At 49.1% G+C, this 70,870-nt stretch overlaps 2 protein-coding genes across 4 annotated transcripts; both read right to left on the reverse strand.

Moving 5' to 3' along the window:
• Positions 1-11,766: 11,766 nt before the first annotated feature.
• Positions 11,767-17,184, reverse strand: CFL2 (cofilin 2). Of its 2 annotated transcripts, none has more exons than XM_082761586.1 (4): positions 17,028-17,184; positions 15,651-15,958; positions 15,462-15,538; positions 11,767-15,370 (listed from the first exon to the last, which is right to left on the reverse strand). In XM_082761586.1, exons 1-4 carry the CDS (start codon positions 17,028-17,030, stop codon positions 15,258-15,260), a joined length of 501 nt encoding a protein of 166 aa, XP_082617712.1. In that variant the 5' UTR covers positions 17,031-17,184; the 3' UTR covers positions 11,767-15,257. The 2 variants fall into 2 exon arrangements, with proteins under 2 accessions (XP_082617712.1, XP_082617713.1); XM_082761587.1 differs by lacking the exon at positions 17,028-17,184 and adding an exon at positions 16,085-16,502.
• Positions 17,185-21,670: 4,486 nt separating this feature from the next.
• Positions 21,671-57,350, reverse strand: HRAS (HRas proto-oncogene, GTPase). Of its 2 annotated transcripts, XM_082762597.1 has the most exons (7): positions 56,965-57,350; positions 42,912-43,007; positions 32,005-32,158; positions 28,049-28,227; positions 25,677-25,836; positions 24,141-24,265; positions 21,671-21,974 (listed from the first exon to the last, which is right to left on the reverse strand). In XM_082762597.1, exons 3-6 carry the CDS (start codon positions 32,113-32,115, stop codon positions 24,146-24,148), a joined length of 570 nt encoding a protein of 189 aa, XP_082618723.1. In that variant the 5' UTR covers positions 32,116-32,158; positions 42,912-43,007; positions 56,965-57,350; the 3' UTR covers positions 21,671-21,974; positions 24,141-24,145. The 2 variants fall into 2 exon arrangements, with proteins under 2 accessions (XP_082618723.1, XP_082618722.1); XM_082762596.1 differs by lacking the exon at positions 42,912-43,007 and having other exon boundaries at positions 56,965-57,349.
• Between the last annotated feature and the right edge of the window lie 13,520 nt (positions 57,351-70,870).

A 70,870-nucleotide genomic window follows, 5' to 3' on the forward strand; every position in this document is an offset into this window, starting at 1 on the left:
ATGAGTAAGATAGCCAGGAATTTACTTCCTTCCTCTCAGCTCTTCTGCTAATGCAAATCAACGTTTTTCCATTAAAGTCAATGGAGCTTTGCTGATTACATGAAGTCAGGATCACTATGTCCAATTTATTGGCTCTAGTCATTAGATAATACTCTACAATGGGACATCTTTTACTGCAGCTTCTTTATATAGAGCACAAAGGACCCATACAATTTCACTTCATTATATTTTGCTTTAGTCCCACCTTCTCCAAAAAATCCTTTTGTTATTTTTCACTTGAGGGGGCAGCTATGACTAAGTGGCGGAACAAAACCTTCAGATTTACCAGACCTGCAGTGCAGCTCATTTCCCACCATTTAAGGCAATGCTATTCTTGGAATTTGCACTTTGAAATGTCCCCACCCAGAGGATAGGTAGGACAAAGGTAGGCACCAGAGTAAGTCCCAGTTACTGACCAAAGACTGAAAGCTTTAGGTTAATTTTTTCCTTTCACAGCTCATAGAAAAAGATTCTCTATGCTGTATGTCTTACTTCACATCTCCACATAAGCTCCCAAGCATAGCACTGAAGATGGAGTAGCTCCAGAAATACGTGCTGACAATGGATCCACCCTCCAGCCTGGGCTGACCTTTCTTAGCTCTGGACTTTAAGTAATCCTGTCTCCTAGTCATATTGTCACAAAATCAGCTCTGAGACACATACAACAAAGATTTCTGCTTAATCATGACTACTTTACATTATTAGGATGTACATGAATTTCAGCTCCACAAAACACCCCAGTGTGCTGGAGTGGTACAATACTATATCAAATCTTACAACCACAACAAAATTGAGTTAAACCAAGTCGGTTGTGGAACAAGCCTACAGGAAAGTACAGCAAAAGTTGTCATACTGGTGATTCATTTGGTGGTACTCTTCCCTCTGTGAGACTTCTGAACCAATGCCCTAGGTACAGGGGGCTCTGACTTCCAGATGAATCATAAAATGTCTTGGCTGCCTGAGCTGTGGTTGTGTGTGACATGCATAGTCTCTGTGATGAGCTAAGGCAAATAGAGCAAGTAAGGTTCAAATAGGTTCAGTAAGGCTCCTTGTTAAATTTACACATCATCATCAGCTCCAGTCCTCTCCCTGGGATCCGGCAGCTTTTCTAAACCCCCTCCTCCTGGGTCACCTACAGTTCACATCTGGTTCTGAATCTAAAACACATTAACAATGAACATCACAGCTTTGTCTGAAGTGCTGCCAGCAATCGATTCATGTTGGGCTACAAGGCTACCACATAGGGCTCCTCAGGAAGATAACTGCATGCCCCACAGCTGAAAGGTGGGTAAATGATGCTTATAGAATTGGTGAATGCCCACAGTAAAGTTTATTTCTCCTTCACTGTTTCCTTATTTCCCTTCTTTTATATATTTGAGATACCCTGTCTTAAATTTATCAATAAAATATTAGAAAAATGCTTAATTTGTTCTAAGTTTTCTACATTTTTATTTTGAATTAAGTACTAAATATCTGGGGCTTCGTTTATGAAAAGCAAGATACTGATTGCGCAATGTAAAATTTTAGATATATTCAAGAGAGGAAATAAGAGAACTAAGCAAATGCCAAAGTACGTAGGTCTGATGTGAATAATGACCAGGATTTGGACACATTTGGAAGGAATAAAAGATAAAGAGGGGTATAGAAATGGGAGAAAAAATATTCACTTATTGATAAATTATAGATGTAGATTATATATTAATTTGATAGATTTATTTGACAATATAATTGCCTGTTCTTTACAAAGATAGACACTAGACCTCATCTTGCTGGACTTCCTGAATGCGTTTTGTCTAACACGGCATGGGAGAGCAGTAATTAACGTGAAAATCAAGACTAACATATGAACTGTAAAGCGTACAAGAGACTAACTGGAGAGACATATTCTGTCAGGAGAAAGGGGAATTATTAGCGGAGTTTCCTAGATTCACTCTGGGAACAATCTTATTTAATCTTCTCATTAATGACCTTGGCACAAAAAATAGAAAGTAAATGAGCTAATGAAATCTGCTGACAACACATAGCTGAAAGATACTACTGATACAGAGGAGAACTGAAATAGCATGCAGGAAGACCTGCATAACCTTGAAGGACTGCAGTAACAGAAATAAGATGAAATTTTATAGTAAATAGTGCCAAGTGATGATCTTTAGGTTGGACTTAAAATAAGGCTTCAGAGTATCAAAGTATGGTTCTGGCACACCCTCTCTATCGCAGTAGTAGAAAGAAAAACCTAACTAATTTTAAGGTCAACTTGCTATATTTGGGGACCAAAAAAAAAAAAAAAAAAAAAAAAGGCAGGGGCAGGGAGCGAGGGAGCAATATGGCTTGAGAGTGGGTAATAGCAGGTGGTTGGAAAGAAAACCACGCTGGGTGGCATCAGGTTCTCCATTCCCTGTCAGCCCAACGTACCACAGAAAAACAACATGCAAAGTTTCATATGCACTGTATGGAGGCCATACCTTTACCATCTCTGCTTACTGCAGGTTTGGAGAGATGTGGTCAGAGTCCTGCAGACATTTCAGATGCTGTGGTACATCATATGGCCAGAACACAACCAGGGAAGTCTGTCTTCCTTTGGCCATGTCACTTTAATGCTTCAGCAAGGCACAAGACCAAAGAATCCTCATGTGGAAAGAAGTGACCAAAATAGCTTTGGCCTGTTCAATAAGTCCATTCTGCAAGCTCTGGCAACGTAGGTAGTGCTGTCTTTGCAGCAGGAATTGATTCTTATAGGGTTAGCTTACAGGGACTCCTCTCCCACTTCCTGGCCTATGAGTTTGTGAAAGTGTTTCCTGGGCACCTCATCACTGGAGCTTAGGCTGAGAAAAACACGTTCACGTCTGATCAAAGGCAGTGATCAAAAGATGATTTCTGGAGGAAGTAAATTAAACACACCATGATGTTGCACCATAAAAATAAATAATTCTTCTGACAACTGAACCTGATTTTTCAAAAACCTCACCAGGCTTATTAACAAGAAGTACTATAGAGACAATTAACACGAGTAAGGCATGTATGAGTCGTGGAGGTGTTTGTCATATTTAGTGACAGCTGAATCTACAAAGTGCAAAGTGAGATGGATGCAGTGACACAACGCCACCATGATGATACAGACATCACCGTGCCTGAGTTCTAGATATCTGCTCCCTAGTCACTATGTCAACAAAAAAACATTTGTACAATTCTGGTTCAGAAGCCAGGCAAACCAGAACCTAGCCACCAAATGGTGCCCTTCAAGATGTGAAGTTCTGCTGCATTCAATATGAGGGTGACTGCGCTGAAGTAAGTTGAGAGGGTGAGGTTTTTAATTCAGCGGTGTCAGAGGATGAGTCTTGGCCATCAGGCCAGGCTGACACACAGCAGTATGGGTGAACCCCCTAACTTGCAATGCAAAGAGAAACTGGAGTATGGAGGCCTGCTTAGGGCATGAACTTGTGAATTAGAATGACATCTGTTGACACAGAGGTGAATTCAGGCTGCTTCCGTAACGGGTGGATTTCTACCTTTCTTGTCCTATGTTTTTTGTATAAAAACTAGAGGGCATTCGGCCATTTTGTAATTAATATGGCAACAAGACTGGGCTGTGCAATGCTTGTGCTGCACCCTATGCTGTCATTGTGTGCTGGTCATGTGCAAAGTACCCTTACAGCATGGGGCCACCTGGGAGACTCAGACAGGGGGTGCCCCGCTCCGGGCTCTCAGACGGGCTGTGGTGTCAGAATTGTTTCTGAACTTAACTTCACAAAAATGAGGTGGGCTTTTGTGCACGTACAGAACACAAGCAGACAGAACATGGATGCTGATCCAAAAAAGTCATAATAGGTGTAAGTGGCCACATGACTACAACATTTAGCATTTCATGTCATGCATTTGAAAAGTGGGCACTGCTAGATTAAATTAATAACACATACTCAGAACAACATTTTGATTAAAGTAATTATGGCTGCATTTTTTCTTTATATTGAGACCATTACATTTCAGTCTGGAATACACTATCTTTGTTGTCTAAAACTACAAATCTGTGATATATGCTCTGAAATATATGTAATGCTGGTACATTATTAGCCTTCACCTGCTGTACACCCAGAGCATTTCCCTGCTGCCTTCATCATACTATATTGTCCTAATGATCCCAGACATTAACAAACTTGCAATAAGCATTTCTAACTTCCACTGATTTTAATGGGAATTACCCCTGGTTATGCCTGAATTACATCAAACGTGACAAAAACAAACAAACAAACTTCATATACACTTAGCATGTGGGCACTGGCTAAATTTCACATATCCGGTCACCTATTTTAGCTATTACTCAATTTTTCTAGCTAGTCTGTAGCGAACACATAATTTACTTTGCTCAATACACTACTAGATACAGTTCAGCTGGAAAGCCATCAGAAAGCTGAAGCTGAACAAAATTTGTCCCACAAGGAAACTGCATGAACAAAGCAAAAAAAAAAAAAAAAAAATCTATCAAGAAACACTGGCCCTTGGATATTGAAAGCTGTGTGACGTGCTACCCATGGAGCATGCCTAGGAAGACTGTGGCATGGCAAGGCTCCCAGCCTCTGCAATACTCCTAGTCAGCACTTCAGAATCTGAGGAATTTGGTTAATTCATATCGCTGAACTTCATGGGGGAAGGGTGGCCAAAGCGCTGTTAGAAATGGTGAAAAGAGGAAGCTAGATCTGGCATCAGGCATGCACATCTGATGTAGTGCACCTCCAAGTTTCACCTTTAAGTTAAATGGAAATAGACTTTGTGTGTCTTCTGCAGTGTTATCAGCAGCTGAGGTTTGATGGGCTGGACTTTGCCACTGCTTTATCAGCTCAACAGGAGCCAGACTGCTACAGAACATGCAGGTTAAAGCATGTGCTTGTTGAGAAGCTGAGATGCAAGCTTCTCAATCACCCGTCTGTCCGGACTCTTACCTGAGATTTGCCAGGCAGCGACATGCATGACTTTGTCAGAACTATTCATGACCTACAGACCCAAACACCCGCTACTTTTGGTCTGACTTAAAATATATTGTGGATATATATGAAAGCTGTGTAATACACAGTGTCCAATTCTTGCTGGAAGAGCTGGACTTACTGTACAAGATATATGTCATACACCAGTATTCAGCACAGCGCACAGGAGCACAGTGCCTGCCTGGAGCACAAAGCGTCGCTCTTCCAGAGTCGGCCTGCATAGCATATCCTGAGCTATCTGGATCGAGGCAACTCCCAGAAACATCAGAGGCATTTCAGGCTTTGTCCCTGCCCAAAAACAAGCACATCCCTAACCTTTCCAAAATAAGTGAGCAGCGTAAATTCCTCAGCTCACTGCATGGTGCGGCAGCAGGAATGAGGGGGAGGACACAGCCTGGCTTCTGCAGAAAGCCTCTTCTCATCGGACACGTGTCATTAACTTGCCTTTGCTATGCTGTCGAACAGCACCCTCAGATGGCCCTACTTCATATAATCTCTTCATACAGACTTTTTCCCTCTTTAAGATCAGGAAAAGGAAATAAATCCTCACTGTACTGCTGCCTGCCTCTAGTGCTTGTGACTGCACAGAAAAATGTGAGGTGATGAATTAAGCATAATGCAAGGTTTCAGAAAAGAAAGCGGATGAAAGCTATTAAATATATTATGTTAATATAGCCTCTGATTATACAAAAAGCTACTTCATGATTTTTTTAACCTCATTTTTTTTTCCTGAATATGTAAGTTTGGTAATATGGCCTGTTATCCTTGTGACAGCTTTCTATATATTTTATAAAACAGATTTCCTTGGTTTGACTATGAAGAATTTACCAATGAGCCATGCAATTGACTCTCAGGTTTCTATGTTGATATGCAGTTTATTTCACACTGCTTCTACACTTCAGTATTCAATATACTGTAAATTCATGCATCCATAGCATCTCTGCACACTTAGCACTTTTGTGAAAGCTAACAGCTGAAACCAAAAGTTTTAATGGCTGCAAGATAGGACAGGTTAGGCTTCTGGCACCGAGAAAAGTATCAAATAACCCGATACAATGGTTCACTATCTAAATGATCAAGTCTGGATTTGAAAATTAAACCTTGTGAGCAGAGTGGAGCTGTTCAATTGTCTTGAGAGGTTATTGCAAATTATTTGCCAGTTTGGTAAACTGCAGCTGAGTTACTCTGAACAATTTCTTCAGAGGTATCAGACTACATGTTTTTAACAGGAGAAAACAGCAAACAGATCAAAAGTGGGATTTTTTCCTGTTTGTTATATGCTTCTGATAAAGACTAGAGCACAGCAAGAAACTGAGGGAGTGGGACCAGAGGAGAGCCACAGCTAGCAGGGAACAAAATGGGTGGTGACAAGAACAGGTAAAGCTGAGGTAACTGAGACAAATGGAGGGTTGGAGTGAGGAAGCAGGTGAGCAATCTCCGCATGTAGGTCAGAGGGGGGGAAATGCCTAGGAGGAGAAGGGACAGTGAAGCCAGTCAAAGGGAGGGACTCAATTTTGTCATTTTCCTCTTTAAGGAAATGAAAGACGCAGTGAAACACTCATACCTGTTCAAAGGGGGGACAAAATGCTACTGTCTAGCGAAATGACAGATTCTGATCTGAGAGTATTTCCTATTCCTTTTGCATACAGCATGACTTGTAACTTCACTACCATGAAATTCACTTAACCACCATGGTCACAGATACTATAGCACCATAACACCCTTTCTATGCACGCTTTCGCTGTGCCTGAGAGATGGAAAAGCAAACTTGATATCATTATAGCAATTCCCTAAAATAGAGTAAGTGAAATTGTTGTTTCTAAAACCAACTTTCACTTTAATTTTCAGCCCCTTAAAAGATGCTGAAAAGCTGTACCTCCAGTAGTTATATATTTTTCTGTTTTTAATGTGATAACTTCAAAACATTCATCACAGGCATAAATATTCTATTCTATATCTATCTGGAGAGTTCCAAGTTATAACAACGGGAAAGGATCTCAGACCAATATCATAAGGCAGTTAGAATATTCATCTCTTACAAATGCTGGCACAGGGTTGATGAGATGGTCTACGATGATTTCAGGATTAAGTACTGCAATAATAATCTCATTCCCCCGAACACTCTCAAACACTCTCAGCAAACCCATTCGTCCCTTTTCCTTAATTGCAATCCTATCCCTATAGAAAGAAAAAGCTCCATAAAAATGGGTCAAGTAAACGGTTTCCTACACTAAACTGCACAAATTACAATCTCATGTTGTTCTACTCCCAATTTGTTGAATAGGAAGAACAGATTTTGGTTTATAAAAGTCTGCAGGAGCTGCTCCAGTTGAAACACATGAACCAGAGACTCATCATTCTCTGTTGCTTTGTAAGCGTATTTACTTCCAAATTGTCCATACAAGGATGCTAAGAAATACAATACTTGGCCTATATAATTTTCTTTATCCCACAGACCAATCATTTTAATTGCCTTTAACATTAAAGAACTGCAATTCATACCCTAAAAATCCTTATTTTCAGCATCTTATATTTAAAGCATTAAAACCTCACAAACACTTCAGCTGCTAGGTCTGTTCATAGTAGAAAGGACTCATTGCAAGCCAGCACAGTCTCTCTTTTTGGTGCAACTGGGGAGATGACATCCACATACAGAGAAAATTAAAAAGCAAACAAACAAAAATCATAATAATGAAAAGGAACAAGCAAATAAAAAGATAACTTAAAATATCTGGCCAAATCATTTTTAATGCACAAACCTAAAAGAATATTATTCCATTTCCTGGATATCAATTAGTGAACATTTGAAAAATAAAGTAACTTAAAGTGAGATTCTGAATTGCTATTAGTGTTAAATATATTTTTATATTTAACATTAAAAATCATTATTTGTGTCATTATTTGTACAGGGGATGGCTGCAGATAAACACAGAACTGTGTGCTTTTTGACTCTGGTGTGTGCAAAACTTACTGGCAATATCTCAGCCTTGCAGTTCACTATGAGCAGGAACAGCAAGAGAAGCCCAAGTGTTCTTGAACATGTGCTGAGCTATCGGTCAGCCTGACTTCTCGAGCAGGGTAGTTCAGCACTTTAAGATGCCTGAAAGAAAAGTCTACAGTGGACATAGCCCCGTGGTGTTACAAAGGTGCTGCAGTGAGAGAGCACAGTGCCAGCTGCTCATACTGTCACCGCAGCTCTTTTCTGGAGTCTACCAAGACAGGTGCAGGGTTCAGGTTTGATGAGATAACATTTTGTATCTGCTAAAACAGCCACAGTAGCTGAAAACAATTATGGCGACTGCATTCCAGTGCTGTATTTTGGCCTTATGCTGCTTAAAGGCATGATAATACATTCTTTTCTCCCTTCTGGTAATCATGAAAAAATAAAATCCATAGCCAAAATGGATGACTGTAACGCCAGAAGAAAAACCTGTAGCTGCAGTCTGTCCATTCTATTCAGAATGAAAAGGGAGGTGAAATGGTTTAGACATTGATACCATTGGAACCTCGGTATGTCCCAGGACAGACAACGTATCCGGCTATGCGAGGAAGCAAAATAAACTGCTCTGACCTGAATGCTCCAACACCTCTCCAACAACACCCTGAAGATCGGTAGCAGATGGTCAGGGGGAGCCCACTGGATGATGGCTTGACTTTTGAGTCCTCCTCCTTGCAAAACTGAGACCAGGCTACAGAATTAAGATTGTGTTAAATTTATTACTTATTTTGACAACGATGACTTCTAAATGTTGTTTGTGCTGCGCTGTGAACATTATGTTGGCAACACTGAACTGCAGGCAGTTAAGATTGTAATGGAGTTGAAGTGACTGAATTAAAATAATAATGATACCAAAGCAATGACTAGAATTATTGAAAGGTCATATATCTAAATATAGCTTGTTCTGAAGATACTTCCAACTATTGCACCTGTCAAAGTAAATCTATAAAACTGGCTACAATCAAAGCCAGGTGTTTTTGTCAGAACAGGTAAAAAAAGAGAAAGTGTATATCCCTGTGATTGTGGTAGCTGTTCCACTCAGCCTTACCGGTGAGCAAGGCATAGGCATTCAGCCAGCTGGTAAAGCCTTTACCCTAGAAAAATTAAGACATTCTGCTCAGCTTCCACACATTTTGTGGGCTGGGCTGCTGCACACAAACCTGAAGTGGCTGACATTGCCACCAGAGCAACCCACCAGTCAGAGGCAGCATGCAGGAAGAGATGCATTCAGTGGCCATGTAGACTAATGCCATGCATTTGTTTCCGATGGGTGTTCTACAAGATGCCTTTCTACTTTAGTCACACAGAATAAATATTGGTCAGGAATTCTGGCTACTTGGAAAGAGAGTTCTGGGAAATGATTTTCGAGTATGGATGCAGAGAAATAATGCAGCATAACAAAGCTGGCATCACAAACACAAAAGAACAAAACCCTTCAGGTGACAGATTCTGCATCGATTGTTAGTGACGAGCTAAAATCCTGCAACTGCTTCATAAAAGGATTTATGCAGGCAGTGAACTCTGGGGACTGGGAAGTGCTTCATGGCTAAGTCATGCTTAAATAACAGGGCTAAAGACTCAAAAATATGAGCATAAATTACATTTGTCATTTGCAACCACCTAATTAAGAACTATACCAGTTCATCTTAATGCCCAGAGTCATAGCTTAATCATGGTCTTTGGTATAATCAACAAAACACACGTTTTTAAAGGACCGCTCAAATGCACTGTACTGTACTGTGCACTGCCTATACAGTACCACAAACCAAAAGGTTTGCTACAGCTTGGCTTCGTATTTGTAGGACCAAAACAAATTTTGATACAGAGCTGTACGTTCACATTTCATGGTTTAAAAGCATTGAGGCAGTGCAGACTGTGGCATCAGTATACTCCAGCAAAGCAAACAATAACATAAGCTCAGTCTTTACAGTTGAAAGCCCATGCTGAAATTAAAAGGAAAAAAAAAAATCCTCTGCTGTAACCTTTTTTTTTTATTCCTTAGATATACAGGTCTCCATGAAAAACTGCTTGTTCTAAGCCTTCCTCTGCTTCTCTGCACCTTGTTTGCTACATGCACATTCAATTTTCTGTTGAAACAGCTAAAATGGAAGAAAAGCTTAGCTCTCGCATTAGCCTTAATAGAAGGTCATACATGAAAGCAGTGCTGCCACTAAGAGGAAGCAGACACAAATAAGGCTCTCTAAACCGGTTTTCAAAATCACATCTCTTTTGCAAGCCAATGTATACCCTGCAGCTGCGCTCACCAGAGAGTAACTGATGCTTTTAACTTTCTGCATAATAGAAAAGCTTTTGAGTAGCATAATATTACAGCATTTAGTTTTTCTAAATCAAATCTACAATCACAAACAAGAGAGGGAAAAATAGATACTAAAAGGTACAAGTGGAGATTGTCCGTAAAGCTTTACAGAAGATGGTGGGCAGATGGTAGGGATTTGCAGTGACACAGCTGTTTTTAAAAATAAAGAGGTGGAAGAGGAGGCATGATTACAGCTACATACACATTCCTAAGCCTGTTCACACAGGAATAAAAATTAAGCTAGCAGTGGGAAACAGTTTGCACATTTCTTTCCTTATTGTTTGAATGGACATTAAGAAACTTTTAAAAATAATCAGCACCTTCAAGTTCCTTCTCCAAAAAAATAGTTTTCTAAGTAACCATAAAACAAAGCTGACAGCAGAAATACTAACCCACGAGATACTAAAAGGGCAGCGTCAAAATTACTGCCTCCAAATAGTACATTTTTGCCATAAACCTTACAGTCCAAAAAGACAGGTGTAACATCAAATAAACACTGTAAATCATGCTAACCATTTGAATTTTCTTACTATCAAAAGCTCTAATTTTTCACTTATTTTTTTCAGATGTTATCAGTAGATTGCATAGATGGGCAATGCAATGAACAGTGGTATGTATGGGGGTTACTGTAAATTCAAGGGCACAGGGGTGGGGTAGGAAAGCGTCCAAATTCAGTAGGGTATCAAACGCTGGATATGAACATCGCAAAAATGAAAAGATTTTTGACCTAAGCAGTAATTTTTATAAAAAGACTTAGTTTCATAAAAGACCATTTATTTTAATATGTATTTTCATACATACCCCCTTACACAATCACACAGTTTGTGTTAGGTAAATGGTAAAAAGATTGCTAATCTAGTGTGAAAGCATGCCTTTACCAGAGAACCTGGTGAAGCTACTTCTTGACTAGTTAGTGATCTCTGTGCACAGGATTAACGCTCTCAGTTCTATGTAAGCTGCTCCTAGATCTAGGAAACATTAACACTAGACATACCACTGGAACCAAACGGGCAATCTTTTGATCACTTCCCGCTTACTCCAGTCACCTTTCCCACATTTCAGCAGCTCACTTTCCTCAAAGTATTAAAAAAAAGTCTTGTCAGCATAGACAGACTTCTCGCTACCTTCAAAACGAACAAACAAAAAACCAAAAAGCTAATTTTCTGAAGGTATTAACTGGGATCCAACACAGGGAGATTATCCAGCATCTACCCACTAAATACTTTACACCTACCTCCAGAGCTACTGATGCTGGCTTTTACTGGGTATTGTACTGAATGAGCTGCAGCAGAAATCCATCACAAAAATGCTTCACTCCACACATTTACTCCACAACACGTCCTTTTGTGTTGTTTGAACTGCTCCCGATCCAAAGACAAGAGCAAACTGATTAGCATAGGTGCTGCCTAGCACACAAAACTCACTCGACATCTGAAGACATTTAAATTAATTTTATTTATACCAGGTTTTCAAATTCAGAAATATTTGAAAGAAATTCAATACTTAAAGACAGGTGCTACATTGATGATCTTTCATCCATCATTAGTGCCATGTTTTCACTCTACAGTCATTAATTCTCCACCACAAACTAAGGGGAAATTACAAAGTTTATGAAAATAGGCAGACATGAAAATTTGGTTTATACTGGAATTGGTGTAAGAGAGTAAAGCTTATCATCAAATTGTGGCAATCTGATTGCTGCTGTATTCCATTACTGGTTCTGAGCAGGAAAAGACTCTTCCATTTGGAGGAATTGACACTCTGGGTTTTAACCGAACATAGCCCAGGTCTGTTCAGTGATCCGACTAAGAATGATTCATTCACTGAAGTCCTTGTTAGTTTAAACTTTGCATCTCCAAAATTGCCACAACCACAAACCTCACCTCGTCACCCTCGTTTTGGACTTAATTGCCCTTTTCAGAGAAATCAAGCCTGTATGCCTATACCTCTTCCAGGATTTACCAAATCAAACAAAACAACTGCTGGTTTTGAAGTATTTCTTAGAAGAAAAATGTCATTTCTGCACATGCTACTCTCATGAAAATTGCATTTAACATTTCTTTATCAATAAAGTAACTGAAGCCAAGATACCCAAAAGTCATGTCGACATGGAGATACACAGAAGATATTCAACTTGAGAGGATTTTCCTCCACTTCTAGATCACAATGAGGCCCTCACCATTTTGCATAATGACAGAAAACAACAGCTGACAACCCATTTTGGAACAGATGCCAGCTGTCTCTCATTTGTTTTATAATTTGAACAGTAACAGTTCTGTAGCACTTTATTGTTGCTTTAAAAAAAAATAATAATAATAAAGCCATGTGAATTGGACCTCACATCAGTCAATCATTTCAAGAACAAACTGAAAGCAAGCTGATTCTTTTTGATCCAAAACCTGTTTTGGTAGGAGTTCTGAATCGTACATAAATACAGTTTGTGCTTCAATTTTATATCTACTTGGACTGAGTGCATATACAACAAAGCTAGTTTAAAAAAAAAAAAAAAAAAAAAGGTAACTCTTAATATTCAACTTAGAAGCCACAGACATCTTTCCAGACTGTTTGCAGCAGAGACAAACATTAAATTTAAACAGTACTGCTTAAAAAAAAAGAAAAAAAAAAAAAAAAGTTTAGTGTCTAAAATGAGATTCAAATGCTTTATTAAAATTTAACATTTTCAGTTTTGGCTTTTTTTTTTTTCTAAAGAAACCATTTATACCTTGTGAAAATCACTTAAAAGATGATTTTTCATTATACTGAACTCAAGTCAAACATAAAGCACAAAGTAGATCTTTACATTAAACTGGGCTTTGCACACAACATGAATGATCAGAAATAGACTATTTTGAGGAATAAAAAGCTGTTTTTTTCTTTTTCTTATATATAGACAACATGCATACCATCAGTTACTTCTCAACCTTAAAAGATACCTGAAAGGAGAGTTTTGTAGAACAAAACCAAGACTCATCGATACACTTAGTAAGTCAGTGGTCATCATGCCTTTTTAGTTAAATTCTAGTAAAGTTTAGTCTACATAGAACAGCCAACACAATGAGGTGTGCAAGTCATGGGGATAGCTAGAAGCCTGAAATAAAGTCTTAAAGTTCTACAGGACAAGAAAGCCTAAACGCAGTACCATTACGTTATTTACAATTAAAAAAATAAAAATAAAAATTGATGACTCTCTGCCTCGTTGTTGAAAAAAGGGCTATGAACTGAAAATAAAAGGCCAATAATTAAAAGCTCGACAGTTCTACTCCACCAACTTTTTAAAATAAGGTAATGATAAAGAGCATTCCTTCTAGCAGCATGTACATTTCAGCTGTGACTGGCTGCCTAACAGAGTGCCTTTATGCATACCAGTAGAATCATGTCCAGTTTTGCCATTTGTGGATAACGATGACAAGATACAAAAGCATGTGTTTGCCATAAATAGCTCTGGCTAAGGGAGGATTGCTCACACAGAGCAGATCAAATTCTCTATAAGGAGAGCATTATTTGGCCCTCAGCCAAAACATGTCCCCAGTGCAAGCCTCGGTAGTGGCAAACACTTTCCAGTTCTATTTACATAGAAGTTAACAGTTCATCTAGGATATTTCTTGTACCGAGTCAGTGTTAACACTGAAGAAAGAAAAAAAAAAAATACCGATTCGTACGCTGCATATCGTATGGCTGTCACGACACATCACCCTATCGACAGACAGAGAGCGGTTAAGATTTCACGTACGGTTTTGCTCTGACATGTAGAACTTTAAGAACATTCAGGTACAGAACACACTGCGGGGTTTATTACTTGGTATTTCTGAGTTCCTGACACAAGTGGTTCGTGGAGCTAATGGTCTCTAGTAGCGGTAGCTTCTATAACGGTAAACTAGGAACGGGTCCTTCATCGAGTGATCGGAATAGAGCCACAAAGGATAGTAAAGCAGTGCCTAAATCATGATTAGGAATGAAAAAATTGCATTATTTATGATGAGATTAATGATTGTTTAACTTTACAATACTTTCCACAGAAGTTAAGTTATTTGAAATATGCTTAAATTAAACATACTTAAAAACTGTATTTTCCAATGAAAACAAGGCAACATTCTGTAATAAGCCACAAGTTTTATTGCAACGTGGCCAGTTTTTGATCTCAAAAACAATGTTCCATTTAAGGCTCTTTTTAATACAGAAATTGCCATCATGACTGATGTTTTACAAAACTTTAGTGTTTCAAGACTCACATGGTAAACAGATAACTTCTACTCCTGATCAGTAGTGTACATTCAATGGAAAACAAAAGGCATCGTAACAGCTACTTCATTTATAAAGATATGCATGTAACAGGAATGAAACTGAGGTACTACAATAATTTGATGACACAGTTACAGCAACTTAATTGGCATTCCTTTGGGGGGGAGGGGCGGGTCAAACATATTACAAAAAAGTGCTTTAAATGCATAGTGTTGTGTGCTGCCATGTCACAAAAATAGGCTTGTCAAGGCAGGTGAGGTGTATGAATGCACAAGAGCCTCATGGAACTGCAATCAAGTGCAACTGTAAGTAATACTGTATAGAGTCTACCATCCGACCAGTGGACAATACTTTCAAGGCATTCAATTAGCTTACCCTTTGCTGTCTGCTAGACTATTCACATTAACTATCACATTCATTGTACATGTTGCAAGGAATGCATGCAACGTCAGTTTTGGCTAAGAGTGTGACGTGAAAGCATTCCTTGGATCCTACATAAAACTACCAGGATTAAACAGTCTAATGGCAATCACTGGTAGACTGCTTAACAATGACATCTCCTTCAGGGGCATTAGGGAAGGGACTTATTTTTTGAGGAGGGAAGGGGAAAGGGAGTCTAATACTATTCCAATTGAACGAGCTGCAGAAATGGAAGCTCCTTAGATCCAGATGGCACTTGTCTGTCTTTTTATAAGGGTTTTCCTTCAAGTGAAACTACCACGTTGCCTCCCAATTTCTCTCCAAGTGTTGAACGGTCCTTAATATCATCCAAACCATTTACTTGCCACTCATGTTTAATACCTGAAAGACAGACGGACAACAGGACGTTTGTGAGAACCTCAGCCTCTGAACGGCATTGCAGCTAATGACCGAAATGATTTTAGGCCCATACCTGTAAATTTCTTTTTAATGGCATCTTTAGAGCTTGCGTAGATCATCTTGCTTTTTAAAGGCGCACTTTCAGGAGCCCTTTAAAGAGAAGAGAAAAGAAAAAAACCCACCACCAACAAAACAGTTATTCAGTCACCCAGTGTTAAGTCACGAAAATTCAATTTTAACTATGAGCTTTGCTTTTACACACCAGAATATAAATACCAGGTCTTCTTTCTTAGATTCCTTTGTCTCATACGTGGCATCATACAAAGCGTATCGGCAATCATTCAGTGGTAGCAACTTCACAAAGGCTGTGTAGGGGTCCTCCACGGTATCTCCAATGTCACCGACCAGTATCTGCTTTGACTCCTCTACAATTATTTGTTTTTTGTCATCACTTAGGCAGAAGAGAACGGCTTTCTTTCTTTTTTTAATCTCTTCTGGGGTTGAAGATTTCCTTACTTTCATGTCATTAAAAACCTTTATGACTTCATCATTCACTGTTACTCCAGAAGCCTGTAAAACGAGATCAAAGGAATAACTTAAACACCAAAAATTAACACTCTCTAAGCAAGACGACAGCCCACAGCGCTAGATAAAGAAGCCCACCTGCCCTGCAAGGATAAAAACACTATACTCAACCTGGGCACACCACGAGTTTAGTCATCTCAGTGGGACCGGTGCAGAAGATACAAGGCAAGGCAAATTCTGCACACTCGGCATCTTCAACTTTAATCCTGCACGGCGCTTTTTACAGAGCTGGGCTTTTATAGAGCTGGGCGTAGAGCCGTGCTGCCGCAGCAGCCTCCTCTCCCTGGCCGTGCGGGGGGCTGCTGGGGGGGCAGGGAGCTGCACAAGGGGGCTTGCAGCTTGGGGCCGGGGTGTTTTTTTTTTGTTGTTTTGTTGTTTTTTTTCCACCCCGATGGCACAACCGCTACGGCAGCAGCGCATACCCCGCGCCGTCATGCCCCTGGCTTTGCGGCGTGCTGTCAGGCTCCGCCAGCAGCAGCAGCAGCAGAAATGCTTCCTGCATTGTGTCAGCCCTGACACCGCGTTTAAAACCTCCCCAGCCCCATCCCGCCCGGCCGGGCGCCCTCCTTCCTTCCTGCCGCCCCCACTCAGCCCTTGGCAGAGCCCCGGAGCCCAAACGCTGCCCGCACCGAGCCCCCAGCCCCAGCCCCAGCCCCCAGCTGCGGGCGGCGCCGGCTTTGTCCCGGGGGGGGCCGGGGCCGCTCCCCCCGCTTTGTTCGCGGCGCGGAGGAAGGAGGGGAGGAGGGAGGGAGGGAGGGAGGGAGGCAGGGCCGGCAGCGCGGCCGGCACCGGAGCCCCCCGGGCCGAGCGGGCGCCCCCCTCCCGGAGCCCCCTCGCCGCCGTCCCCCCGCAGCGGGCTAAAATTAGCCTAAAATGGCCGCCGGAGCCCGCGGGGCCCGAGCCGAGCCGCGCCGGGCCTGCTCAGCCCCTCGCCCCGCCGCGCCGCGCCGCCCCCGGGGCCGCCCTCCCGACCTCCTTCCTCCCGTCCCTTCCCTTCCCTTCCCGTCCCGTCCCGTCCCGTCCCGTCCCGGCTTCCCTCCCCGCCCGCCCTCACCATGGCGCCGGGGCGGCGGCGGCTGCTGCCTGCGCTGCGGGGCTGCTGCGCGCCGGGGAGCGGAGCCGCTGAGGGGAGCGGAGCGGAGCGGAGCGGAGCAGAGCGCGGCGCTGCGCCGGGGGCCGGGCGGGCGGGCGGGGACTGGGCCGGGCGGGGATGAGCCGCGGCGGCCGGGGAGGGCCCCTCACATGCGCAGCGCCGCCACCACGTGCCCGGGGCCCGGCACCACAGCGCCCACAGCGCCCCGCCCGCACCGCCCCATGGCGGCCGGCGGCGGCCCCACAGCGCTGGGCACTGGGGGCGGCCTCGCCTCGCCCCTTATCGCGCCCGCCGCCGCCTCCAGCCGCAGCCGCGCCGCCTGGCTGATAGCGCTGGGCGTGAGGGCAGCGCCGCCTGATAGCGGCGCGGCTTCCAGGAAAGAGGGGTCCCCTCCTGTGGCACCCAGCGCTGCCCGTGCTGGCTGGGACGGACTGGGACTGACTGGGACTGACTGGGAGTGACTGGGAGTGACTGGCTGACTACAGGCAGCCCCGGCCCAGCGGAGGGCCGCAGGGCTCCTCACGCTGCCCGCACACACGCCAGCAGCATCGTGTCCAGGGATAAGGACCCGGACTGCATGTTTGAGCTGGGAAAGTTGTCCATGACACGCAGCTCAGTCTGCAAGTGTGATCCGTGCTGTTTTGTGTTTAAACAATTGGGATAGGTGAAAAATTATTACATAAATTAACAGCACAAACCCTTAGCTGGGTAACTCTCCAGACACAGTTTTATCACAGAATGGTCAAGGATGGAAGGGGGGCTCCAGGACCTCTGGAGGTCATCCAGTCCAACCCCCAGCTCAAGCAGGGCCACCTCATCGCTGGCGTATACTGGAGGATATTCTCATTACACGCACAACCCACGTAGTGAGTTTGAAGTGATCTCTACACACAGGCGAGACAAGCCCTGAAAACATTGTGAAGATACTAGTTAAAGGCTTTTGCCTTTGTTTCCGTTTTTGTTTAGCTTAGCTTCTGCTTCCTGGGAAAGATTTGGTAAAGGAAAAGAGATGCTACTGATAGTATCTATGATAGATACTATCTATCAGCCAGTACTGTCACTAACAAGCTCTCCTCAGACTAGGTCTTAGGCCTGGTTAAGATAATATTTAATGCTTTTGTTTGTTTGTTTGTTTGTTTTTCCAATGGAAGGTGTCCCAGTCCCCACTGCTGAAGGTAGGCTGGAGGAGCTGGGCAGTTTGGCTGCCTTGTCCAGCAGCACCCAGCCCTCCCTGGCTCTGCTGCTGTGCCTCCATCGTAGCTAAAGTCCATGTTTCCTCCCCCTGCATGCAGCCTGAACTGACTTCAGACAGAAATCAGAAACTGCTGTGTCACTAAAAGCCAAAATAAATAAATACAAAGTGTTTATGGTTGACTTCAACCAACATAAGTCCATTGAGGATGTCTCTTCAGCCCCATTTCTGGGCACCTGCTTCTCACAGGCTCAGGTGAACGTCCCCTGCTCGGTATGGCAAATGATTCCCAGAACAGCAGTCATGACCCTGCAGTGTGTGACATGTGCCCTCCTGTGTCCCAAGCGCAGGTCTGTGTGCCTTACACTATTACTAGTGTAAAATACAGAGCTGCTCTACTCCTGCCCTTGCAGCACACCCTCACCACCCACACAGAGGCCCTACCCTGCGCTGCCAAGGCAGCAAGGCCAAAGGTGGAAAAGGAGTTGCCATCCCTGGAGCTGCACAGCCAGGGAGATGCTCCAGGGATGACAAGTCAAAACTGAGCATGACTCACCCTCCTTCTTTACTGCCATGGAAACTGAATAATGAATCATAAGTGCTTGTTATGCTGTTCAGCTCTTCAGAGGGCCTGGGTGTGTTCAGCTTGCCTAAGCTCGTGTCACAGAAGCAGAACTGAAATGGCCAAAAAACTCCTTGCCATAAGGGAAACTATAAAATATTGGAGTGTCTGGTAACCACATCCCAGGTACTTCTGGAGCAAATGCACCTTAAGTGCACACGGAGAATATTCCTAAATAGCTCCAAACCTAACAGTTCCTTCTCCAGACTTACGTTCACTGTAATGACACTGCGACCCTGATGACACTTCCAGACCCAAGAAATTTGGCTACCAAGTGAAGAATGCATCACAAACTCATGAACGCTGACACCCCGCCTGCCGTGACCAGTGAGATGTTATCCCCTACCAACCTACCAGCACCAAGTCAGCAAGTGAAAATGCAAAGTCCAAAGGAACAGCTCAAGCTGAGAGCAGTAGGATCTGGTTTTGTCTACCTTAACTATCAGATCACGGCTGACATGCCTTGCTGACATGCTGAAGATCTGCCACGATTCCCCTGAAGCTGGCCTTGCTGGAAGCTAAGCTCTTGGAAACAAAGATGTGCTGCTACGTGAAGGTGCGATCTCGCAGTCCGTGATTTCAGGAGGAGAGCTGCTGCGTCAAGCTTTTACACCTCCTTTTGCTCCTAGCCTGCCTCCACCTTCGGCACGGACTTCCACATTGACCTACCTGAGTGTGGGGCTCCTGGTGATCTCCTGTCCCAGCAGAAAGCCGACAGGCAGCGCTTCCAGCTCTGCAGGAGGCGATGTGACAGACCAGCACTGACCCGGGGTCCCAGCTGCCTCACTCCTGATGGTGTGATCCACCACAGAGAGGAGAAGCGGTCTGCCATCTGCCCAGCTCCAAGCACCACCTCTCAGGCAGGCCCTCCTTAGAGGTTTGCATTCTCCAGCTCCGACCTGCAGGATTTCTGAGTGTTGCCCTCTTGTGGCACCGTCCCACCATCTGTGCCAAGGCAGAGGTGTATCCCGGCTCCTGGGGAACTTCCAGCTCCACTGCAGAACCCCAAAGATGCCTGATCCAGTTCTGTCTGCTTTACCCACACACAAAATGGGGCCATACCCAGCCACCCAACAACCACTGTCACCATGTGGAACCACCTGAAGCGTGCCATAAAATGAAAGGAGTACAGCTTCAGCTAGACCCTGCCTTGGGAAGAAAGGCTGTTATATGCCCGGAGTGCTGCTAACACAGACGCTGGATGCTGCATCACTGAAGAGCTCATCCTTAGCACCTCTCAGTGCCACACCAAGCAAGCAACAGTATTTTATAATCAGAAGACACCTGAAAAAAACTTGGATAACATGTGCAACTTGACCAGATCCAGAGCTTTTCTGAGCAAGCTGGAAAACCTGACCCTGAGGGGTGCAGAAACCTCTCCAAAAGGGAGATCTCATACCGTGCCTTTGTGCCCTGCTCTCAGCTGCACGCAAGCTCTCTCAGTTGTGCCACCTTCTGGACCAAAACCTGCAGCTGCAGCCCCGCAGCTGACACGGCGCTTTGCAGCAGGCTGTTAGCACAAGTCTTCTCTTGTCCGGGCCAAAAGCAGAGGCAGCAGGGCCAAGCAGCCCCTGCCTCCATTCTGCCTCTGCATGGCGTGCCGGGGGGCAGGCAGAGGGGCAGGAGGCTGCTCGCAGGGATGCTGGGCACGGGGAACCCGCGGTGGGCTGGGGCTGAGCAGGGCTTCTGTGCCCGTTTTGCTACGTGACTCACGCACTGCATTGCCGCTCCCAGCCCTCACCTGCCTTGGCTACTTACCCTTGGCTACTGAAACCTCTTCAGGCCCGGGCTGGTCCGTGCAGGACGGCTCCCTGCCTCCCGCATCACCTTCCCCCTTTGATGCTCTCCTTCTGGGCAGATGCAGGCTCCATTAGCCTGTGGCAGCAAGGGGCTGCCGGGCTGTAAGGACAGCCTGCTGCGGAGAGAGGCTGCTGGAAGCAGCGGGGTCAGTCATTGCCCCGTGCTGCTGTACAAAGCAGGAGCTCTGCTGTACAAAGGAGCTCCTCTGCCCGCCTGCCCAGCTAGACAAGCCGCTCGGGGAAGGTAAGTCAAGGAAGCACCGAACTGGAACCGGCTCAGGTGAAGGCAGCTCTCAGATCTCCTCCCTGATGCTCCTTCCCTTCCAGGCATCACGTCTGAGCTCCTAAAAGTCTCACGCGGGCTAGGCCAAAGGCGAACCACCAGGGGGAGAGCTGAGGACAGGCTGGGGCTGGTTGCACGCTTCCACTTGGACAAAATTCGGGGCCAGCAGCAGGTTCTGCTTGGGCTTCTCATAAGAAAACACGTGCATATAGGGAAGGGGGTGACAACGACAACTTGCAACCAGGACAGCTCTTCCTCTGAAGGACAAATCCTTCGCAGCAAGTGTTTGCAAGGCCCAGCGCCCTCAAAGCACAAGGTTTTGTGCCCTGTAACCACTGATCTGGGTATCCCGCCACCCCCCCGGCCAGCTGCAGTGCCCTCCCTGACTGGCAGCACAGCCTGGGGCTGCTGGGCATCTTCCCAGCTTTCTGCCCGCAGAGGCCAATCCTGACCCACCTCACCGCCTCTTCTAACAACACGGGTCTCCAGGAGACAACGTGTGGGCTCCAGAGCTACCCAGCTGGGTTTTTCCTCCAAGCCCCCTTTAAATAGCACGTCCCTGCCTCCTCCACAGCCTGCAACCTTCTGCTGAGAGAGGAAACCCGAGCATCTCCCATCCGGCACGTGCCCTCCCGTCCCCCAGACAGACCTCACAGGGACACGCTAGCGGCAGCAAGCTCCGGAAGCAGGACACAGCCACCCAGAGGGTTTGTCGAGACCATCAAATAATAATTTACTGTGATTCAATCTGTGGCTTTGTACAGTTGCCGGGGGTGGGAGGAGGCCAAAGGGAGGAGGGGATGGGGAAAGAAAACAAAAAAAGTCGTTTGCTGCAGGCCCGGGTGAAGTGCGAGATAGTCCTTGGAGGGGCTGATGCACCCCCCGTCCTCTTCCTCCTCCTCCTCTTCCTCTCCCCCTGTACTCCTCCCCCGGATCCGTTTGTTTCTTCCTTCGCTTCACCTTTCCTCGTGCTCTGCACAGGGGAAACCTCTCCAAGTCACGGTCCAGTCAGCTGAAATGAGAAGAGGGAGGACGTTAATTAGTCCCTCTCAGAACCCACAGCAACCCTTCCCACTGCCACCCCTCTCCTTCTGGGACAGCCCTGCTAGTGCCCACAGAGGGAAAGCTGAGGGCTATGCACGTCGTAGAAGCCTGGACCTGGCCAGGAAAGGCTTCTGCCTGTGTGCCGAAGGGAACAAATGCTCCGAGGAGCAGTGGGTGAGGCTCTGGGGGCCCACCAGACCCTCTGCCCCGCGGTGACCTCCTCCTCCAGGGAAGAGGGGAACCATAAGGCGAGTCCACAGCAGGGCAAGGAGCCAAACCTCTGAGCTCCCCCGGCCACACACGCAGCCTCTCCTCTTGTGTCCTGATGTTCTTCCTCCTCCTCTGCTCTTGTCCTCAGCTGGCTAACGCGAGCTGGAATGCCCAGTGTCCAGTTTGTGACGCTGGAGCCACCTCCTGGGGCTGCACTGCCCCGAGGAAAGGGCTGTACCTAGCCCTGTAGGGCAGGAGCCACGCAGCAAAACGTTCTCCTTTCACTCTTCTAGTCTCAAGCCTCCTCTCCTGCCTGCCGTGGGGGATCTGCCACGGGTTGTGCAATTCACGGAGGCATCTCAGGATGCCTGTGCATCTCCGCAGGGGCTGTTTGTGCATCCCAGTGCTGCCCAGACAGGCCCTGCTCCTCCACCCCCATGCAAGCAACCCACACAGGGTGGCAGCAGAAGACGTGGGTGACACAGGGCACTCTTTTTGCAGAGAGAACCGGAGGGGAAAACCCTCCTGGCTGCAGCCAGCCCCTCTGTTTGAAGCCAATGCCGGTCACCAGCAGTCCCCGCAGGAGGGGGCGGCAGCCTCAGCGCGTCCCCACGTGCTGTGAGCCACGAGCCAGGGCAGGAAGCGAGCCCCGTGCTCACATCCCCATCCGGAGGAAGCGCCGCTGAACATCTGGAGGGGCCCAACATCTGGAGAGCTCTCGGCAGCCGGGAGGGCGCTAGGCACGGTGCACGGCTCAGCCCCCGGGGCCCACATGCTGCTCGGCGGGGAGCGGAGGGGTGGGGTGCTCGGCCGGGATCTTGCTCATAGGAAGCAAACGCTGCCAGCGATGGGGTTTTTTGGGGGAAGAGCTCTGCTGAGCTGGCGGCCTTTGCCTCAAAAAGCAAAGGAGGGAAACCAGCTGCCCACCTCCACCTTCAGCTGGAGCCTCTGAGCACAGTCGCTGCTGTACTGCTGCCTTTCTCTTTACAGCTGTGCGAAGGGATGAAGGGGCAGGTGGGGCGTCTGGGAGACCCCCCAGTATATATCACACCAAGAGTGATGGGTGTGCAGGCTTTTCTCCCAAGCCCCAGCCCTAGGGACACAATCTCTAGCTGTCCCTTACACGTGCATGTCCCTGGGGCGCTCAGCCCCATTGCCTCTCCCTCCTTCCACTACAGAATTCTGCTATCCAACAGGATTGCAGTGACTTAAATACATTCAGCACTTAAAAAAAGCAAAAAACAAACAAGAGGAGAAAAGAAAAATAGGCAAGCAAATATAGACAATCTAAACAACTCCTTTTGGCTCCAGCACGCACCGTTTGTAGAAGCAAAACAGCCCCCTTATGGCTAATTCTCGGCATTGCATCAGCTTCACAAATCCCTGGGGATACACCTAATGGGAAAACTCTGCTGAGGAACAGAGGCCTTTCAGTCAGATGCTCTGCCTGTGAAATCTATCTGATTTTATTCAGATGCTCTGAAGCCTCAGGACAATGCGATTTATGCATTAGGAGGCGATGTGCTCACACAGTTCCTCATCTAAGCAATTACAGGGTCAGCCTGGCGAACACGCACACCTCGAATACCTGCATCCCTCCGCTGTCGGAGGGTCAGCATGGGAAGGAGCTTTCCTGGGGAAAGCATGACAAAAACATGTATTTTTTTTCAGTGTTCTGTAGAAATTTGTTCTGCTGAATGAGGGGAAAAAATAAACAACCCTTTCCTCCCACACATTTCCTCAGGAAAGTGGGAAGTTTTGCCTTACCTATGTTTTGACAGAAGATGCTATTTCAGTCAGAAATCTCTTGAATTAAAAAATAGCCATTGCTGAAATGGTTTCCGACGCATCTGTTCGCAGGCAAGTCCCTCTGCCCTGCTTCCTACGTGCCCCACTGCCCCCCGGCCCCGCTGGTGGCACTCACCGCAGTCACGAGACGACACATTTACAGTTCATGCAGCCGGGGCCGCTCTCGTCGGGCGGATTCAGCTTGCGCAGTTTGTGCTGCCGGATCTCCCGCACTAAGGTGTAAAAGGCATCCTCGACGCCCTGCAGGAAACACACGTGGCTTGTAGCAGCCGCCCACTTTGAGAAGGAAAAGGGCTGGGCCTGCCAGCCCCCGGGCTGCCTCCACGCGGCGCGGATTGCCGAGCTGGAGGCGTGAGACCAAGCCAAGAGGACAGAGAGGAATCCTAGCACGGCCCCCAAACAGTGAGCAAGACTGAGCGAGCGACAGCACGGCCGAGGATTCCTGGTGACTAAGCAGCTTTCGGCAGCCTGAGCAAGGTCTGCCATCCAGGAGGAAAGCCCCTGCTCGTGACAGAAGGTGAGGCGCCCCTCCTGCCACCTCTGTGCTCTGTCTGCCTGCAGAGCAAACCCGCGGGGAGGCTGGAAAAGCACCATGCTGCTTCAGGGCTACTGCCTGGGCTGCCGTGGGGTTCCCCTGGCTCTGCCTCCTCCGTCTTCCCAGCAGAAACTGGGCCATCCCATGGGCTCGGACCAACAGAGATCCTATCTGCCAGAGCTCCTGGTACTGCAGCAGCACGAAGGCATTTAGAGGCCGACTCGTGAGCTTACGTAGCTGTCATCTTCCCTTTGCTGCTGCCTGAGCACGAATCTTCGGCAGATTGGAAGCGTGAGCCCTGATGGGGAGGGGAACATCCTGATGGAGCATTTAGCCTCGGGGAAGCAGCTAACACCAGCGGATCTGTCTGCAAGGCACGCAGAGACCAAAGCACACGCTGCCGCTCTGCACTGCCAGGGTTTGTCCTGCTGGGGCACCCCGAGACAGAGGCAGCAGCCTGGGGATGGGCTGGGGATCCTGCCACGAGAATTTATTTCCCCGGTGCCATCACTGAACAGGCTCCTTGGGCCATCAATCACAGCTTGCACACAAGGCAAGGCCGCGGCCGGCTCGGGAGCTTTCCGGCAGCTCCTTTCCCAGCATCTCGGCGGCAGTAAATCAGTGCCCATGCTGGCTTGCTCTAATTCACGCTCCCTTCCCTGCTTGCCGCCACTTCGGAGCTGTCAGAGAGACTTACAGCACGCCGGGTAACGAGCAGCTGGAGCGCTGCTCGCCCGACAGCCTGAGCACACAGCCCTGTCATCGTGACCGTGCGTCAGTCCTGCCCCTGTCCGTCAGGGAGGCTGCTGGCAGAGCCACGCCATCTCCCGCTGCCCCTTCGCACACAAGGCAGGGCAGCTGGAGGGAAGGCTCACCCTGCTGCCAGTGGAGGCAACTGTTGTAGCCCCAAAGAAGCTGCAAACACCCAGAAGAGGGGATGAGAGGGAAAGGGTTTGTGACTTGACCAGCCGGCGTTGCTGCTACTCACGGGCTGCAGGCAGAAAGCAACCCTGGATCTGGCTCTCCAGGGTTATAGGAAGGAAGAGGGGAAAAGGGAAGGAAAGGGAAGATTTTGGCAGGGGCACTGGTCTGAGCGTTAAGTGCTCCTCCTCCTACCTGTCTGGTTTTGGCCGACGTTTCTATGTAGGGGATCCCGTAACTCCGGGCCAGGTCCTGTGCTTGCCGCGTCTCCACTGTCCGGGCTGGCAGGTCACATTTGTTCCCCACCAGCACCATGGGGACATCATCTGAGTCCTTCACCCTCTTGATCTGCTCCCTGTAACAGTAAGAGATGCTGAAGTGAAGGCAGAAAAAGCTCCAGAGCACTCCCCACCGGCACAGAGGACAGGTCGCTTCTTCCTTAAGCTGCGCTTCCCTGCTGCAGCGTGCCTCGGGCAGGGCTTTCGGGAGAACAAACGTGACCGTAGTATGTAAGCAAGTAACCAGCAGCAGAATAGTGGGGCAGTTTGGGAAATAGAAACTAAAAATGCTTCTGCTCTTTAAGTGCAACTGTTTAAAACTTCAGCTTGAAATTACGGTAATCGATACCAAGACAAAAGCTTACCACATCCTCCCAGCATGGCGTGAACTAAATAAAAACGAACACCCAAGCAGCTACCTGGATGCTTCCAGCATTTTAGATCGAGTTATCTTCCTGAATGGGTAAAAGGTAAAAGTCACCCGAAAAAACACCTGCAACCAGAGTTTGCTGAGCCGATGAGCCAGCGTTTGGCAGCTGTAGGCTTCTCCGCAGATGCACAGGATTTGCTTCGTTTCAGCTTAGCTCAGTTCACTCAAAGTTGAGGAACCAACTGGGAACCAAAAATGCAGTAATGCTTGCTTCTCCATTCCAACCCCTGATTTAAAACTAGGTGGGCGAGGACGAGATCTACTACTTCTAAAATCCTAAAGGCCATTATGACCACAAACAATCCACTCAATTCCCTCATGACAGATAATAACTTCCTTTGTTTAATAAATCATTCAACTTGGGATGCAAAACAGCTTTTTTTTTTCTTTGCTCACGCATCCAGGACAATTAACGTGGTTTTATTTTAAAGTAATAAAAGCTTTTTTTTTTTTTTTTAATGCTGGTTTCTGCATCTTATTTGAATTCAAAATTCCCATCCAAAAGTAGCTGGACATGCATCACATGCCAAAAAAAATAAAAAAAAAAAATCAATCATCTTTTTTTAATATAGTAGAACACAGAAATGAAGCCTGAATGTATGTCAGATATGCCATAAAGCCACTTAAATGCTCGATGTAACATCCTGATCAGCAGACCCGAGCACTAAATCTAGGGCACAGGCTACACTTAGCTGAAAAGAGATACCTCCTAATGGGTCTTAACCAGGGAGAATGAGCATTTCTCTGGGGAAAATTATTTTAAAAGTGCAAATGCAAAGAGCACATGTGAAACGAGATTAAAGCCAGTGATTTACATCATGATTAAAACCCGGGCTTGAAACCAAGCCATCCTGTGAGTGATTCACAGGCACCAGCACAAGGCAGTGGGATGAACGCTACCGAATCCCTCAGGTGCTTTAGGAAAATCCCATCCTTTGTCCTAGGGTTCAGCTAAACCGAGCCAAATTAGCCTGCCGTATAGAGTTACTGCCACGAGCACGCCTGTTAGCTGGAGCCATCTCACCAGCTCCCACCACAGAGCGAGGAAGGGCTGTGCCTGCCCCAGGAGCTACAGGGTTAGCTGGGAGCCACATTCGCAGCACAACTGCTGCTCAGCAGCTGCCCGGGGGCACCCCAACACCCAACCCCACTGGAACCCCGCTCTGTGCGGAGGGCGACCCGCTGAGTACAGCTCCTGGCCCCCAGGGTTGGTCTGCTGCCTCCCCTCTCCTGGATGGATCCTTAGGATCACCACTCAGGGTTTCCAGAAGTGACTCTTTTGGTTTTCCCCATTAAAACCATCTGGGCTGCTCCTGCCAGCGGGCAAGGCTGTGCCGGGCCAGCTCCAGCGGCAGGGAGCTGGGCACGAGCAGGAGCAGGAGGAAACTGCCATGAGTCACTTCCTACACTGCTCTCAAAAGCCCCTGGCTGGCTGGCAAGCCATCCCTTGCATCCTCTGCAAACACCTCCTGTCCCAGACAAGTCCTCAAAAAGGCCAAAGCTCCCCCTTCAGCTCCCCTCCCAGCTCCCTGCACAGCAGAAGTTGCTGAGATCGATTCCACTAACAAAGCAATTCCATTAATTAGGGAGGGGAAGGGAGGGGGTCGTAAAGGATCAGCTCTCCCTTTAGTTACCATAAACACTTAAACATTACATTACCGAGTCCCCAGTGGCCACAAGCAATCCCTTTGGATGGGTTTTATCGGAGGCACTGACATTAGCCGTCTGCTCCCTCTCTTCCCTGGGGAACGGCCACTCGAGCTAATTGCCTGTGCTGGCAGCCAGCGCCTCCACCGCAGGGCCTGAAGCGAAAGGGAGGGCAGGACGGGGCCGGGACGGGGCCTCCCCACGGCGCTCACCTGTACTGGTGGATATCCTCGAAGGACTTGGTGTTGTTAATGGCGAAGACGCAGAGGAATCCCTCCCCCGTCCTCATGTACTGGTCTCGCATGGCGCTGTACTCCTCCTGCCCTGCTGTGTCCAAGATGTCCAGCAGACAGGTCTCTCCGTCAATGACCACTTGCTTTCTGTAGGAATCCTGCCAGGGGACGGAGAGAAAGTGTTAAGGGAGGGCACGCAAGGGGAGGTTGGCTCCTGCCACCCCTCGGCACCAGCACTGACTATTTTCCTAACTTTATTTAGGCCTGGCTAGTCCCTGCCACCTCTACTCCAGGTGGTGAGTCCCATGCAGAAAGGGGAAACACACACGCAGAGGCTCCTGGCAGCCAGGCTTTCCTTCCAGCAGCTGGGATATTCGGGGCTGGGAGGTGTTTAACCCGGCCGGCCATCCAGCACCCCTGACACGGATCAGGTGCCAGAGGCAATCGCCACCAATGAGGCTGTGAAGCGATGGCAAACCTACTGGTGTCGTGCAAACGTGAAAAAATAAATAAAGGAGGCCGCCAGGAGGGTGTTTCCCACAGCCAGCCCCTGCCCAAAGGGGCTCTGGGGAAGGTAAGGAGCACCCAGGCCCTTTGAAGTTGTGCGCTTGCCCTGAGGAGGAGACGATTACAACTTATCGCACGTGGGAGAAGCCCTGGGAATCACCACGAGCGTTCTCCCAGGGTCTCCCTCCAAAGGTTTGATTTTCAACACGGGCTCCTCGGAAGCACCGCTCCCTCCTTCCACACCTCCCCGTCACGGGGATCCTGCTGGGGCAGCCCGGGGGTGTCTCTGCCAGCCCTGCCCCGCGCCCAGCACAGTTGTCTCGACTCTCGGCCACAGGAGGAGGCCAAAAAGCGGGACAAACACGCAGGTGGGGGGCTGTGACAGCGTCATGACACAGCTCTGCCTTCTGCAGCCGCTTGTGGCGGCTACGGTTTCGGCTTAAAACTACTTCAAGCGTCTGCTGCTCTTCCAGCGACCACAACAATGTTATCAGATGAGCTCTGCCCCTGAAAAATAGGCCTGCAGACAAAGAGCAGACACAGCAAAGGTCACCGGCGGGACCGGCAGCGGTGCGGAAAGGGAACGAGGCCAGCACGGACTCCACCCTTCTGCTCGCTACGACAGCAGCGGCGGCTACCGGGCCTAAGGAGGCCTCGCTTCACCCCGCAGGCAGGGCCACGGCATCGGGCCCGCAGCCTTCACGGCGGCTCCTCCCGAAAAGCAGAGGGTGGCCGAGGCAGGTCCCGTGAGCTGGGACCACGCTTCCCGTGGCTGTTATCCCCGTCCTTTGCTTCCATCTGTGCAGGGAACCTGGGCAGCGCTAGGATCGGGGAGCTCAAAGTGCCGCTGTCATTAGGCTGTCTGTAATTAAACACCATCTCCGCTCCCATTTACAGCCTCCTCGGAGCAGGGGGGCACTGGGGAGGGCAGACGGTGCGTGTTTGGCTGCTCTCACACACGTCCTCCAGAGCTCCCTCCCAGCCCGGCGCCCTGGCTTGCAGCCAGAGGACGAGTCCCTCAGTGCATGACATTAACAGCAGGCAACATCCCACAGCACCCCATCCCATACAGCACCCCATTCCATACAGCACCCCATCCCACACAGCATGGCCCCTCTGTACAGCGTGGATGCTGACACCCCGCAGCTCCCCATCCTCGGCCCCTGATGTCTTACCCCATCTTCTTGCACAACAGCCAGGGGCTGGGCTGCCCAGCTGGAACAAGAAGTGCCGGCTGACAGAAATAAACCCCGCTGTCCCCGCTGGACAGCGAGCAGCAGCTCTGGGCTCTGACCTGGGATCCCAGACAGATTCTCCTCCAGCAGCTGCAAGGACCAAATTAAGTGATCCCGGCTCTCCAGCGACGTTCACACACAAGCCAGAAATTGCAGGCACTTGGGAGAGGACACTTGGGGCTGCCTGCAGGAGCAGGGACACAGCTGGGACATCACCAGTGCTGACCCCGCTGTCCCCATGGCTGCAGCGCAGCAGAAGGACCCCACCAAGCTGGGTGCCCAGCCCCCGTGTGTGTTAAACGCTACAGTCAGGACACAACCTGAGGCTAAGGACTGCTAGAAGCTGCGAGGCAAACGGGAGGGTTTCTCAACACAGCCTGGCTTTTTGCTCCATTCCCACTCGCGCTGTGGGATGCTGCCAGCAGCAGACCCGGGAGGACCGGAGACCACAGAGGAAGGCAGGGCTGGCCACCTCCCACCCTCCTGTGGAGGGGTCTGGCCCCTGGAGGCCAGCACCATAAATCCACGGCAGGAGGGAGCACCAAAACCTGAAATCGCCTGCAGCAGTCACAGGCAGGAAAATAAAACAGCTCTCTGGCCTGCGCAGAAGTTGGAGATGGAGAAGAAGGCAACGGGGTCTGTATGCAAGGTGCAGCACTGAGACTCTGGAGCCCTAAATTAAATTCCAGGCTCTGCTACGGACCTTCTAGGTGACCTTGGCCAAATGATGTAATAGCATGTGTTATTAAGTGCTTTTTCTCCTTCCCATCTGTAGGATAAAACCATGTCTGCCTTTATACCGAGCCCTGTCTTTCTTGTTTGTTTAAGTTGTGAGCTCTTCAGGGTGGGGACTGCACATACAACACCTACCAGAATAGCTTTCTGACCTCAGCTGGGACCTTTTAGGCTCTGTGATAATAATAATAACAACTGCGGTAACCACAGCTGTATTTAGACACATCTGGTGGAGAATCCTCCAGGACTGCAGACAGGGAGGTTATTGTCTGAGAGGCGTGACCGAGCTGTGATTTGCATTCCCAGGGTGGACTTACTCCTCCTGCCAGCAGCGGCACCACGAGCACAGTCCTGCCCAAACCTCCCCCAGCCCGAGGTGTAAATCATACGGCGGGTGATCAGCATCTCGCGAGCAGGGGGGACGCAGTGAAAACAGCTGGAGAAGGGGCTGGGTTTAAAAGGTTAAAAAATAATAATAATAATTGTTGTTTACACTTGAAATGCAGAAAAGTGGATTTTGAGTACTGAACCTCTCCTGCACAGGTACTTGGCTGCCCCTCAGGTGGGGTACTGAGCCTGACAGACCAGGCTCGACAGACAGCTCCCTGCTGACTCCAGACGAGTACATCCATCTTTTGGACATTCATCTTTTGCTCCCCGTGATGGAGAACGAGCAGCACTGGGCCTTGCAGCACACCCCATCTCTCCGCCTCCCAGTGGAGGATGAACTCACTGGGCTCTGAAGGAGGACAGGAGGACAAAAGCCCAGAGCCCAGCGCACAAGACAGAGGAGTGCCCCGTTTTGTCTCTCCCTGGGCTGTTTCACGGAGCCTGCAAGCTGCAGAAAAGAACCGCAGTGTCATTTTTCCTACTGCAGAGCAGATCTATAACCATGTATTAGGCAGCCCGAAGACAGTCCCTGAGCTCCCTGCTCTGTGGAGTTGTGGGGAATCTCTCAAAATATAAAAAAAATAATCATCAGTCTTCAGCTCTGCTTGGGCTCTTGACCCCACACTGCTTCGCCTGCCTCACCCAAACTGCAGGACGAGCTCTGACAAAAGCCATTTCATCAGAAAAATCTCCAAATGTCCTGCATGGGAAGTCAGTATCTTCACTTTGATTTCACAGAAGGAGAAATGGAAGCACAGGCACAAAATGGCCCGTCGGTCCCAAACCTTTAACCCCTCCCTAGGCAGCGGCAAGGAGGAGTTCTGTGCTGCCTCTCCTGGCTCTGCCTGCTCCTGCTGCATCCCTCGCTGCCTCTCTCCAGCAGACGCTGCTGTCCTTCCTCAGGAGGCACACATCGGTCACCGTGACCTCCAAATGCACAGGCAGCAGCTGAGAAGGGCTTTACAAAGCAGAGGACTGTCCCTGCTCGAGTTCAGACTCGAGCCCAAGCTGATCACATGGGGTTTGCAGCAAAGAGCACTAGGAAAAGACGCAGGCGGTGCCGCTTACCTCTATCGTGGGGTCATACTCATCGACGAAATGGTTCTGGATGAGCTGTATCGTCAGCGCGCTCTTCCCCACGCCACCAGCTCCCACCACCACCAGCTTGTACTCGGTCATCTTCCAGCTGACCCCAGCTCAGGACCTCCAGGAGCACCCCGACCTGCAAGGAGAGACACGGCCACCATGTCAGGAGAGCAGTGGGCACAGATGGGAGGCTGGGAAATGCAGAGAGGCTGGGGATGTGTGTGGTTTTCACGGGGATTTGCAGTAGCCACCAAATTCTCACTGCATGGTGTTCTCCAGCACTGCCCTGGCCTCTCCTCCCAAGCTCACAGACATGCCACCCTGCTAAACACGGCCAGAAATGGGGAAAATGTGGGATGTCCCAAGGGTCAAGGACTTTTTTCATTCTCCCCATCCATCCAGCACTCCAACTACCCTGGAAATTTGGCCAGAAAAAAATGCCATTTGTTTTGTTCTGTCACACCGTGCCGTGCCTCCGGAATCCACTGCCTTTTATGATCCCATTCCCTGGGGTCTCAGACACGAGATGACCTCACCTACAACACGAGGCTTGGTCTACGGTTACAGCGAGGAACTGCAGCATCCAGAGCTCTTTAACCTAATACCCTCCCCGCGTAATGAAGGCTACTTTAAAACGGGGAAAGAAATCAATCAAAGCCAACACAAAAACATGCCCAGCGCCTCACCCTTGGTGCTCTGCAATCCTTCAGCCTGACAGGCCGCATGCAAACTTGCGAGTGGTGCGAGGTGAGGGAATATAGAGGATGGAGTAAGGGAATATAGAAGGCTGGCAGAGACCACAGGGGAGAAGGATGCTACCAGGGAAAGCACTAATTGGGAAGGCTCGTTACAGCCGGTTCCAAATCAGGGTGCGATGCGGACTTGCCATCACCCTTCGGCGGGGGAAAATTCCCCCCTCCCTTAAATTCCTGCTCCCCTCCTGCTGAGAAAGAGGAACTTCAGCTCGGCGCTTACGGCAGGAAGATTACAAAACCCCGAAGGTTTAAATAGCAATCTCGCCGGGCTGCAAGCCCTGCCGGCTGAGAGCCACCCCAGGGCAGGCATCGCCGCATGCATGCCCCCTCCGCTCGCTTGGCATCCCGCAGGCAGAGCTCGCACACCACCAGCCCGCTGCTCCCAGGGGCAAGGGCTGCTCCTGGTAGCCTGGTGTTTGCCATCCAGCCACTGGCAGAAGCTGCCACCTCCCCTGTGAAGACGAGGGAGGGTGTTTTTGGTGCTAAGGCTGGTACCCGGTGTACCAGCAGCAGCCACCCTGCGCCCAGCCCCTGTCCGCATCTGCTGGATTTGCTAACGCAGCAGAGATCTCCTCTAAAGTAGGCCAGAACTTTCTGACTTCAATCCCCATCTGATTGCAACCTTAAACCACTCAGACAGCTCGATCACCCGCCCGGGCTGGGAGCAGCCAGAGCCAGCCACCTCTCTCTCTCCAGAGCCCTTTTCTTAGCTGCTGGCTCAGCAGCAGGAAGACAAACAAAGAGCGCGTCCTTCTCAGCACTCAGCATCTCGGGGAAAAGGGAATGGCTGCAAAAGAGCAAGCACAACCACGATGCAAAGCAGGACCTCTGGTGACAGTGGCTTTCCCAAAACCTTTCCTGGTGTGAGAATTTCCAGCGGAGGAAAAACAAGAGTTTGCGTTTCTCAGCAGCTCGTGCAGAGGCCAGACAGAGCTGACCCAAAAGAAAACACAAAAGCACAGCTTCCCAGTCCTGCACCACGCGGGAACAGCACTCTGGAAGGCTGAGCTGGGTCACTGCCCGGTGTTTTCCCCACCAAACCAAACTTATCACCTCCGCAGCACCCAGCATCCTTCCTGAGAGCTGGATTCCCAGCAAGCCATGCAGGGCAGCGGGACCAAGAGCTGAGCAAGACGCCAAGGAGATGGGAGCCGTTCAGGAGCGCACCGCCTGGGAAAAGGGCTGGGATCTCAGTGCCAAGCCAAGGGCCCTAGCGTGGAGCTGGAGCTGCTGCTGCATTTCCTGACCTCGTGGATTTTCTCCTGGAGAGAGAGGGCTCCTGGCTCCCATTCAAGCTGTCTAGGAAAGCCCAGCCGAGTGCTTCCGCCTGGCAGCAGCAGCTGCTCCCAACCCGCTAGCCCCCGAGCCCTCCCCCGTGGATTTCACGTTTCCACGACGAAAGTTTTACAAACGCTGCTCACTGCTGAACGCTTACACCCCACCTGTCAACCGGGAGCACGTTTTAATGCACCCAAAAACAGTTCCACCTCTGCAGGTATCTTTGAATAGGTCTCATCCTGAGAACTGAGGAACCTTTCGGCCACAAATGCCGCAGCGTTTGGATTTAGTTCCCTTTGGCAAAGATTCCTAGCAGGCAGAGCAGCCCCAAGTCCTCTACAGCACACGGCTCATCTCAGCCTGTCACCAGCAGCCCACCATGCCTGCAGTTCGGGAATCCTGCCTGATGACAAGGCAAACCCTGCTGCCCGCACCCCTCCACCTGCTCACACACAACACTGCCAGCAGCGTCCCAAAGCACAGCCTCCGAAGGGCCTGATGAACCCCTCCAGGAGCACAAAATGCCACCTCTCGTTTTCACTCGAGGGTCAAAATGCTGACGTTCTCGGTGGCCTGCCCATCCTGAAAGAGGTTAGGGAGAGCAGGCTGGCAGGCTGCTGCTCTGTGTGAATCACAGCCCATCCGATGCTTCATTTTCACTTACTTGCTTTTTTTTTTTTTTTTTTTTTTTTTAAATTAACTAAGAAGTGAGCTACAAATCTAACACAGTGTGCTTGGCTGCTGGCTTCGTACCTGCAAACTCAGGCAATGCAGCCTGCAAGATGAAAAGAGAGAGGGGTGCCAGAGGTGTAAGGAAAGTTGCAAATCATGGCCCTGCTTTGAAGAAGCAGCCTGGACATAATGAATGTCTTGCATTAGAAAAAAAAAAAAAAAAAAAAAAAAAAAAAGCAGTCTAAGAGAAACAGAATGACTTCTTCCATCCTCTGCAAGCTCTTTAAGACCTGAAGGAACAGGCAGCCTGTCCCAAGAGACTGAGCACAAAAATATTGCTCCAGAGGAGAAAAGGGATAAGGAATGACATCACGTAGGAGGCTCAAAGCACAGGCAGATGTTCAAGAGGATGCAGGAAACCTTGGAGGAAGAAGAGCAGAAAGCTGCAGGCAGGTTCAAGTCAGAGGCAAGCCTGAAAGAGAGGGATTGTCTCTGCAGCACACTCGTAAGCCCCAGCACCAAGGTGCAAACCATGGCTTTGCACGAGGTCTTCAACAGGCACAGGCAGGTCCTGGCTCTGGACACAGCTTTAGTTAGAGCACCTCTGGCAACACATCGCCTCTGCCAGAGACTGCCTGACCACAAAGTTGTTAAATCCCTGCTCTTTTTCGCTTGCCGTCATGCCACCAGGCAGTGTAGGGCCTCCAGCCCTTGGTGCTCTCCTAGAAGACAGGCGGGTGGCAGGAGGTGGTACTCGAATGTCTGGTCATTGCACGGGCCAGCAGAGATGGGAGGAGAGAGGAAAGCAGGATGGGACCATCCCCACCAGCACTGCCGACAGCTTGCTGATCTCTGGTTTCTCTCTGTTCATGTTGCACCTTGTCTGGTAGTTAATAAAAGCTGTACAGTTACCTGCTGCTGGCACTAAGCTGGTCTGACCACGCTGCTCTTGCTCACCCACTCCTAAATTTAATAAAGTTCTTTCTCACCAGCTCCCTCTATAAGAAAAGCACCTGGTAGTCACAGCGATGCCGAGTAGTTTTATTAACATACCAGAAACCAGCAAACAATCTCTATAAATCAGTAACACAACCAACAAACCAGCTATCCAAGAGCTTTCTCTCTGAACTGATACTCAAGAACGGAGTCATGCCCTAGATGATACAAAATACAAAATATTGGGTATAATCAAAATGATTATACTCAACATAAAGACCAGCAAGCCCCTTATCTCAGGAGCCTATAAACCACAGCCTGACCCCAAGGAACAGCCAGTGCAGCACTTGCCATCAGCTGATCACCAACGTTTCTCCTCTTGGCCTGAGTGTGAGCACAGACAACTTCCTCAATTCCTCAATTTCTCATTACACTTGCACTCACCAGTGAAGGGGAACTTCCAGCAGCGCAAAATGGCCCCAAGATCAAACTGAGTGTGCCTGGGCTGCTCACACCCACATCTCCAGAAGCTCTGCGAGGTGCCGTAACGTCCTTGCAGTTCACAGTGGGACCTTCACCTCCACCACCACCGCTTCTCCCTGAGAGCGACCAGCCCGTCCCACTGGGGTGTCTGCTGGAGAAGCACACTTCCAAGCTAACCGTGGCTTATCTACAGAGATAACATGTGCTGCTCTGCACGTCACTCGCTGCTGCTCCACGGAGAGGAGTGAGGAAATGGGCTCCTCTGCTTTCCCCTCCGGCCCACGGTGCAGCCAGGCAGGTGCTTATGGAGAGAGGGACAGGTACCCAGGGAAGTTAAAAACACAGCCCACGTTGCAGGTAACAACTAAACCCATTAAAATCCTGGCCTCTGAGCCACCTCCTGACCTGGTACCAGGTTGTAATGCCTTGGGGTTGGTCACGGGGGTTGGACAGGCAGGGCTGGTCACGCACACCATCCTCCTCCTCATCCCACGGACCGGCAAAGCCAGGCAAAGAAGCCATCGCCAGTAGCAAAGGCAGAAACTAAATTGAGGCAACTTCCCATCCACGGCCTTAGCAGGAGGTGAAAAGCTCCACATGAAGGTTTTGGATGGGAAAGCCGCTGGTTGCCTGCTGGGTCTTTGTGTCTGGCTGCCAGAGCTGACAGCTCCCCACGGAGCAGCGCTTCCCTGCGCAGGGATGCTCGGAGAGGCAGAGTAAAGCAAGGGGGAAAGCCCAAACCGCCCTCCGGTTATCCTCGTGAACTCACAACTGTGCCATCAGCACGGGGAGGGGGCAGGGACAGGCAGGGACAGGATGCCCCGACGCACAGACGAGGCGGGGTAACAGGAGAGAAGAGAGCAGCCGACACCGAAACAGGCTGGGGCAGCGACCAGAGGCACTCACCAACCCAGGGCCACATTTAACACTCTGCAGGGGTCACAGGCAGCATTTTGCAGCTGAGATATGCTTTTTTTTTTTTTTTTTTTTTTTTTGAGTTGACAGAGAGTGACTAACACCGTGTATCAGGGAAAAAAGCGCCCCGTCCCCAAGAACTGTGTTCTCCCTCCATGATTTCCGTTCTCCTCTCCTTCCCCACCCTGCCCCGTGCCTCCGAAGCAACTGCTGACAGGGAAAAAACAAAAAGCTGGTTTCAGGAAACACATCTAAGCCATTTTCATTTAGAAAAAAAAATTTGCAATGGAAATAGGGTCTGGCTGTTGGGCTTCCTGCTTGCTTTAAAGCCTAACGTATGTGAATAACATAAGGAAATAAATGGGCGAGGAAATAAGGTCTGTGCAACTGGGAAGCTCTGAGAATTGTCTCAATAATGTTTTGAATTCTTTAATTTTTAACATTTCATGGAAAAGAGCCTTTAAAAAGGTCAATTTTGGGAGCAAAATGCTATTGGAAGAGTATCAGTAAGCTTTGGTCCCTGGGAACAAAACGGTGCAAGCAGCACACGCCCCGTCTCGCCGGAGCTACTGCAGCAGCAAGATGCAGACAGGGAGCCGGGTTTGGGGAGTGGAAGGAAAGGAACAGAGCCTGTTGGTCAGCAGCAGGAAATGAGATGAAAACATCTTGAAACAGCAGGAACCCCGGATCCTCACAACCCCACAGTGGCACCCAGCTTCGGCAGCACACTGGTACAGGGCGGCAGCTCCCGGCAGGTTCACCCTGGAGCAAAAGCAAGGCTCCAGCATCCCCGTGTTGGTGCGGCCGAAGCCCAGCCTCCCCGCGCTGCTTCCCCCTGCTCCTCGCCCAGCGTCTGGCTATTTTCAGCCCAGGGGATTTCCTGGGCCTGGCACAGCTTGCGTTCAGCAACCCTCAACAGCTCTCTTTCCCAAGGACTCCTCCAGCCTCCCCTGAACCTACGTACGCTCCTGCCACCCACTCTGTCCTATAGCAAGGAGCTCCACGGGTCTGCTCCCCACAGGGGGACAAAGCAGCCCACGTGTTGGAGCCTAACTCATCTCTGCCCGCGTCCCCAGCCAGCCCCTAGGTCTTGTACTAGAAGGGGAACAGCAGGGTGGATCCCCACCCACCCTCTCACACGGGGTACCCCCGGCTGCTAATCACATCCTCCAAGGCGTTATCTTTTCCAGGGAAACGTGGCACAGCCTTTTTCCCCCCCATTTTTCGAAACACGGGGCAGAGTAGCACATTTGTGATGGCCTCAGCTCTGCAGGCGGTGGCGGGTGAGGGAGCACGGGGACGGCCCGAGGAAGGAAGGAGAGCGAGTTCCCTGCCTTGCCCTCCCCGTGGGACATTGATAAAAACCTCCTCACGCTCCGTTCAAAGCCAGAGCTCAAAGGAACAGCTTGAGTGACCCCACGGAGCCAAAATCAGATATTTCTAGAGTGTCTCCTTTATTAGTGAGCCATTTCATTTCCGTGATCAAATATAATGATCATCCCTCCGCACTCATTTAGCCCTTGCAGAGCTTTTGCAGGCACAAAAAAAAATGCACTTTTTTTTTGCAGAAAAGCAAGTGCCTGTGCATCTTGGGGAGCCAACAAGAAGCGGGCAGCTGGGGAAGGAGATAAAGGGAAGCAGGCAGGCACCTGCTGCTGAGACAGACCCCTTTCTGCCCCCGTTCCCCCGGGGCACGTTATGAGCACAGTGACACAAAGCTGTCCCGGCCGTGCTGCGCTGCTCACGGGCATGAATATGCATCAGGCGTTATGCAGCAGCTAGTTCGGGGCACGCCGCTGATTTACAGGCTGAGCAGGACAGCTAAACAAATCCCTTCCTCACCCTGCAAACCGCCCAGGGTGAATCGTTCTGCAACAATAACGCTCTCCCTGACGGGTGCCTGGGAAAGGGGGGCCCAGGGAGGGAAGAGAAGGAGCTGACCTCGCTCAGCTCATCACAGAAGAAAAGTGAGGTGAGGATTTGCGCAGACACACCTCGGCCAGAGCAAGCACTTCTCACAGGACGAACTTCTCAGCAAGACACGGCTCAGGAGGATGACTGCCAGGGCCCAGCAGCAAGGTGGGTGCATCCTGCAGGCAGTATCAAGCAACAGTCACAGGAGGAGAGAGGTCTAAAGGCACGAGAGACAAGTCTGGATCAGGAGCCTGTTTGTTAAGTTTGGGTCCTGGATTACTCAAGCCTCACTTTGCTGCTCACGGTAAATTAGCCACAAGAGGACTTACTTTCTGTGATGCTCACATTCCCTCCCTCTGCAGCAGCCTGGATTTAAAAAAAAATTAAAAAAAAAAATAATCAGAGCACTGTTGCTGTGGGTGCATTATTTAAATGAATCACTGTCACGGCACAGATCTGCTGCAAATAAGACTTACACGTCCCGATACTGGAAAGAGAGGATTCTCCCTCTTTTGGCTGAGGAGTGACAGATGAACAGCCAAGGCGCAGGGACTCCATCCTGCCTGCCGTGCAGCTGCACCCATCCCACCCCGAGAACTCAGAGCCCAGCAATCAAGCACATAACTCCCCTCGCAATGAGGAACCCGCCGCAATTAAGTGACTCGGTCACGGTCACACAGGAAACTTATGGTAAAGCTGGGGATTTCTGCTCCCTCAAGTTCAAGCCTTTGCCACAAGACCATGCTTCCCGTCCGCAGCTGAGCGTGCAGGGGACAGGATCACCATGCCAGCTCCATCACCTCCAGCATCTGCGGGCAGAACTGCACCATCAGCAGAAGCTGGGGGGGTGGTTTCCTTCCAGAATTTCCTCAGGAGCCTGCAGCAACGACGACGTGCAGGATTTGGGCAGGCTCACAGCCAGCTTCCAAAGGCACATTAAGGTTGAAAAGAAACCACAGAAAAGCGAGGCACCAGACCTGCAAGAGATGTGGCTCCACCTAAACGCAGAAGTTAACTGAAGCTTGACAAGCTGATTAACAAGTAAATAAAGCCTCCAAGAGCAGCAGAGCAGCTGAGGTTCCCCTGATAAGTCCTAAAGGTTAGGCACCGAGGTCTTCTTGAGATCCCTGAGAATATTCTCCCTGTTTTGAAACCTGGTGCTGCGTAACTGGTCCCTGGATCCTGGTCTGTGGTGGAGGCAAGGAGGTGGTCCGGATCCAGCCATCTCACTGCACTTCACGTGGCCGTCACACCCCAGGGACCCTGCCCTGCCTCTCAGACTCGACCATGTGCTGGCTCCACGCAGAGCAACTGTCCAGGGAGAAAAAGGCAACGCGGGGCTCTGACGAGCACCGGATCAGCACAAAAGCACTGGCAAGCACTCCCTCCGGTCACACCAGCCAGATTTCCCAGTTATCTGAAAGATAACCTGAGCTTCCAGAACGACAACTCGCTGGGCAAAACTGAGTCAGGCTGCTTAAGAAGTAAAAGGACGCAAAGCTGAGCAGTCCATTTTTGAAGAAAAAGGACAAAAATAAGGGAGTTTGGATGCAGGCTCTGAACTGGGGGCAGAAAGAAGAAAACGTGCAAGTCTCCAGAGAGAAAAAGGCAACCAGGGACCAGCACCTGCCCGCAGGGTGGCAAAGAGGAGCAGCTGGTGCCATTCCAGCAGGTACCTGGCGATCAAACACAGCTGGTGCTTACAGAACACAGCAACAGCATTTCACCTCCTTCAGTATCTGCTTTCTGCTGCAGGTACGCCACGAAAGAGACCGTGCAAAGTACTGCCCAAACGTCCGCAGTGTGAGCCGGAGAAGTCACAGCTTGGGGAGAGCAAAACCGAGCAACATGAGCCCACAGGTACTCATCTAGCTGAAACATCCTTTAATGTCCTTTTTCTTTTCCCCTCAGGCACGTCAATATGCCTCCATCATAGATCAACCTTGAAGGGCAAACTCCCCCAGCCCCGCAGCAGCAAGAAACGTTGATGTGCATCACATCGCGGGATGGAGCCAAGAGCATGCAGCTGGACAGGGGCAAGAGGGGGCTAGAGGAGGAAAAGCTGCTAAACAAAAAGAAAGGGGACAGGAAAGTTGTTTGGTGATATTAACGCTGAGGATAAAACATTCGGCACAAGCCTGATGTTATTTGTATTAGTAAAAAAGTAAGTATGAAGCCAAAGGGCTAAAGCACCAGTCTAAACAGGCACTGTCAGCTTTCACGTGCACAAAAATAGGCACGCTTTCTTTCCCTGTATTGTTATTTCCTGTATAGGCAATCACATTGCTTAAAATGTATATATATATTATTTTTTTTAAAGAGGGACTTTTGAGCTTTGAACTGTGCTACACTTCCCAGGATAAACAGAGTAAAGAAGCAGCATTCAGCCTGGCTCCCAGCTCAGCTCCTTAGGACAGTAGAAGCAATGCCTGGGCATGGAAGATGTCATGGAGGATTCTCAAGTAGCCCCAAAATTGTCTTTTCCTCTTTCCAGTGGAAATCAACCCTAAGTATGAGACCCAGAGCAGGGTCTTGTCCTACTGGGTATTCTCCAAACAAGAAAGAGGGTTCCTACACCTCCCCTCAGACTTTCTGATCCTGCTGCAGGAGCTCAGCTCTACAATGCTGAGGATGCACACACTGCAGATACGTTCCAAAAAGAAATGCAGCAGCGTTTATTGAATTTATTCTTGGACTTGATAAGGCTCATGGAAACGGTTCTGTTTGGTCTCAGAAAAGAAGAACCACAAAAGGCAAATTCAGAACTTCAAAACTTCACCCGACAGCCCTGAGCCACTATGTGTGTCTAGTATGGAAAAGGTGTGAGATTTTTAATTTTCCAGAAGAAGCGAGAAGCCAGCCCAAGCTGAGTCACAACCAAACTCCTGAGTGTCCAACCTGATATTTGACCTTGGAGGATCGGTTTAAGGGAAAGGCAGAAAGTATCATCAATGAAGCCATTAAAGCCAAACCAGTCAACATTGGCTTAAGGCTTCATGTAATCTTTATTTTCAACCTTAGCACATATGGAGCATTTAACCCTCTCAGCATCTCGAGACAGGAACAAGGCAGAGTGACATTTCCTGGGAAACGAAGGATTAAAAATACAAGTTCACTCAGTCAGGAGGCATAGAGGAAGACTGCAGAGCAGCTCTGAAAGTCAGCAATCAAAAAACCAAGCAGAAACATGATGAAACACGATGGACCGATTCAGCCACGTGAAGCATGGTAGAGTCAGAACAAGTGCTGAGGTCTCCTAATTATCCCAAATCCTACCTTCGTGTTCCCTCCTGTTCCTCAGCACTGGCTCCCGAGGATGTGCAGAGCCTCCACGAAGGAGCTCCTGCAAGGGGAGCGACAGAAAACCAGACCTGCAGGTGTCCCATCGTGGTCTCGGGGTTTGTCCAGACTACGGGAGCTGCAGGCATGTTGGGTAACATGTGGGGACCACAGACAGAACTGCTGTAGCCGAGACCCAGCTGATTCACGACACTGTGGCTTTGGTTTAAAATATAAATAATTAAATAAAATGACCTTCCCTTCAGCCCACTGGGAAAAATCCAAGCATCTCCCTTTAGTCCCCTACCATATAGCAACACAACCTCATCATTATGACTAAAACTTACTTGATATATGCTATTAAAGTGGGGGTAAGGAACAGTTATATGGCCAGCATCGCTCTGAAACAACCAATTGCTGGGAGCAACTCATGCTATCGCCCTTCTCCATCAGCCCTCATCAACCAAACAGGCCCCGACCTTTCCTTCCAAGGTGTTCAGTATCTGCCCTCCCGAGCACCAAAGACGGTGATTTTATTTCATTTTTGTCAGCCTGCTACTCTAAACATGAATTGCAGCAGCTCCAAAGCTGCTGTTTGAGCTTAATGGCCTGGTGCTATGTGTGGCCTGAGGCCTCTCCACTTATCCTCACCCCTACCTGCAGAACTTGCCCGCGGTACCTCTGCTGACTTGGTGGAGGCTGTGAGGGCAACAGATGTCCAAGCAACAACACATGTCACGGGCGCAGGTTGTTCTGTAGGAGTTAGAACAAGAAAGTGAGAAAACGGGCAGGTGATGTGAGCTGGTTCTCCTAAAAACATCGCCTTGTCTCGTGAGGTGACGCAAGCTTCCCAGCTCCTGTCACAGCATGAGCCATCTTGTGAGCCTCAAGTCAGGCTCAGGAACTACCCGTAAGACATGGAAGTGATCCCTCTAAGCCAACAGCCACCAAGAGCAGTCACATCATCTTTACCTGTGCACAACCAGATCTTTCAGAGCTTTGCTGAGGGCCTGGGGGCTCTCTTTTGGTTTAGTGTTGGTGGTGGTTTGGTTTTTGTTTTGTTTTAAAGCGAACAGAGAACAACCAAACCGTCCATTTCTCCTTAAAAGCTTGGTAAGAAGACAAAAAGATCCTTCCTTGGAAAAGCAGGATAAATGCAGAGATTAAGATTGAACTGTGATTTTTATTTATTTATTTTTTTATTTTATTTATTTTTTTATGGCCTTGCCAGTATCATCAGGCCTCCTGGAAACACACTGAAATGTGGGACTGGCTGTAAGATCTCAAACATGATTATTTGCTTTTGCAGGAGCCTGGAGGAGACACAAGTCACCAGCGAGGTTTTGGGAAGTGATGATGTACTGATGAAGGCTCCCTCCTTCATCTGGCAGCAGCAGACTTCACCAGCATTGCTGCTCATGACTCTTAAGGCATACACAGCACTTTGTCATTCTCGGACATCGTTCACACCTAACTGGAAATAAACTGCTTCCTCATTTCCCCCTTAAACCCTCTCTTATTTTCAGAAAGCAGCCCCCTGAGGACTGTGTCTGTCCCTACAACGAACCTCCAAGGCCACAGCATGGTGGAGTGGGTACGGTTCCTACATAGCTCTCATTGTTCCCACACAGGAACTTCAGCTGAAGCATTAAAAAAAAATAAAAAATCAATGTTTGCAAAAAGCTTTTTTAAACAGAAAAAGCCCACAGAAAACCACCAGCTTGCATGTCAAACAAGCTAACTTTAACTTGAAACACTACTCGAGCAAAAATAGACGCTGCACTGTTCTGCAGGGGGAACATATTCACAGAAGAGGAAAATTCATACTTGAACAGCAGGGAAAAAGCAGCGAGCTCTGAAAGCCTGTCAACTTAGCCTCAAAATCCATCCTCAAAAACTTGGGGTAAATGAACTCCTAAATGAATTGCAGTCTGGGGCTGATTAGGATCCAGGATTTGGACTCGGAAACCCCTACCAACCATACATCTTCTGCACCATCATGCAACCATGTCCTGCTTTTACCCGCACACCCCCCTCCTGTCCTGCCTCAGGTAGGACCCGCATCCCAAACCAGGGTTCAGTGGCTGGACCTGGGCTGTTGCTGTCCCAGGACAGGGAGCGAGCACGTCACACAAGCCATAAACACTTATTTACAACCCACAGGAGGATGAAGGGGCTGCTGAAGTTCTGCTGGCCTGTCACCACTGGTCATACTCTGTTCATCTTCAGCATCACACTTAGAAACATAAGCAGAAGTTCGTGTGCCTTTCTCCGCTGTCTAACACTGGGCAGAGGAATGGAGATGTGCTGCAAAGGCGCTGTTCCCAGCGGAGGCTGACATTCCACAGGCTTAATTTGTCATTATTTCCACTTACTTCTGATCAAACTCGAGATAAACTACGTCAACCCAAACAAGAATCTGACTTCACAGTCCAAAATTCTGTTCAGACAGAAAATTCACGCAGTCGGCCTTTTTTAAAGGCTCCCACATGGCTGCAAGGTCTGCAGAAGACACTGAGACCATTGTGAAAGAGTCAGTGCCCCATCTGGGCTCTAGATGACAAGTGCTTCATGCCACTTTTAGCAAGTTGTTTTTTGTTTTTTTAATTCTGCAGCACCAGAGGAACTGATGCTCTTGAAGAACACAGAAACCCAAGGAGCGCTCAGCACACTCCAAAACACCATGAATTGCCAGCTACACGAGGTCCACCCAAAGCTCTGCAGCTGCACCTAAAATGAAGCGTGCCATGCACCCACCATGGACATTTATTTGCAAAGCACCAGGTTCTGTCCCCCTGGGTGACATCCTGCTGCCTTCACGCTGCTGCTCCTGGGTGATGGATGATGGCTCCATCCTGCTGGGCACCAGCCGGCTGCGATGCTGAGCTCAGCACCATGGCACCCCAGCGCCACGACCTGCCTGCACCTCTCGCCCGCAGTCAAAAGCTGCCAGCAGCTCTCTGAAGCCGCGTTCGCAGCGCCACGTTGCCTCTGAAGGCAAACCACAATGCGCTGTTTCAAAGCAACCAGCTGATGAGGAACAACAATAGGCAGAAGGAAAAAAAAAAAAAGAAAGAAAACCACCTTGAACCACTCCCCCTCCTTTCTCTCACGAGAAGCTTATAGTAATTGCAAAGCATGAGAATCTGAACAAACGCCCTGCTTGGGCAACTGGGGCCATCCCCGGGAAAATATTTGCATCTAGGGGATGTGAGAGTTGTGCAACCGGCAAAGTATCAAGCCAGATAAGGCAGAGACCTTTCACTAGGCTCCAGAGAGACACACTCGTCACTCCGTGATGCTGACTCAGGCTAAGACAAGTTGCTTTAATTTTCTCTCCCTCCCTCCAGCCTTCACAGGGGAAATAATACCAGCCTACTGCTCAGGCAGTTTGAAGCCACCAGGCGCTATTTGCAGAGCTGAATCAGAAACCGAAGGAGCCATCAGTAGAAGCACGGGAAGGAAGATGGCTTCTCCATGATGGGAGCCTGGTTCCCACCCGAAAGGTCTTAAACTCGTAAGGAAATTCCTCGTGCAACAAGGTTAGCTGTGCCTGGGACACGACGTGCAGCTTTACCCATGTTCCATTATTTCCCGTGCCTAAGGCTTGATGCAGCCTTCTGAGCCCTGCTGGAGTTAGTTACACATACATCTCGTTTGGGAATTAGACCAGAGAAATTAGTTAGGAAGGTCACACAGTTACAGAAAATTGACAAAGACTGAGGGCTCCTGGCTCCTGCCGCCAGCTTTCCAGCACCAGTACACCTGCCTGTTGAGCCGGGAGAGCAAAGCAAACCCACGGCGCTAACAATCCCGTGTTAACGTCTCTTTTGGCCCTCGCTGACTTGGCTTTTTCCCCCGTGGAAGAAATAACAGAAGCAGCTACCGAAGAAGAGCTGGGAAATGGGGCAGGTCCACCAGCAACGCACCTGCTGACCTGCGGGACCCAAAAACAGCAGGCAGAAGGCACAGCAAACAGCGGGAGGCGCGCAGGGAGCAGCGAGTGCCTGGTGCTGTGCCAGGCGTTGGGACACTCTTCAAACACGGCCACTATTTGTCGTGCCAAAGTTCAGAGGGGAAGGACGGCAATGAATGCAAAACACATGCTGTGGGGCTGCACTACCAGGCTCTGGGGCACCTTCCTTCGGGAATTAAAGGCTCCTGAAGGTTTTCCATACGCTCTCCATCTCGGCTGCAGAGCCACATCCATCCCCTTGAGCAGACCTCATGCAGCCCCAGCCCTTCACATCGTGGGATGTAACGCAGAAAAGCTTGTCCTGGACACAGGCAGCTGGTTAAGAGAGCAAGGAGAGGTCAGGCACATTGCAAAGGGAGGATGAGGCACCACGTAGCAAACAATGAGGTATCTTTGCCTTCCTCTGCAGCACGCAATGGGCGCTTCCAACCTGCGGTCAGCCCGAAATTTTTCCCCTAACATACTCTCCGTGACTGCAAAGACACTGGAGCCCCTTTGACATTTTCAGGTCTCTTCATGGGCACATTACGGTTGTGACATTTGGTCTTCTACTGCACAGGGTACGTTTACTGTACAGCAATGATTTTCTGCCTTTATCAATCCAAAAAAAAAAAAAAACAACACATTCCTGTGCAGCTTTCCGAACAACACACTCCAGCTCCCTGACAGCACTTCTTGTTCGTACTGCATGGCTTCCGCAGACCCTTCAAAAACCACCCAGGGCTCCTCACCTACATGAAGAGCAGCGGCTGAGAACCGCAGTTAAAAGGCCTGGAGCAGCTGGAACACACGCACTGGCTTTCCTGAGGCTGTCCAGAACTGAACGCTGATTTACAGTTATCTGACCTCGCAGGAATTAATGCTTCAGTAAGCAGCAAGGTGGGGCACAAAGCCATGTATTTTTTGGGGGGGTCATAGGATTTGATGCTAACCACGCAGGCATGGGATAGGACAAGAAATGGGGCAGGGCAGGCTCAGTGCTGGCCGCCAGCGCAGGGACTGAGGCTGAGCTCCGCAGGCTCCTGCTGCAGCCAGCCTCCTCGCTCCCTAAATACCTGGTGCATCACGTTCCTGCCACCGGGCTAATTCTTCTCCAGGAGAAAGGCATGATGGAACAAGCGCTCCCAATCAAAGGGGAAACTCAGCCAGCGAAGAAAATCCTCCCCAGGCTACCAGGCTTTATTCCTACCTGTTGGCTCAGCTCAGGTTTGCAGTTTTTTCATGAAAGGCTCTCACCACCTCTGCCCTGCTCCCTGAAGACCACTCTGCTTTCCACAGCAACCACAAAGGCTGAGCACCAGTGGGAAGCAACCCTACAGAACCCAGCTCTGTTAACACAGCAGTGCTCCAGTGTTAAGGGGCATGGGTTTTACCCACCAAACCCCAGAGCACCCACGTTTGCTGCCCTTGTAACCTGGAGGCACCACAGGGTTAACCCCAAGTCCCCACACGGGTGTCTCAGCTCCAGATTTAGGATTTCGAGGTCTCAAGCCTCTGCTTCACAGGAGGGAGCTACTGGGAGGTATCTGCACCCCTCCAGCTCTCAGCCAGCAAGAAACTGCAATGAAACAGCTCTCAAGCAAAGCAGTAGAGGTTTACCAGGTAAGACAGCACACAGCTAAGGACAGGCTATATTCAACACTGCCTTGCTCTCTGTGCTACTTTTCCTGGCAAAACAGAGGCAGTCAAGGTGGGATTCATCTCACCTACAAGAGAGCCCATCAGCTGGAGCCTCCCCGCGATCGATGGGAAGAGACAGGCGCAATCTGTCTGCCTGCTTTCAGACATCTGCATTAGGACGAGATGAAAGCGCTCGTTTCCTCCGCCACGCATCCACGGGGGCCGAGGGTAAGCAGCCGAGATGTGAGATGTCAACGTCTGGGCACGCAAATTGCACCCTGATGTTTCTCATCCTGCACCGAGCTCGGAAGCTTTTCAGCGAGGGACTGCACCCAACATGAAAGCACTCCCAGCCTCCGAGGCCTGGAGGTAACACCACACTTCAAACGGCAGGAGAGAGACCGATACTCTCGAGTATCTACCGCAGAGACAGCTCCGCAGCGCTTTTCCCTGGAACGATATTCCAAGTGGATGCAAGGCGTTTCGGGGGCCGCTGGGCTGCCGACGAGGAGGCAGAGCTGCAGGTCTCAACCCGCCTCTGTGCCAGCAGAAGAAGAAGGGGAAGCGTCCCAGGAGCCAAACGTTCGGTGCTGTGAGAACTGCAGAGCCTGGCGAGGCTGCAGCTTTCACTTTACACCCCAAAACAGGCACTGGGGCTGTCAGGGAAGGATGCACACACACAGAGGGGCTCAGGGACAGACACAGGGGACAGGGAAGGAAAAAAGACCTGTGCCATCTGCGTGCGCCACGGGCAGATTTGGGATTTGCAGAGCAGTCTCGAGGATTCTCTGTTTCGTGATTTCTGATATATGATCCTTTGGGGCTGGCAACGCCGGGGTTTGATGCAGACAAATGCTAAATAATGAGTCTGGGGGCAGAAAGCCAAAGCAGAGAGCACACATTAAATGGAGCTGTCACGCTGCTAGACTGGCCGAGGAGAGATTGAGGAGTTATTGTAAGATTTGTGAAGCCATCAGCCCTGGTGCTACAGAAAATAAGAAAATTAGGCTCAAAGAGGGACTGCAGGCAGAATAACTTCCCTGACAGCAGGATAAATGAGGAATAAGTTGCTACAAAAAGCCCTCAAATCAAACAGGGGAAAAAAGCATGGAAGAGCCTGCACAACATTTACCTACAGTGGAACTGAACTGAAGGGTTCAGAAAACAAAAAGATGTTCAAATTAGCTCCCTGAAAAGATGATTTATAGTTGGCAGAGCTTTTTCTTCTGCATCCACTCCACTGTACACCTACAATGGGGTCTGCAGGCTCCCACCTCAGATTTCAGCCATCATCTCCGTGCACCCTCATCCCAACAGGTACCTGCTCCCGCTGCTTGTCCTGCTCCACGTATCCGCTGCCAGCCACAGCAGGAGCCCTCTGACTATTTTGATTTTTTGTTGTTGTTGTTGTTGTTTTTGTCTCCCCCTCCCTGGGGATATTTACTAAAGCTGCGGCCTGAATGAGCTTGTTCTAGAGGCAGGCTTTGAAACAAAGATGAAAACCCAAACTGTCCTAAGAGATGCCGCTCCGACTGCCGGCCCATGCTCGCTGCAGCTCGCAGAGCTTTTCAGCCGACTTCAGCAGAATTTGAGCAAGACCTTGTAACCCTGTCGCAATGCAATCGCCAAGTCCTGCCAAAAACCATGTGCTCACTAGCATGCTCTGAAAAACCCCAACCCCCCTGTTACGCACTCAGCTTTCCCTCTCCTCACCAGGAGTTCTCACTTCGGACAAGGCTGGTTTTGAGGGCCGCAAACTGGCCTACAGAACCAACTCCGGACTTCTTTATTTAGAACTGGACACCTCTGCTCCAAAACTCCTGCTGGATTTCTGTTGTTGTCTTAAAAGAGCCCTGCGATTGCCTTGTTTTCTCTTTAAAGCATAGAGATTGCAGGGAGAGAAGCTGCACCCATGCGCTGTAACTGCAGCTCCCAGTCAGCTGTCCTGCACCTTCAGCAGCCCCTAGCCAGGGACTGGAGCATACAGCGACTTCCCCAGGCGTTAGACTGTGCAGATCTGACCCGCCGTGCCACCATTTATCACCAAAACCAGTAATAATTCATTCCTGCAGAGCATAAAATGAACCAACTGGCTTCCACCTGGAGCTACTGCACGGAAGACTGGGGCCTGGAGGGTTTCCCGACAGCAGCAGCAGCAGCACTGTGTATTTTTAAAGCGCTGGCTTGTGTCAGATATTGCAGAACCACCAGGCTGGCTCTCTGAAATCCTGTCTCCACGCCTGCTCTCTGCCAACGGGGAGCTTGCTGTACTGCAGGCTCAGCAGGCAGGGACCTGCTGCTTGTGTTTTCCCAGAGAGCGGCTCCTGAATCACGCTGCCCCTAATTCCGAGCAGGCAGGACGGGTCTCAGAAGCACGGATGCAGCCTCAGCCCTTTCATCCATTTCCAGCAGCAAGAGCTAGTCTTAATTTTCTATCTGCAGGCACACCAAAGGATTCGTCCTTTATGTGTGTTCAGCAATGCAAGCTCCCAGAGACACAGCCTGGCTCGTGACGTGCTGCAATCCTCCACCTTTCCCTCCCAATCCATCTGATCTCCAGAGGACAGGAGGGTCTTCTCCTCGCCTGCCTCGGAGCACCTCCACAAACACCTCCCTGGCATCTCCTGCCTGCCACTCCAGCCGAACAGCCTCCCGTTACTCACCTCCTCTCCTGAGCAGCTTTATCATCTGCTCCTCTACGGTTTCCCTGAATTACCCCAGAGGTGACCGTATTTCAGTGGCAAATTAAACTGTCACAATACATTCCTTTCTACACTGTTTTTTAAAATATGTGAGCCCTGGCTGCAGGAGAATTGTTTTGGATAGATTAGATTAGGTGCCTGGGAAACGAGTTCAAAAAAAAAAAAAAAAAGCATAAAGGTTTTTTGCTTCTCAAAGAAATCTACCTCTCCCTCCACCACCATCCCACCCCCCAGGAAGTTTTTTTATCCTAAAATACCTCATCAATTAACTGCATCTGGTGTTTTAGATCCACTGTTCTTTCCATGAAAAGTGCCTCAGAGCAGCTGACGAAAGAGAGATGGCTCATTTCAGAATTACCTCCTGCAAGCAGAAATCAAGATCCAAAAGCTCTCTGAGTTTTTAATCGAGCCTTCCTCTTCTCCCCATCCAGAGGGCTACCACATTTCTTGTCAATTACTCAAGTTTTCTCACTATTTTCCAACCCACAACAGGCCAAGACACTTGGGTTTACTATGGGGTATCAACTTATTCCTGAAGACATGATGCCACTTACAGCTTTGAAGATTTACATGGAAGGGACATTCACATCTGTTTGAAGACCTGATATCAAAAATATTTAAAAATAAAACCCCGCTTTCTTGAGGCTCTTTGTGGGGAGAAAGCCTTTCACTCCATCTCACCCTCTAGCGTCTTTCAAAGAAACTCCTCCATGGAGGCCAAAGCTGGGCTGCAGTGGTATGACCAAGAGAAGCCCATGCTGCAGCTCCAAGGCACCACCAGCAGTGGCTGAGATGAAGTGACAGCATTTTCAGCCTTCTGCACCTGAAGACATCTCTAACTAGGTGCCGGAAACCTTCGATCCCTGATCCCTTGACACCGGTCGTATCGCAGGGATGGGAACGCAGAACTGACACAGCACCAGGCAACACGTTTGCATTGACCTTGCCAACGGGGTCTGCCTGCTGCAAAGCAGAGCCTGTCTGTCCACGGCAGGAGCCCAGCAGTACCTGCAATGAGCTACCTGGTCAGATACGGATGCAAGGGGAGACCAGAGAAAAGTCAGTTACAGAATTAGCACACACCTAAGCTGGAGTCTGTCTCGCTTGCCTCCAAGCGACTGATGTTTTACCTATTTACACTGAAAAGGTTGTCTTCTCAAGCCCACCCTTCTTTTTCTAGAAGATGAATTCTAGCGCCTTGTGTAACACCAAGCGCTCTGACCTCTCTTTCTTGCTCTAACAAAGCCAGACACAGAGAAAGAGCACACATGCTACTGTCACTGCAGAAATACACGAGCCAGTGCCACACCAGGAGGCTGCTGCAGCAGCTAGCTGGGTAATGAAAAGGACAAGCGACTAAATAAATCACTTGCAGCCTAATTTCATATGTTCAGACCTATTTTATACACACTCCTCTTTGGTTCAGAGAAGACTGTGAATGGAGCTGGATGCAAACCACAGAAGGGCTGAAGATGGTGCGAAGGAGGCATCAGAGCAGACCGGGCACTGGAGCAAGCCCTGACTGCCTGACACTCCAGCTGATGAACCGAGTTCGCTTCTCAACGAGCCTCCCAGCAAGATCCCGACTCGCTTCAGGCCTAAGTGCTTGCAGTGAGACTCTCCTTAGAAGACTCTTCACTGGAGCCTGCTTTTCTCAGGGAGACCCTTGGCTGGCCACATTCCGATTCAGCCTGGACTGGCAGGAAAGCTCTCGGCCCACGTCATGCAGCAGGCTTGGGGATGCCTTCTTCCACAGATCTCTTCTTTCACTCCTCGCCTCTCCTCCTACAGGGCTGTGTTGAAGAACAGCTCGAGGGAAAGCAGGAGAAGTGCCCAACCCCATCGTGCACAGGGGCTCCTCTCATTTCACTCCTGCTCCCTGACTTTTTAGATCTCACTCACCGCCTTCTCCCACTGCCAGAGCATCCTCCTCTTCGTTTCACAGGTCACAGCTCCTCCCCAGTGTCTGCTGCTCTCCAAGGATGCTAAACAAGCAGATGATGTACAGGCATCTTCCCCGAGAACTGTAGCTGTGGCAATGTCTCTTTTTTGCATTTGTCAAGTTACCGCTCCCACACGCATCTAAATTCAGCTCCATCAGCTCCTGAATTTAACTTAAATGTGAGCAGCCTGATTTGTAATGGGCTTAGCTATGCAAAAGGAAAAACCCACTTACAGATGTGCCCGGCACTGTGTTATGCAAGTACCTATCCTCTTGCTGCCTCTGCCTTACCAGAGCACCCTCAGACAGGACATCCCCCTTTTTTAGGGGACATTCTGCACTGAACCACCCAGCACCCTGCTAGGCATCACTCCCAACAAAGCAGAGGGTCCAGGGAGAGAGAGCAACAAGCTCAGCCAAGAGCAACGAGTGAGCCAGGGCTCCTGGGTCCTCAGCCTTGCGCTTTACCCACCGAGCCCTCTGTCAGCACTGGCTCTGGCGAGATGGATGGCATTCAGGGATCGCACTTCACCGTCAGACAGACGCCACGGGCAGGTCGTGCATTAAGGCGGGGGTATCGCAGCCAGCATGGAAAGAGCATTCTCTCTGACGGGAGACAGACCATCCTACTAAAATTTAAAGCTAGATTCCGGCTGCAAGGAGTTGGTGATTCCAGTTTTGCTTTGCCTGAACGAGTCATTAATCAGCGCTGGTTTTCATGAGACCAAGAAACAGGCGGCAAGGACAGGGAATCGAACAGATAATCACGAAGCATTTTCCTTTGGATAGCTATCATGCTAAACTAACATCACCAGCTTTCTTCTCTCCCCACAGCAAATCAACTGCACAGCAAATCAACAGCACTCCTCCTGGCCTCCTCCTCCCCGGTCAGTCGTGCTTTGTAACTGCAGGCTGCCCGGGCTGCTCCCTGCACAGCGCACTCGAGTGTTATCCAGGGCACTGCACACAACCCAGAGGCACGGCGTAACTCACCTCCAGCAGAGACCTTTCCTCCTGGAACGAGAGGGCGTCATCGCGCAGCTCCTAGCACCGAAGCAGGGAACTGTGACATCCGTGCCTTAGCTCATTCGCTGCAGCACCACCACTGCAATCATCAGCGGAGACAAATCACTCGCTCTGAACGCTTCCATCACTTGCCTCTAGACTGTCTGAGCTTTGCTGCCAAGGCAAGACAAATTTCCTCCCCTGAAATGCATCGCTTTCTATTCCTCGCATTGTTTTCAAGAATATTCTCTGTAGATTTCATCAAAAAAAAAAAAAAAAAGTATTATCCATAACAGCATGCTCTTTTTTAGGACACTTTAATCTTTTAATACTGGATCTGCTAAGGTGAATATTCTGCTTGGTCAGGCACAATAACCTGCTCGCCTCCTGCCACTAAACCAACCAACCTGACACCCAGGCTCTGAAAAGTAACAATAAGGGAGAAAACTTCCAGTGCCCTAATAAATCCTCCTGCCCTACTGAAAGACACCTCCCGGATGTAACCTCGGAGGGCAGGAAAGGGAGGAACGACGATGCCGAGAGCAGGGAACCAGGAGGTCCAGGAGGGGTGATGGGGGTATGTCAGGCAGCAGATGGAAACAGATTGCATAAGGATACAAAAACAAAGAAGAAAGTCTGCCATTTGGTCCTAGTCATTCTCTTAGGATACAAAGATATTGAGATATTTAGTCAAAATCGCTTCAAAAAAATAAAAAGGCATAGGGGAAAAATAAATGGCAAGAATGAGAGCTGGAAGAAAACTCCATAATTGCAGAAACACCCTTCTCACAGCAGCCAGAAAGTCAGGGGAGAGCTAGAGGAGCATCACCACTGAGCAAACATCTTCATATTCCTACACAGACACTGCCTTTGGTTCAGCTGGCTAGGAGTGTTCAGTAAAATCTCCACCAAGGTGGAAAAAAAAAGGGGAAGATGGTTAATTTAGACCAAACAAGCATGAAAAGAGAGGCAGAAGAAAGAATGAAAGAAAAACGATGACAGAGAAGTGAAAACACTACAGGGAAAGGAGAAAGGGGAAGGAAAAATGAAGTGAAACAAATACTGAGAACAGCTCAGGGAAAGAGAAACCACGAAGGAGTGGAGTGAAACTGGAAGGGAAAGATAAGAAGAGAAAGAGGAATGTGACACGGCAGAGCAGTTGACTTGCACTTAGCAAATAAATCATTTGTTTAATCTCATCTGTATTTGTCAAATAATTTATTTGATTAATACTCTTCCGTGGTCTTCAACCAGCTATAAAAGGGATCAAATACCGTTTCATAAATGTACTTGCTAGATTAATACAGGTAACACTGAGTATCTTCTACATTTTTATCTGCTGCCTATCAAGCTCTGGTTGTAAGCTTACACTTCAAAACTATTATGTAGAAAGCTGATAATAAATTACAATTAGATAAGCGTGCTCAGAGCACAACCATTTTGCTTTCCTAGGCTGCCAGAAGCAGTGGCACAGCGTGTCTGGGAAGATGGCAGGCGAGACGGGCCCTGGCTGGCACTCCTGCCTCTTCCCTTTTTCAGCAACCTTCCCCCCCAAAATCGCTCTGCACGGGGTAGTTTTTGTCTCTGTTTTCATTGTGTGTACTATTCCCCCGTATTCAACTTCAGAAAGCTCTTTTAAGTCAAGAACATGAAGTTTTTGGTCTGGGTTACAAACATGGGGAGAACCGACCCCGTATTAGCAGGAGGGTGAATTTGGAGCGAGGGGTGTCAGTGCTGCACGGCTGCGTCTCAGGAAGCAAAGTTTAGAAAATTAGCTTTGCTTCTCCCAAAGGCAAGGCAAGTTGGGCGAAAGCGATGTGGAAAACGATGCACCAGTACCTCTCCTCACCCCCCCACCCTGGAGGCCACGGGATGCTGCTCCCACCACACGTTCACCACCTCCCGGAGCCGAGCAGCAGATTTACAAGAGAACCACCCCGAGGGTAGCTCCCCGGGGCTCTCCGCCAGGCAGAAAAGCGCCCCTCGGGTCTCCAGCCTTGTTTAAATATTGCCGCATAAGCGATACCCCCGAGCTGAGCTAATTATTGCTAATTACAGGATCGTTCGAATGTAAACATAGAAGGTAGGACCGTGCACGCTTCGCCGCTCGTTTGTTTGCTGAGGCTAAAAGGTGGCGTGCTGACAGCTCCCACCCCAGCCCGCTCCTTCACGGGGAAAACAGCCGTCAGTCTCCAGGCCCACCGAGGAGACCGAGCAGGGAATTCAATCAGCATCAGCCGCCCTGGTGCTGAAATGAAGCAGCTCGCGTGTTATTAATCACGCTGGGAAGGCGCTGGAGGAGCGGAAAGAAAGGAGTGGCGAGGCTGGGTGCACGGAGGGGGGACACACACAGACTCTGTTACAAACACCTGGGAAAATCGTGCAAGGCCCCGGCAGTAAAAGCAAAATACTCGGGAGCTCTGCGAGGACAGAGAGGGCAGCAGCTCTGACCAGGGAAAACCAGCGCCCACCAGCCTTACAACTGATGCTCTGGTCTCCGAGGCAGGCAATTCCTCAGCGATTTCGGGTCAGACTTTGCAGAAGAGCCTAACCCCCAGTAACTGCTCAGTTAAGGCAGCACGAAGCCCCATGGGCTCTCTGCTGCTCAGTCCCTCCTCCAAGGTGCACGACCCAGCGATGCCACCCAAGCGGGGCTAAGTCACAACAAAGCCACCCGGGGTTTGTACCCGGCCTGCACCTTACAGGGCTGCCCGGGAGCAACTCTGTGCACCGCAGGCTGACAAGACACCACTCAGGCCATTTAAGCAGAGCAGCTGTGCCTACCACACACCGACCTTCGAGCTGCTTTCAGCCTTTCTGCCATCACTCCCGAGTTCACCAGTCCTCTCCAATTGCTTGGCGGCTCTTTTGTCCATGGGCATGCCCCACAACACACGTCCAGGAACCAGGTGGGCTGAGCTGCAGGGGTGCCCCCCTGCAGAGCCGGGTGTCCCTTGGATTAACGGAGGTGCCGGTGGCCCCATAGCACGGGGCACCTTGCCCCACGTACCTGCGCCCCCGCCACCTGCATGCGGCCCTATGGCATGGGGCAGCGCTCCGGGGGGTGCCCGGGGGGGGTGGCAGGGGGACAAGGGATGGGCAAGGGGGGACGAGGGATGGGGACAGGGGGCAGGCGAGGGGAAGGGGCACAGGCAGGGGGGGCTAGGGACGGGCAAGGGGGTCCCGGGGCCGAGCCGTGCTGCTGTGGGGCCGCCCCCGGGGCTCGGCAGAGGGCGGGCAGGCAGCGGGGGGCTGCGGCTCGGTGCCCCCCGCTCCCCCCGGGGCCGGGGACACCCCAAAACCCCCGACCAGCGGTACCGGGCGGGGGCGGCCGCCCCGCTAACAGGTGGCTGCGGCTGTGCCCGGCCGCTGGGCGCTGCCCACACCCCCTCCGGGTCCCTACCACCGCCCCCCGGTCCCTGCCACCCCCCTCCCCTGTCCCTGCCCCCCTCCCCGGTCACTCACCGGCTCGCCCCCCCCTCCCCCGCGCCACGGAGGGATGCGCGGAGCGGAAGTTTGCGGCGGAATAACGACGGCTTTCTTCGCAAAACGCCCCGAGAGCCGAGCAAGCCGGGGCGGGGAGGAGGGGGGGGGGGGTGCCCTCAGCCGTGCGTCGGGCCGGCGGCGAGGTGAAGTTTCCACCGCGGTGGTGGAGGCGCCCCCGGTGCGCAGCGCCCCCCCCGCATTGGCACCGGGCGCCGGGGCGCTCCGCCGCCGCCGCCCGGACAATGCGCGGCCGGGCGGGGGGAGCCGAGCCCCGCCGAACCCAGCCGAACCCAGCCGAGCGGAGCCGAGCGCGGCCGAACCCTGCCGAACCCAGCCGAAGCGCGCCCCGGCACACGCCCAGCTCCCCCCCCCGTCTCCCAACGCACACGCAAGTCCCGCCCAGCTGTCACTCACCGCCGCCCGACGCTTCTGATAGGTCCCCCCCGCCGCCACCGCCCTCCCCGTGGGCTGCGCCGCCTGTCAATCACGCGCCGCCGGCCCGCCCCCCCCCCGCCGAGGACTGGGAGCGGGGCGGTGGCGCTGTGAGGCCGCCCTGAGGCGCGGCCCCGGGGCGGCGGGGGGGAACCGCACACGACGCCCGCCGGCCCTCCTCAGGGCTCCGCCATCGCTCGGGGAAGGCTGCGGGTGCCCCCCCCGGCGCCCAGCGAAAGCCCCGGTGAGGGGCGAGTGCCCCACAGCCGTTGTTGCCCTTCCCTCGGCCTCGCCGCCCGCCGTCGGGTTTCCCCCGCAGGGCTTGGCCCCGGCGGTGGTGGTGCCGGGGGAGATGGGGCTCGGTCACGGGCAGCCGCCCTGCGGCCTGCCGGCACCCGGTGTGCTCGGGCAGCCCGCCCGGTGAGGGCTGGGGGAGCCGCCGGGCTGTTACCGGCCCCTAGGTGGTAGCCTGAAGGCTAAACCCGACACACAGGGCGCTTAAATCGCTCCTGGACATGTCTAGGGAACACACAGCTCCAAAATGGTCCAGGAGCCACATAGGCAGGTCATCAAAGCACAGATAGATGAGCTGGTTCAGCACAAAGACAGCTGAGGTACACGCTAGGCAAACATAAAATACTCAGGTTTCATGTCTGCATGTGGTGAGCGGCTCTGTCTGACCCTACCTGGGTCCCACAAGCAGCACGGTTAGATCTGAGCTTGTAAACCCGATGGGCACGGCTTCCTTCTGTGCACCCAGCTGTGCCAACACACCACATGTGTCCTGTCCCAGCACACCTATATTATCTAATGCTTTTGTCAGACACTGCAATTCCCCTGCTGCTGCGGAAAGTGAGCAGCAGATCGTAACACCTCGCAAGCCGGGAGCATGCAGAAGGATCACGCTTTGAGGCAGGACAGTGCGATATTCCTGCATGAAGCCTGTGTTCTAGCGCTGGAAAAACACCGCTCGCTCTGATGTAATTTTCAACCGCATCACCACAATTTATTGTTTCCATTAGAAAGGTATCTAGTAATCTGAAAATTGATCTAGAAACCATTGTTCTAGATACTACAGTTGACACACAATAAAAAGAAAGCTCGTGCCCTGCAGAGCTCATAGCTGGAATAGATTAAGCAAGTTCTGAGGACACCCGTCGAGAAGCCGTGCAGGTTTTTTCAGGTCTCGTAGCCATGTGTTGCACCAGCACAAGCAAACCTGCCAGAGCACTTTCTAAAAGCCAGAACGCAAACAGACGGGTCCAAACGAACAGGGCGAAGCTTTGACTTACTTTGAGAGTTGTTTGCTTGCTCCTAACAAGCCCTCCCGGTTCTGAACGACCTCTCGCTTCTCCACAAAAGCAAGGACCGCAGCTCGCAGGAACACGGCATCTCTCCCGAGCAAGCCAACGGCAGGAGCAGCAGCGAACACAAAGGTGATGGGTTTCTCCACAGGCAGCCACACGTACGCACAGCGCACCGCCTCTCCGCCCTGCCTGTCTCGTCTTGTCTCACCACTTTCTGGTGAGCAGGCAGGGTACTGGGGCGTGCAGAAATCTTGCCTTTTGAAGCACCCTGAAAGCAGGGTTGTATTTTTCAGTACCTATGTGGCCCAGAAGAACTGATCGGGGAGCAAAAACCAAACAAGTAGTGTAATAGACACAGCTATGGGTGAACTTCAGTTTCACACCTCTTGGGCTTCTCAGTGACCTACAAGAACCGAGAAGCACCAGGAGACGGGACTGAAACTGCCTCTTGCTCATTCCTCAATGCCAGATCACATCAGGATGTAAGATACCTGAGGACTATTTTTTGTTGGCGGCCTGCTGGAAGACAGAGGCATAATCATCCATCGGTGAGTCATAACCACACAATCACATAGGGATGATGACATAAACTTGTGAAGACACAGAGCGTGATACAGCTTAAATATGTCTCCCTGCCCCCCGTTTTGTTGTTGTTCTTGTTGGTTTTGATAAAAAGGCAAAATACTGGGATAAGACCCTGAGTTGCTGCAAACCAACGCAGCTTTTGGCAAAGCCGACAGATTTACACTTGCTTAGGATATAACCTGATCTGCAGACAGAATCCTCTTTTTTTCCTTTGTGGCAAACTTCAAGGAGGACAAAGAGAAATATGCACCTCTCTAGAAATCCTGCAGAGATACAAACCACTGCAAGCCTTGCTTGACAGGAAAGGAAGGCTAGTCTAATACTGGGCCTACTGACACAGTGCAATAAAAAGGAGATGGGGAGAATCTCACAAGAGCCTTACTGCCACAGAAATACTGTCAAAACAGAATCTGCAGTGAGGTTGAAAAGCTGCTCTGTCATTCTGATGCCTTCATTTTTTCATGATCATCTTCACCAAACTGTATATAGCATGCAAGCGGGAGGCCTTATCTCATAGCCTTGCTTCTCCCATCAATATTAGTATGACTTGTTAAAACAGCAGTCTAAATTCAGTCCTGGAAACATACATCACTGATTTTTGTAAGTGCTATGACCCCCAAAATAATCGTAATTCCCTCTTTAACCTCTGCAAGAAGAGACTTAGCATGACATGCAAACGTACAAACACAAGTTTGTGACAGACAAACTTAGGCCGCAAGCTTCCATAATAACTGAGCTTGCACATCAGCTATAGGTCAAGGCTATCCCCCAAAATTTTGGGATGTTAATCTATTTTACGGATTTTTCTACTAGAAACACCCAGGTAATTGCCAAGTTGAACTAACCTCTCTTTTGCCCTTAAAAAAAAAAAAAAAAAAAAAAAAAACAGTTGTTTTGCTGTTTTTGTTTGTTTGTTTGTTTGTTTGTTTTAGCTTCACAAGGATATTTGTTTAAATATATCCAGATTTTGCTCTCAGCTCTACCATTTTTCACCAAGAAAAACTGAAGAGTATATCAATTCTCAGCAGGCACAGAGGGTAGATGAGTGGTGTCAAGTTGCTTTTGTTGTTCTCCTGTGTCTTCTGTCACTTTGCCATATCCACATTTTCACCTAGCTGTGTTCTAATTATGCAGACTACTTCCTGGTTCTTTCTGTAGCTTTTGAGCTCTGGCTACATTCAGGTAGTCTATTTTCCTGGATGCATATTTTCTTCTGTGTAATTGAAACTTTCTTGAAGTGTTTGCAAGGAAGACTATAGCATTCTGCTCTCCTTATCATTGTCTGAGAGCGTACTGAGAAAAACAGAGGATCTGGTGAACTCTGCTTTCCCACAGCACCATACTCTTCATGATTTTTTAATTTATTCCTTCTGCAGCTACACCAGACTCAATACACCTGCAAGTACTTTTCCTGTACTAGGATGTTTTCCTTGCTCTTCTCTCCCTGAGCATAGGGGATGAGTAATGTCATGGCAGAAAGCAAACTGATACATGAGAGAGTTTTAAAACTTTAAGTTTTCTAGGGAATGCAAATTGTTTCCTTTTCATATCTGACAATGCAACACAAGTAACTTGTCATGGCAACCGATTTATGAAACAAACAAACAAACAAAAAAAAGATCATTACAAGGTGGTTTGTTGCTATAGCAAGGGAAGAAGCTGAGACCTTATCCTTTCTGTTCACTGGTGAGCTGCACATCATCTAGGTAACAGAACTTGTCAGTAGAAGTTTATACTGTAAACTTATTTATATAACCTTATGTTATATGTGGCAGCACCTCTGTCAGCCTCCCTGATACTTGGACCAAAACCGAAGTGCAGTCAGAAGGAAAGAAGGAAGTGTTCAAAAGAATTGAAACAAAGCTGGATTCTCAGAAACACAAGGCCTATTCCATTTCCGCAGCAAGTGATGCAACTCTGCAGATGCCAGTAAGGGATGAACCTATTTCTACTGAAATTAATTTGGCTTCAATTCTTTGGCAGTTGCCATTCTTTTCCCAATTGCTTTTAAGGGGAAAACTCTTCTCTGCAGATCTGGGAGTATTCTGGAGTTACCTGGGACAGAGGATGGAATAGGCTCCCAGTCCATGTTCAAACCCACTCTCTTTAAAGGGATGCTTCAGGGAAGGGCAGACCGCTCTGTATGTGCAGGTGTTCATAGAAGCCAGTGGAGCTACCCTGCACTTAAGGTAGGCTCATTTGTAAACCTCGAGTAGGTCTAGAACACACACAAAAAAGTTTGCTTTATGCCTGAGCTGGAAAGGATGCCTTCTGGGGGATAGCCTTGAAAAATGAAAGAAAACCTGAAAGTTTCTTAATCCCTAGGCTACTGATGTGAGCTACAAGCAACACAGCTCCAACCGAGTGATAGAATAAAGCATATGCTCTCCCTTTGTATTTTAAAAACACTCTCTCGCAGTTAAAGTTTAGCCTGTTGATGTAGTAGTAAAGTGGTCCAGCATGAGAAATGGCAGCCAGCCTTCTGAGCTGCCTGGGGACTTAAAGATAAAACTGTTGTAACTCCCGGACAATCCTTGTCTTAACTTCCTGATGAGGTTGTGGAGAAAATACTGCTGGATCACAAGCCCCAACAATAGCACGACTTGGAAAGCAGCCTTTGAGAGAAGTGCTTAATGTATCAGATAAATCTATATGGGGATGCAAGGCTATAGCTTACTCCTGACAATGAATTGTTGTGCTGTGAATGACTGGCTATAAAAACACTATGGGGAAAATCTGAGTCTTCTGCAGCACAAAGAAACCAGGAGGTAAATGAAAGTCATTAATTACAGAAGAAAATGCATGCTAAAACTATTCAACGCTATAATTTAACACAGTGTTCTAGAGAATGGAAGAAGTCTGTCATCTAATCCTTACTGCAGATTGCACCAAAAGATACCACAAGTGTGAACTTCTGCCATCGTCCCAAGGGGCTGGGACGCACAGAGACACCTGAAACTTGGAAGCAGAAGTCCAGCTGAGATACAAGACAGAGGAAGAAAGAAGACCAGTGAGTCCTGGTTTCTTTTTTTTTTTTTAAGACAGATACTGAGCAGAACTAGACAGATTTCCTGTACTAATTAATTAACAAAACCAAACTCTGAACTAATTAATCAACCCAAATCAGTTAGCAAAACCTTCCTCGCATACCATCTCCAAAAATATTGCATTGCTTCAGATGACCCAACTGGTGGCTGGGCCTACTGTATTTTTAATCCTAACAATAACAGCATTAAGGTTGGATTTAATTCTACTAAATAAAGTACTCAAGCTTCTTTTAATCAAACCATTTGAAACATTGCAGAAGATTCTGGGTGGACAGAGCAAAATCATTGATCTCAGAGAGTAATCTAATCCATGTCACAAACTTTCTCATCATGGATTTTCTTTTTGAAATAAACAAAGAATTGAGGCAGTGCCTTGCCGGGTACTCCCAAGGACCCAAGCTCCCCCAGAGAAAGAGAAAGATTCCTATTGACTAAATGGATTTTGCTACCAGTCGGATTTGATCAATTATAAACTGAAAATAGAAACTCACAGACATGAGATGCTCTAGAATCGCAGAAGAAAAAGGCTTTGTAGTCAGAGCTTGGACATGGAAGGTGTGTTCCACAGTTTAAGAATACAAACAACTGCTGATTCCTTTTTTCTATTTAAAACAAACAAACAAACAAAAATACACAAAAATGGACATCATTCAAAGACTGGTCACTTTTAATGGGCCAGTCTCCTTGTAGAGACACTGTAGGAATGAACAATTGTATCTCCCTACGCATGACAGGTAGTAGTTATTAATGTGAAACCCTCACCTGGGACGATGGTGGTGTGTCTAGACATCAAATTATGCTGGCGATGGAGAGAGATGAGTTGTAAATCATATCCATATAGGTCAGAGGCTGTATTTAGAAGTAGTGGTGCTCTCTACCAGTTGCAGCCTGATGCGAAGCACACTGCCCTCTACAGAAAGCGTCCCATTTGTTCCTGTGGGTGCTTAAGTCCCTAGCAAATGTTGATTTTTTGACTTTTTTGCATGGGTTATAGCTGATTGTACAATGAGTTGAGAGCCTGAGTTACTTAGAAATGACACAGATTCCTCTATGAGATGTCCCTGCCTGACCAAGAGGGACCAGGGCTGATACGTGTCCTGTGTCCACTTCCACGCAACCCCAGGCCTCTCTGCCAAGACTGCCAGGGTAGATCAGCAAAGGTCAAATAGGGTACGAGGTCTGCTAATGGAGAAATCTGCAAGTTAGGAGCCATGCTGACTTTCCTGGCAGCGGTTTGCTGGCACGTGTGCAAGAGCTTTTGTTAGCTGTCAGCATGAGTTGAACGTCAATCATTCTCTTGGACCCTGATCCTCAGATCACTGTACTCTGAGGGAGGTTTTTGCCCTCATCTTCACACAGCAGCAGCTCAGGTCTCTGGAAACAGAAAACCCTACTTCTTTTTTTTTCTTTTTCTTTTTCTTTTTCTTTTTTTCTTTTCTTCTTTTTTTTTTTCCTTCTTTCTAACAAGCCCTTGCAATACTTAGGCCCCTTGTGATTTTCATTTTCAGACCCTATGGAGACGTTTGAACACTGGCACACCAGCAGTTTCTTTATGGGACGGTTCGAATCACTTCCCATGCTCTGGGTCATCTATGTCACTTTTGCTGGCAGGAGCCAGATTTCCAGGCGTGGAAACCAGATGAGTTGCTAAGGGATGTCTTGCTCTCTCTGTCATTTCTGTATTCACTGATGTGCAACAGATTTATCTTTGTGTAGTTTGTCTGCTTCTCTGTAGCAGATGACTTTGTACTTAAGTCTGAGAGACCATCCCACATGTACTCCTGGACAAGACATTCTCATTCTTTTTGAAAAAATCTTCTTACTCCTTTGTCAACTAATGCTGATTTCCCTTCAGTGTTGGGGAACAATTGTTAATTACATCTGTTTCTCACAGAAATTTCAAAGCAATGTTGCGCAGCATGATTCGAGTATGTACACATGGTAAAAATAGAAAGAATTAAAGACATTTGTGTTTATCCTGTTAAACTACTGGTTTCTTTCCCTTTGATTGCTTTTTAATGTGCTGGCTGCACATTGTCTCTATTCCTGCCACGCATCCTTCCTTCACATCATGAGAGTCAAGCTGCTGACACTTTTCTTTTCTGTCACATCTTCCATTAAAGTTTGTTTTTCCTTCCATAAGGATCCTTCCATAAGGATCCCCAAACCTCTGTGCCCACCATTTCCATCTGCCCCTTCATCCTCTTCAGTGATTACCTAAAATCTGCACTGGCCTCAGACTCCACCTTACTTACAGCAAAGGCAGACTTTCCTGCAGTGCAGCCACTTGCCACCACAGCTAGAGAACCCGCGTTATACTGCTCCCTGTGAGCTAAACGTTTTTGAAGTTAGACCTCCTGTAAGATTCCTAAGTCAAGAGGTCCTAATCAACGTGTAGTGCATTTCTTCTTTGGCCTCAGACTCTTGGCATTGCCCTTCCTACTTCCAGTCAATGTACTTAAGTTGGGAAAATAGTGAGACTGATGTACTGTAACACCAATTAGAAATGTGCGAATCCAAGTGATTGACTGAATTTTAGCCATTGACTACGAAAACATGAGTAAGCTAACATTAATCTACAGATGTTGTATTAACACTGAGGGATTTCCCAGCCCTCATTAGCAATACACTTTGATAAGGATAGAAAGCGTTAGCTATATTTTCCTTTCAGTAAGCTGTTTAATCATCAGAGCTTACTGGCATTGGGATTTGGGAGACTTACACGATCACAAAGTGAATTAAGAGTAATGCAATACTCTCTCTCTGGCTTCCCTGTGATATCACACGGAGGAAGCAATGGATTCAGGTCTGCCCTGTTCCCAAATTTAAGGGCACTGGAACATTTCAGACACCACGTGGGGGGGGAGAACTGAGTGAGAAGGTGCTGCCTCCTTAGTCAAGACCTCCCTCATTTCTAGGAGCATTCTTATAACAGCTGTCCTGCAGCGATCAGCACGTGCTGGTGAACTTGGTACGGCATGCTGAGCAGCACATTCTTGTTGATCACTAAGGTATGATCCAAAGCTTACTGCAGGCTATGGGGAAGATTCTTTAGTGGCCTTTGGACTATGTGGACACAGAAACACAACAACTGGTAGGTGCAAGGGGGAGAGAACCCCATATTACCACTGCATTTCACCCAGAAGAGATGGCAAAAGAGATTCTACATCCCAAACCTGTATGTCCCAGAACAGTAAAATCAACATAAATCCTACCTAACAAGTAATTCAAAAGTGCGTTCTCCCCTTGTTTCTGACTTATCTGCACCCCAGCCTTTTTGAGGATCTGGGGTAATGAGAGCAGAACAGCGCTCTTTCTGTGGCCACCACGTGCTCACGGGGCTGCCAGCCTGCCCTAGCCCTGTTTTCCAGTCGCTCTTTTAAAGTGCTCTCTATCACTGAGCAGCTCTCATTTAAAGTTCTCAGACATGAAGTAATCCTTCTAGCATTTCTAGAGAAAAGCTGACAACCATTAAACCTGTTTTACAGGTGGGCAGGCTGAGATCCAGGCTGCCAGAGATCACAGAACATATTTAGGGCCAAACTGCCCGGGCTGACACGTTCCCCCTGCAGGGGTGACCACCTAGGAGGAATATTAACCCGCTGAGTTAGAGATGAGTGCCCAGGCAGAGGGGAGGGCTGGCCACACAGCCTGCTGTGACTCTGTTTATATACCTATGTATACACATGACTACAGAGTAAATAAACCTAGCTGGCCTTGTGGCTTCCATCCAGGAGTCCCTCGAATGAAGACTCAGTGTACAGTAAACCAAAACACAGCGCTCTGCCCTTTATGCTGAGCCATCAGGCAGGTGGAAATGGAAAGCTGTGCCCGCCTGCTTATTCCCGAGTCACCTTCTTCAGCATTTGTTATTGCCCAGTGTGTTAGCGTGCTGCTCGCTGGAAAATAAATGACTTAATTCACTGCAGCAGTGAGGACACTATTAAAAATTAACCCTGGCAAATGGTCCTGCATATTTTTCAGGCAGAGCCAGACAAGGGGGAAGAGGAGAGGAGTGCTGTTGAAATCTGATTTGCAGAAAAGGCAAGTGTTGAGTTTTTATTAATATGGATAGTTCAGGCTTCGCTTTAATAAGTGCAGTTGTTGGCAACTGATGATCAAAATTCAGGGAGTTTAAGGCACTTTGTAAAGTTAAAAGCAGTCCAAACAGAGAAGACCCACTAGGCATATTGCAGGGAAGGTCAAAGAGTGGGTGGGATTAACATGGTTACTTTTTTGATGTGTAATATATTACCTGCTTACAGAAATAAATGAATTTATCACATGGATGTTATCACTACCTATAAGAAATGTGGTCCATAAATGAAAACTCTTCAGTTTTGGTTTACGAATGGCACCTTTTTCTCACAGCATCACACCAATAATCATATCCTATCTATAGCAGCATGCAGAGTATATTTACAGAAATTAAGGGTTTGCATTAAAAATCTGAGGGAATAGATCAGCTGTCAGACAGATCCCTCATTTTCTTGGCTTCGCCTGCCCCCAGCACCCACACGGTATCCATCAAATTGTCTCAAGACAAACCCTTACAGACCGCATTTTAAGCAAACGGAGGGCTTGGGCAGGGTGCCAGGCTTGGAGAGCAGAGAGCTTTCTGTCTGTGCTGATGGTGGGTGCCTTCCCACTCCCTGCTGTCTGCATGCTGCAACCCAGCGCAGGGGAGCTCAGCTTTAGGCTCAGCAAAAAATCACATGGTGCTCCTTACTCCCCTTGTGTCAGTCAAAGAAAAGGATTCGCTCTGCAGCCTGCTGCTGTTAGTGATCCGGACGATGACACAGGAATGGCACCTCGTTGTGAGAGCAGGAAAACAAACTCCAGCCGTGTCAGTAAACCTCGTTCATCTGGCTTTGGTGTAGCAGCAATCAGCACTCTCCATCCCAAGCCTATTGCTCCTTGGGGCCACCCCAGACCCTTGAACAGCTCCATCCGTAGATGGGGTGCTATCTGTAGACAGTCTGGAGGGTAACATAAGCTGCTGTGCCAGGTGCAGTGACTGTGCAAGCAGATCTGCCCGCTGGCTGGCACGCTTCTCCCAGAAGCATCTCATAGCTGTTGATTTCACACGCTGTTCTGCGATCTAAGGGCCAAGCTGGGGTCTGCATGTTTCTACCGAGTCACCCGCCTGTGTCCATGTGGCAGAAGTATTTCAAAAGGTCAGGCTTAAGCAGATACTGTGTTCCAGCAGGGAGGATGATATAAAGCTCCTGCATAAACAATGTTAAGAGTTTCCTGGTTGAAAGGTACTCAGCTCTTGCTATGCCCAAGCTGGAGACTTCTCCTACTCCAAGATCTTTCCTTATCTGTGGCATTTCAATGGCCATGGTTGAAATATTCTCCAGATTAATTCCTGCTTTTTACTTATTCTCTCTTCTTTATCTCTCAGACAGAGCTTTTTCATTAGCCCTTGTTCCTGTCTATCTTAGTCAGTCATCTGAGCCCCCAGGCACCAAATCCCTTTGGCTCCATTGTCCGGCTCCAGGGAGGGGCCATTTCATCCATGGGGAGTGTTGTGGAATAAGCAGCCCTGGTCCTCTCTAGGCCAGGACCTGGCCATGCCCCACGCCACGCAGCAGGAAGGCTTCCAGCCTTATCAGCAGGGTAGGGTGGTCACAGGGACCTCTGTTTCTAAGCAGCAAAGATGTTTGCCTAACACAAAAAAAACAGCGTGTCAGAAAGTTGTGCTTGCAAGCACTAGGATACTCCCTGAACGTATTTCCTAGATAGCTGCTGTATAAATGATGAGGAAGTGATTCAAGCATACGATCACAAACAAGAAGGTGTGTTGTGTGATACAAGATTCCTGCCCTTGCTGGGAAGCTGACTCTGTGACAAACAGGATTTTTCACTGTATGCTTTATGATCCTTTTTTCATTGCACACAGTCGACAATCAATTTCACTGAACTCTTGATGCAGCCGAGCATGCTGCTGAAACAAGACACAATAGTTGTCTGGGAACACAACACTCCATAAATATGTTCTTCGTGGAGGTGGGAGTTTTGGAAAGCCCAATAGCTTTAAGTTAATTTGGCATCTCTTTTTAGGCTAGGCGGTGGGTGTGATCTGAAACTTCCATTGATTTCTGTAGGTTTTGAACCACACCCATTCTTTGATTATTTGTTTGTTTGTTTACCTATTTATTTATTTATTTCCCCCACCTTTATATTTCCTTCTCTAGGCTACAAAGGGCTGAACATGTTGTGAGATAAATATCTCAAAGCAGAAAAAGATGTCACATGCCAAACAGCTCCCAGTGTACTTCCAGCTACTCGATTCTCTGGAAAAGAAACTTGTGAACTGCACCTTCAGAATCTGCCTTCCACAAACCAGGACCTAGCTGGTAAGCACTGAGCACAGCTGACTGCTGCACACATGTGTTTCCACTGACTTTGGGGGAAATGTATTCTTAACACCAGTTGAACTGGTACCCTGACCTGCTACTGCGGGGAGTAATCAACTGATAACTTTGAAATTAGCCAGCTGCCACTGTTTGGTACACAAGATTACTGTGAATGGTCTGTTAATGAATGTTCCAGAGATATCACATCCACCACATGGCATAGGGAGTGACTCTATAGGTTTGTGTGTGCTCAGAGGACAGGTTTGGGCAGTGGTGACATGTTAAGAGCTGTTACAGGGGTGAACACATTTCAGCCCCCTGCTCTGTAGTATTTTAGATGTGTCTGTCTACATTAGCCAGCACTACAAAATCACAGGAGCCAAACACTGTATGCAGATTAGTTGCTGCCAGAGAGGAACTGAATTCCAGTTACATGTTAAGCTCTTGTTTTGGTATAATGCTACTGAAAGGCATGAACTTCAGCTCATCTCAGAAGAAAACTTGAAATTAGTCAAGTCACAGCATATTAGAAGGGGTCAGGTACAAATCCAGCACTGTTTTGCCCCCTTTATGCTTTCCAAAAGTTCAGATCCAAATCAGAATGGAGGTTGTCAAAGGTCCATCTCCACTGCTAAGTCTTGAGCAAGTCTGGAAATGCAAAGTCTTTCCTCAGGAAGTGAGTAGAGATGAGACATGATATTGCAGGAGGGTCATGACCCCTACAGATAACAGTAATTTGCAGTCATGAGCTGCTTCCCATTCTGTATTTCTGTCTTCTGCTGGAGGGATTTGTGCAGCCACATACACAGCATTCAGCCTAGGCACTAATCCACACTGCAAAGGTTTACCTGAGGGTCTTTTTTGTGTTTCAAGAAGAGAAGATGCTGGGATGGAGTGTTTAGCCAGAAGAGTAATCACATAGTGATAAATTGCAGGGTTCACAGGTAGAGAGCTGCCCTGTAAGTATGGCTGGAGGCCCCCATAGCAGGCAACATGCCATGTCCAGTCGGGCCAGTGGGGCTGCTGACAGATCCAACCTTGAAAACAGACCGTCAGGTGAAGAGTTTGAGGTAGATGTGAGATTTGCACGGACTGAGACATGTTTTAGGGTTTCCAATCCTCTGAAATACCACCCGAGCAATTGTCCTGGTCTCACCCAATGTGCTGAGTTACTTAACAGAAATATATTTTACTGACAGCGCATCAAAAGTACAGGAGCATACCAATAGTCCATCTTCTCTCATCACTAATCCAACCTGGCTGCCGGAATAACAACGTACACAGTCCTTTTACTAAGCATGCATTATGCAAAATTAGAGCCAGGCCTATAAGGAGGGTATTTGGAATTCAGGCTTCTCCTGTAATTTTTACATCGAGGAAACATCCTTCCCTGTTTATGAGGATAGGATTCTTTCTACTAGCTAGCATTGACAAGGAAGTTACACAAGGCAGTGATCCAAATACAGATGAATCCCAAGGCTTTCCAAAAAGACTTTCCATGAGAGAGGGAACCTCAGCCTCTTAAATTCTAGGGAAAAATCCCAGCATGAGATGGCGATGGGTTGCATCACTTCATTCCTGTGAAACTTTTGCTGGACTCACATCCAGGCTGTGTGCTACAGAATAAGAAGCAGAAGCAGTTATGTAGGGTCAAGGGTTCCTTTGACATAGCAGATAAGAAGCTCAGCCATTTTTGGCTTTGTTCAACTCATTCACTGATGCTGAGCCAGAAGCAAGCACAAATCATCTAGTGGACCATGGAGCTGAAATACCCCAGGGAGCACTGGGAACAGGCAAGTCACTTAAGACAAAAGAAGCACTTTGGCTCTTTGTTAGGACAGTGAGCTGTGTCCTCTCAGATATTGGTGCTGGGCCTGGGATTACATAGGTAGATACAGGGGGTTGTTCCAGCCCAAACAGCAGGAATGTCTGACCCCTCATCTACCTGCTGACTTCCTCCCTACATCACTGCAGACTGTGTCCCCGACACCTGACACCTTCCCTGTAGGACAGGGATTTGTGAAGGACTTTTGTCAGAGCTCTTGCCTTGGTGTGGCTTGCTGCGGTGCTTTTGGAGTGATGGCTGAAAGCCTTGGTGTACATGAGTTGCATGCAGAGTAAGCTTTGAACTGTACAAACTGCATGCAAACTA

This window comes from Aythya marila, assembly GCF_965140915.1.
Source record: "Aythya marila genome assembly, chromosome: 5".
Classification (NCBI taxonomy): Eukaryota; Metazoa; Chordata; class Aves; order Anseriformes; family Anatidae; genus Aythya; species Aythya marila.

Bases quoted from the DNA above. Each gene is read 5' to 3' on its own strand.
- CFL2 (XM_082761586.1), bottom strand. The intron at 15,539-15,650 runs GTGTGTAAAAGC...TTCTCTTTAAAG, and splicing joins GACCTGGTATTTATATTCTG to GGCTCCTGAAAGTGCGCCTT. The intron at 15,371-15,461 runs GTATGGGCCTAA...TCTGTCTTTCAG, and splicing joins CATTAAAAAGAAATTTACAG to GTATTAAACATGAGTGGCAA.
- HRAS (XM_082762597.1), bottom strand. From the start codon at position 32,115: ATGACCGAGTACAAGCTGGTGGTGGTGGGAGCTGGTGGCGTGGGGAAG. The intron at 25,837-28,048 runs GTGAGCGCCGTG...TTACTGTTACAG, and splicing joins GAGGATATCCACCAGTACAG to GGAGCAGATCAAGAGGGTGA. The intron at 24,266-25,676 runs GTAGGAGGAGGA...TGTTTCCTGCAG, and splicing joins CGTCGGCCAAAACCAGACAG to GGCGTCGAGGATGCCTTTTA.